This window comes from Saccopteryx bilineata, chromosome 7 (assembly GCF_036850765.1).
Source record: "Saccopteryx bilineata isolate mSacBil1 chromosome 7, mSacBil1_pri_phased_curated, whole genome shotgun sequence".
Classification (NCBI taxonomy): domain Eukaryota; kingdom Metazoa; phylum Chordata; class Mammalia; order Chiroptera; family Emballonuridae; genus Saccopteryx; species Saccopteryx bilineata.
In genome coordinates, this window is record NC_089496.1 from 104,280,566 (window position 1) to 104,350,027 (window position 69,462).

Sequence of the window (69,462 nt, forward strand, 5' to 3'; positions counted from 1 at the left end):
GATAGTGTAGAGAGATTTCAGAACCTGTGCCAAGTGAATAAGAGATAGTTTACGACAATGCGGAGTGAGTCCATACGGATATACGTAAAGACTGAGTACGTAAATAGGAAAGTACAGACAAATTTCCCGTGGAGAAGAATTCGGGATAATCTATGTACGGTAGATACTTTGCCTTCAAGGAGGTGGAACATAGCCTTCCACTCCTTAATTGTGGGCAGTGCATAGTGACATATCCAAAAAGGACGATATAGAAGGGGAAGAGTAACTTTATGGGAGAGAAACCGGACAAACACTTCATCAGCAAGGTGATCAAGGTTATCATCTTGATGGACCATCGATATGATGAAATAAGAATGACACTTGACCTCTGTGGTCTTTTCCCCCAAGATGCATAAACCAATCTAATCATAAGAAAAACATCAGACAATCCTAAATGAAGGACAGTCTACAAAATACCTGACTGGCATTTGCCAAAATTGCCAAGGTCATCAAAAGCAAGGAGAATCTAAGACTGTTATAGCCAAGAGGACCTAAGGCGACATGCGGACTGAATCTAATGTTATCCTAAATAGGGTCTTGGAACAAAAAAAGAGGCATTAGGTAAAAACTAAGGCAATCTGGCCTTTAGTTACTAATGTATCGATATTGGTTCATTAGTTGTGACAAAATGTACCTGATGGATGTGAGGTATTAACAACAGAGGAAATTGGGTGAAAGGTATACCGTAATGCTCAGTATTATCTTTATAACTTTTCTGTAAATCTAAAATTATTCTTTAAAAAAATTTGGTTTGGCACAAAAAAATAAATAAATAATAAATAATAAAATAAGATACAAAGTTTATTTTAAAAATAGGAGAGGAAAGGGATTTTAATACATCACTGTAGATAATGAATTTTATCCTCTTTAATGTTCTTTGAAAAATGTAGCTAAGGATCTGAATTTATTTTAATTACATTTTTCTTACTGAACTCATTCTTTTAATGTAATACAGCTCCAAAGCTAGGCTTCCTGAGGCCTGGGATCTGCTCAGGTTCTAATATTTCACCCTGAAACTGTGGAAAACACGGAAGGACTACTTCCTTTTGGGAATGTTCTGGAAGCATCAGATAGGCTGGAAGCCAGCGGTCACTAAGAATGTCAGGGAAGTTGACTGAAGCTCCTCCTAGAGGTGACTTCCCAGTCCCCAAGCAGACCTGGAAACCCTTAAAAGAGCTGCCACCCCAATGGCTTTCTTAGCTGATACATGCCTAATCTCTCATTAAATCCAATTACGGAAAAAAGACGAGAAGAAGAACCCAGTTGGCTCCCAGGGACCTGGAAATGAGGACATCTGTGGAAGATGTTTGGCCTTTTCCAAATCTGCTCGGTGCCAACCACTTCTTCGTCTTTTCCTGGGGAGTAAGGAGCAAGCAGGCTGGGCAAACAGGACAGAGCAGGCCTGAGACCGCATCCTTAGAGAAGTCAGCTGTTAAGTCGGCCCTTGGCTGGTGTCTGGGAACTTGAATTTCAGGAGTGCTCCCACCATTCCCAGAATTTATTAAGAGTGCCCAAACTTTTTGTACAAACAGTGGGGTTCATGCTGAACATCGTTTCCTTCTGAGAGCCTGGAATTTAGATACATGCTAGGCAGAAGCTGCATACGTGACTGGCCCCCAATAAAAAACCTGAGTCTTTAATGAGCACTGGGTCTTTAATAGGCTTCCCTGGTCAACAATATTTCTCATGTGTTGTCATAACTTGTTGCTGGAGGAATTAAATGCATCTTGAGAGACGCCACTGGAATAGGATTCCTGGAAGCGAGGACCTACTTTTCTCTGGACACCATGCCATGTGGCTTTTCCCTTTGCTGATTTGACTTTGTATCCTCTTGCAATGATAAATCATAGCCAGCATCGCAGGCAGCTATATGCTGAATTGTGTGAATCCCCTAACAAATCATCAAATCTGGGGGTGGTCTTGGGGACCTCCTACACAAGGTGATCTTTATAAAAATAGCATAAAGGTTTTTCTTGATTGAGACCTTCACTGGGAAAGGCACAGAGAACAATATGAGTAGCTCCATTTGATCACTGAGTAAACAAGCATGGGGAAGATAGGCACCATGAGTGAGTTTTTGCAGCTAAAATGGCAGAGCTGGGATTAGAACCTGGTTTGTCTGTTTCCACACCCTAGTTCCTTCTGTTGCTGTGAGTGCAACAGTCTTTTTTTTTTTTTTTAGATTTTTATTTATTCATTTTAGAGAGAGGAGAGAGACAGAGACAGAGAGAAAAGGGAAGGGAAGGAGGAGCAGAAAGCATCAATTCCCATATGTGCCTTGACCAGGGAGGCCCGGGGTTTCAAACCCACGACCTCAGTGTTCCAGGTCGATGCTTTTACCCACTGCGCCACCACAGGTCAGACAAGGACAACAGTCTTATTGCTAAAGATTGGGAATGTCTTCCTTCCCTCTACCCTCTATTTCTTCCCCTTAACTCTGGTGAGCCAGTCTGGCAGGTGTGACAGTATGAGTGGTGAAATGGGAGGGAGGGAGGTACCTCCTTCCTACCCATGGATAACCTCTCCACCCGTGGCCCTATGTTCCACTCCATTCAAGCCAGCCACAGCCTTCATCAGCCTTCCCTCCCTGCACCCAACACCATCTCCCTCAACTCCTTTGTTTTAGAAACTACTGATCATTGCTTTTATCCTCGTTTATTTCTGAGTGTCTCCTACGTGCCAGAAACAAAGGTGGCACCTATGGGCCTTGGCCACATAGGGCTGCCCCTAGCACATTCATTGAGTAAATACTTAGGGTCAGGGGTTGCAGGAGACACCCACAAACAACCACACCAGGAACAAGGAGAGGCAGTTCGCCCAGCACGCTTTCATCCTGCTCCACTGAGACTGGTCGCCTTTTCCTGGTTCCTTAAGTTGGATCTCTAGGTCTGAAATTCCAGAAGCAATTGGGCATGCTCTCCCTCCTCCTTCTGCTTTCCAGTCTGATTGTAAGGTGGTCACAGGGAGAACTCTACTATGGTTATATCTGTATCCATCACCCCACCCCTGAGCCCGTGTCACAGCCTGTTTGGCATCTGTTGGCACACTGACCAAGGAAAATCAAATTTACTGATTCCACAGTCTTGCTAACTTAATGGAAAATTATTCTTCCAGCCAAAATACCACAGAAAATTATACCACATATTTTGGACTAAATGTTTCTCTGTAAGATTCATCCAATGAACTTGGTAAAATGAGAAAGAGCAGAGATCTGAGGTCTATAGATTCAACATATTTTCTCATTTTTTCTTTCTGTTTACCATGTTTCATCAAATCTAGAAATACCATCAATGATTGAATACATTATTTTGTGTATGATTAAGAAAGAAAAGAACACTCCCAATTGTAATTGTAAGATGCATCCCAGTTTCAGAGGTTTTTAAAATTTGAACTATTGGGAGAATGAATACAGTATTTTTTAAAATGTGAAATAAAAGTAAAAAGAGGAGGACTCGGCGGCAGCCACTGAGCAGATCAGACATCTCTCTGGATCGCGCACCTCGCTCGGCTTCCTCTGCAAGCATGTCTGACAAACCCGATATGGCTGAGATTGAGAAATTCGATAAGTCGAAATTGAAGAAGACTGAAACGCAAGAGAAAAACCCGCTGCCTTCGAAAGAAACGATTGAACAGGAGAAGCAAGCCGGCGAATCGTAATGAGGCACGCCCTGCCAATATGCACTGTACATTCCACAAGCATTGCCTTCTTATTTTACTTCTTTTAGCTGTTTAACTTTGTAAGATGCAAAGAGGTTGGATCAGTTTAAATGACTGTGCTGCCCCTTTTCACATCAGAACTACTGACAATGAAGGCCGCACCTGCCTCTCCCATCCCATGGCCTGTCTGGCTGGCAGGGAAGGAAAAGAACTTGCATGTTGGTGAAGGAAGAAACTGGGTGGGACAGGGAAATCTAGAGTAAAAACCAACCTGATCCAAGGGGTCCTGCAGGCTGTTAAATGCGGTTTAATCAGAGTGCCATTTTTTTTTGTTAAAGTGATTTTAATTATTGGAATGCACAATTTTTTTAATATGCAAATAAAAAGTTTTAAAACCTGAAGAAAAAAAAAAAAAGTAAAAAGAGGAGAAAAAATTGCTGAAGTTTTACCTACCTAAAGAAAACCGCCCTGGCTGGTTGGCTCAGCGGTAGAGCGTCGGCCTGGCGTGCGGGGGACCCGGGTTCGATTCCCGGCCAGGGCACATAGGAGAAGCGCCCATTTGCTTCTCCACCCCTCCCCCCTCCTTCCTCTCTGTCTCTCTCTTCCCCTCCCGCAGCCAAGGCTCCATTGGAGCAAAGATGGCCCGGGCACTGGGGATGGCTCCTTGGCCTCTGCCCCAGGCGCTAGAGTGGCTCTGGTCGCGGCACAGCGACGCCCCGGAGGGGCAGAGCATCGCCCCTGGTGGGCGTGCCGGGTGGATCCCGGTCGGGCGCATGCGGGAGTCTGTCTGACTGTCTCTCCCCGTTTCCAGCTTCAGAAAAATACAAAAAAAAAAAAAAAAAAAAAAAGAAAACCATTTTATTAGCATCTGTTATTAGAATTTGAATATCTTCAGCATTTTCAATGACATTTTTTACAATTATGAACCTTATAGTACATTTCATATGCATTATGTATTAAATATTTGAAAATATTTATAAATATAGACATTTATATACATTTCTAAATATATTGGCATTTTTATTATACGATTCAGAGTGTTCAGGATACTATATTGATATTGATGTAAACAAAGCTGACCCCATCTTTGTGTGCCCCCTAATTTCTTCCTAGTTTCCATGCTGAAGACTCTAGTCTCAACCAGCACTAAGCCTTATAGTTAATGATTACTGTGTTCTGTAACCAAGATTCCTGTCAGTAAATGGCCAGAATGATATAGCAACTGAGATAACTATCAAACCTGGTACTGGCATCAATTGTAAGCAATTATCCATCATGAGACCACCAGGAAGTATGGTTCCTGGATCAAGCTACGTCTTTGTCTCTTTGCCTGTCAATCATTAGTAGTTCAGCTATACTACAAAACATTTACTGTAACAACTGTGGAGTAGCAGAGGACAATCCATGCAGACTACTGGGTGTCTTTTCCATTCGGACCCAATCTTCTCTGTAAATAAGTTACCCTACAATAAATTCTGTTATAGTCACTGAATTTGCCTTCTTTGTTTTTGGTCTTAAGACAACTTTGCAGTTCAGTGGTCACTGTGCCTCCACTCCACCTTCACACAAGTACACATCCCCAAACCTTTCTCATTGTTCCCTCACACCCTTCTTCTGAGTTAACCATTGCCGGCAGCTGGGTGTGCATGTCTCTAATCAAATATATATAAATACACATCAGCTTGGAGTTTTACACACATATGGGATCATAGTGAGTTAGTACAAATATGTCTTCCTCACTCTCAATGACTTCATAGCATTCTATAATAAGGAATATACCACCATTTTTTCAGTTTCTGCATTAATAGTTATTTAGGTAATTTTCACATCTTCACTATTACTGGCAGCACTGCATGAACGTCTTTGTACATATGTATTTGTGTGCATGTGTAAATGTTTCACCAAAAGCAGGTATTTGAGGTGCAAATTAATGCAGGCTGATGACTGTTGAGGGTGTTTTTTTTTTTTTTTGAGACAGACAGGAAGGGAGAGAGATGAGAAGCATTAACTCGTAGTTGCAGCGCTTTAGTTGTTCACTGATTGCTTCTCATACATGCCTTGACTGGGGGGCTCCAGCTGAGCCAGGGACCCTTGCTTAAGCCAGCAACTTTGGGTTTCATGCCAGTAACCTTTGGGCTTAAGCCAGCGACTATAGGGTCATGTCTATGCTCATACTGGCGACCCTAACTGGTGAGCCTGCACTCAATCAAGCCTGTGACCTCGAGGTTTTTTAATTATTTTTATTTATTTATTCATTTTAGAGAAGAGAGAGAGAGAGAGAGAGAGAGAAGGGGAGGAGCAGGAAGCATCAACTCCTATATGTGCCTTGACCAGGCAAGCCCAGGGTTTTGAACCGGTGACCTCAGTGTTCCAGGTCAACGCTTTATCCACTGCGCCACCACAGGTCAGGCGACCTCGAGGTTTTGAACCTAGGTCCTCACAGTCCCAGGTTGACGCGCTAGCCACAGTGCCACCACCTGGTCGGGTACCACATGCTTTTCTTAGGTCGGTATGTATGTATGTATGAAATATTTTATTTATTTATTTATTTATATTTTTCCAAAGTGAGAAGCAGGGCTGGGGGGTGGAGGGTGAGGGAGGTGAAAGGACAGACTCCCACATGCACCCCACCAGGATCCACCCGGCATGCCCACCAGGAGGCAATGCTGGGCCCATCTGGGGCCTTGCTCAACTGCAATCCGAGCCATTCTAGCGCCTGAGGCGGAGGCCATGGAGCCATCCTCAGTGCAGGGGCCAACTTTGCTCCAGTGGAGCCTTGGCTGTGGGAGGGGAAGAGAGAGACAGAGAGGAAGGAGAGGGGGAAGGGTGGAGAAGCAGATGGGTGCTTCTCCTGTGTGCCCTGGCGGGGAATCGAACCCTGGAGTTCCACATGCCAGGCCAATGCTCTACCACTGAGCAAACCAGCTGGGGCCTGAAATATTTTATTTTAAACACTTTTTAAAATATTAAACGACATGAGAGTGAGATTGTATTCCAGTAGACACCAAGGACCCTCCCTAATTGATGCTGTGTGAATTGGGGATGGAGGCGCAGTGGGTCCAGCAGGAGGGATTCTGGAGCCATCCAAACCCTCTGGCACCTTTTCGTCACTCAGAGCGCGGTTCGAATAGCCCTTCCTCACAGAAGCCTTCCTCGACACCCTTTTTAAAGCAGCGGACCCCTATCCACTCTGTAACACGCTGAACTATTATTTTTTTGCAATGGGTTTATGACTTTGGGCTGTTTTAGTATTATTTAACTCGGCACTGGACAATTGTCTCTCCTCACTGTGTGTCTTGTCAACACTATGTATTTCCAAAGCCATTTAAAATCCTCCACTATTTTTTGTTTGGGGGATGGATGGATGGATGGAGATCTTTCATCTACCTCAGGACGCCACGGATGAACACCTGGATTAGGGAAATTAAGGGAAACTGAGGAGTCCTAAAGGAGGGTTCTGAGGGTGACTGGCAAAGGGCTGAAAGTGATGGGAAGAGCTGGGAGGAAGTCTTAGTAAGAGGGGCGGGGCCGGGGCCTCCAGGAATGGGCGGGTCCTGGGGAAGGGGGCGGGACCTCAGCCTGCGGAGCGGGGACACAGGGTAGACGGGCCCTGGGGGCGGAGCCTGTGAGCGGGGTGTTGGGAGCGGCGCGTTGCGGCGGCGGAAGATGGCTGCGGCTGAGGCGGCGGATACTCAGCTGATGCTCGGAGTGGGGCTGATCGGTGAGGACGCAGGCGCCTTGCCCGGCAGGCCCGCACCTCCCGCGGCCCGCGGTGGGGAGGGCGCGACCGCTTCCTTGTTGGGGCTGGACGGGGGGGCTGCGCGGCTCAGCCCCCTCGGCGCGGAGGTTCCACCAGCGGCCCTGGGCCCTTCCGTCCGCAGCCTTGCATGGCGCCCGCCGTGGTCGGGCGGCGGGGCGGAGGGACCCCGCCGGCCCCCTAGATCCTGGCAGGAGAGCTCCTGCTGGACGCCCCGGGCCGTGGACGGTGGCCGCGCTCCCTTGGCTGCGAGGGGTCGCTGCCCAGGCGGGACTCCGGCTGGGCCGAGATCCGCTCTCGGGTGGCACAGCGGGGAGACTGCAGGGCCGGGGTCCCTCGGAGGGTGGGGAGCCTGGCAGGACTGCCCGCCGGGCGCCCGGCTGGCCTGGATCATGTGATCGAGCGGTTCCAGACACGATGGCCATCTGTACCCGCCCCGGCTGCTGCGCGTGGTGCATGGATTATCTCCGTTTAACTCTAGTTCGGCTCCAGGGGGGTGTGGGTAACGTTTGGTGCCCACTTTACGGAGGAGCCGCTGGAGACCCAGGGTGTCATTTGTGCACCAACACTCGCTAGAAAGTGCCAGCGCTAGGACTGGGACCTTGCAGTCTAGCCCCAGGGCCCCAACCTCACTCAGCCCGTGGAGGATTCCTGGATTGTGTGATAGAGCTTGTGCACATAGCCACTAGTGACTACTTAATCACATGGGATGGGATCTCTTTGGTTTTGAGGAATTAAAGAATGAGGAAGTACGTTGAAATCTTTGGGCAGCCCAGAGTAGGTGCCTGAGCCGTGTGCGGTTGCTTCACGGATGGGTGTTTCCAGGAACCATTCATTCCTTAGGGTTAAGCGACAGCGAGCACGGTTTGTTTCAGTGATCGTCTATCGGTTTCCTGCGTGCCATTGTTCTCTGAAAAAGTAGTATTCTATTGAGATTTTTTACAAGCCCCTTAACACTTCATTTCCCTAGGGCACAAGATCATTGCTTGAGTTGAGAAAAACTTCATTGTCATTTAAAATTTTTTTAAATCATTTTTTTTTTTTCAAATACAGTTGATGTTGGGCAGATAAAATGTATTATGTTCACTTTGTTAAAGATGACGCTGCCCAGGTGGAGGCCATTGCCCAGGTGATATTAATGTGTGTTGGGGGCGGGCTGTGGGCAGGCAGAATCCTTGTAGCCTGGGGCTTGGTTTTGGGATTGAGCTTTTCCCACCCCTTTTTTTTTTTTTTAAAGGTGACCAACTTTTATTCATTTATTTATTTATTTATTTATTTTTATTCTTTTTTTTTTTTAGAGAGGAGAGAGAAAGGGAGAGAGAGAGACAGAGAGGGAGAGAGAGAAGAGAGAGACAGAGAGAGAAGGTGGGGAGGAGCTAGAAGCATCAACTCCCATATGTGCCTTGACCAGGCAAGCCCAGGGTTTTGAACCGGTGACCTCAGCATTTCCAGGTCGACGCTTTATCCACTGCGCCACCACAGATCTGGCTTTCCCACCCCTTTTGATGTGGGGTGGTACAATCCCATCATGTCTGATGGGTGGCTTTGTGTTAAAGACTTCCCCTTTTGTATATTGGATTAAAGGTTTTGATTTCTACACTATAAAATGAGGGCAGAACAGGAGCTTGCTCTCTTGGTTCCTGAGATTAGCATGAGAGAGCAGAGAGCAGAGTAAGGCCACGTGGAGAAGGCCAGGAGAAGCAGCCAAGATGGCGGAGTGCTGAGTGAGAAGCCAGTTAGTGCAGAGTTTGTGCAGGGAGAAGGAAGGAGATGGGGAACAGAGGTGAATAAGTCTGATGAGCTAGGAAAGTCCTTTGATTCTAGGAAACTCGGATAAGTCAATAGCTTTGTGAGCACTGAATGTGAGTGGGTTTTGGAGCCCAGTGTGTACTTTTACTTGCCCGGGTGCAAGCTAGGATTAAAGAAGATGGCTTGCCCTGGCCAGTTGGCTCAGTGGTAGAGCGTTGGCCTGGTGTGCGGAAGTCCCGGGTTCAATTCCTGGCCAGGGCACACAGGAGAAGCACCCATCTGCTTCTCCACCCCTCCCCCTCTCCTTCCTCTCTGTCTCTCTCTTCCCCTCCCGCAGCCGAGGCTCCATTGGAGCAGAGATGGCCCGGGCGCTGGGGATGGCTCCTTGGCCTCTGCCCCAGGCGCTAGAGTGGCTCTGGTCGCAACAGAGCGACGCCCCTGAGGGGCAGAGCGTCGCCACCTGGTGGGCATGCGGGGTGGATCCCGGTCGGGCGCATGTGGGAGTCTGTCTGACTGTCTCTCCGTTTCCAGCCTCAGGGGGGAAAAAAAAAAAAAAAAAAGAAGATGGCTCCTCAGTTTTTGGCTCTGTTGTTTCTTTACCGACTGTCCGAATCCAATGTGAACCTGCATGGGCGGTGGCTGTGATAGAGTCTGTGGCTTCTGGCTTTACAGTTGATATACAGTATTATATTAGTTTTAGGTGTACACCCCAGTGATTAGTAATTATGTAACTTACTAAGTAATTATCCTGATAAATTTTACACACATCTGAACATTTCTAATGGGATTTTAAAACTGCTTAAAAGTATCTCAGTCATCTTAGTCCTGCCTGAACTAAGGCTGAATTAAACTCAGACTTCATTTTGGTAACAGTGAAGAAAAAGATGACAATTATTTGCAGTTCAGCAGGTTTTTTATTTTTCATGTTGACTTGAAAAATAGATTTGCTTCAAAATAATGAAAGGAGAAATGCTCCGGCCCCTTATGAAGCAAGTAGGGCCAGATGGTGATCATTGCTGAAGCTGAAGCTGCTTTTTTACACACTTGCTATTTTCCATAGCAGAGATCGGGAACCTTTTTGGCTGAGAGAGCCATGAACGCCACATATTTTAAAATGTAATTCCGTGAGAGCCATACAACGACCGGTGTACCTTATGCATTATCCAGTAAAAATTTGGTGTTGTCCCGGAGGACAGCTGTGATTGGTTCCTGCCATCCGCAACCATGAACATGAGCAGTAGGAAATGAATGGATTGTAATGCATGAGAATGTTTTACTTATTTATTTATTTTGTATTTTTTTCGGAAGTTGGAAACGGGGAGGCAGTCAGACTCCCGCATGCGCCCTATCAGGATCCACCCGGCATGCCCACCAGGGGGCGATGCTCTGCCGCAATCAGAGCCATTCTAGCGCCTGAGGCAGAGGCCATGGAGTCATCCTCAGCGCCCAGGCCAACTTTGCGCCAATGGAGCCTTGGCTGTGGAAAGGGAAGAGAGAGAGAGAAAGGAGAGGGGGAGGGGTGGAGAAGCAGATAGGCGCTTCTCCTGTGTGCCCTGGCCGGGAATTGAACCCAGGACTCCTGCACGCCAGACTGATGCTCTACCACTGAGCCAACCGGCCAGGGTCAAGAATGTTTTATATTTTTAACATTATTTTTTTATTAAAGATTAAAGATTTGTCTGCGAGCCAGATGCAGCCATCAAAAGAGCCACGTCTGGCTCGCGAGCCATATGTTCCCGACCCGTTCCATAGTATGTTTTTTTTTTAAGTCTAGAAAATCTAGATTCTTACTGCTCTATTTGCAGTAACGTGTCTGTCAAATTCAGGCTATTTTTGCTTGGAGTTTTTAGTACTAGATTGCTCTTGTTTTGTTATCGAGGTGTTTACTTTGATGGTGAAACTACATATGTGACTGGGTAACCTTTATGATGATGATTATTAAATTTTTAAATATAGAATTTGCACAATGAGTATGTAACATGATTATCTCAGGTGGCCTAAAAGTCAAGGTCAAGGAGAGCTAGGTAATTTGAGCAGTAGAAGTAGGTGGGATTTAGGGGTCTCACATGCTGCAGGTTGCTTTGTAAAATGAGATGCTAAAAGTGATTCCACTAAGTGCTTCTGAGTAACCAATCAATTCACTTCCTTGCTGCTGTTTGACATTCTCACAGTGACCATCTTTCCACCGTAGAAAAGGACACAAATGGAGAAGTTCTGTGGGTGTGGTGTTATCCTTCCACGACAGCTCCTTTAAGGAATCTGCTGTTGAGAAAATGCTGCCTTACAGATGAAAACAAACTCCTCCATCCCTTCGTCTTTGGTCAGTACCGAAGAACATGGTTTTATATCACAACAGTTGAAGTTCCAGATTCTTCAGTATTGAAAAAGGTATGATTGCAAAAAGGTCAAAAAACCAAAAATATCTGAAGTGATATAAGATTACTCCAGTAACTCATAGTTTTAGATTTTATCATTCACAGTATGCTTTTGAAAAACGTTATATATGATTTTCATTGGAGAGGTCTTTTTCAGTTTCACTTGCATTTGACCCAGAAATATTTGTTGGTATGTATAATATGAACGACCCTGCCTTTGGTGATGTGAAGCCTTCAGGTTATACTCTGATAGAGTTGAGATGTGGAAGTAGTTTCAAAGTAATGGCCTGGCCTGACCAGGCGGTGATGCAGTGGATAGAGCGTCGGACTGGAATGTGGAGGACCCAGGTTCGAGACCCCGAGGTTACCAGCTTGAGCGCAGGCTCATCTGGCTTGAGCAAAAAGCTCACCAGCTTGGACCCAAGGTCGCTGGCTTGAGCAAGGGGTCACTCGGTTTGCTGAAAGCTTGTGGTCAAGGCACATATGAGAAAGCAGTCAATGAACAACTAAGGTGTCGCAATGGCAATGAAAAACTGATGATTGATGCCTCTCATCTCTCCGTTCCTATCTGTCTGTCCCTATCTATCCCTCTCTCTGACTCTCTCTGTCCCTGTTAAAAAAAAAAAAATGGCCTGATTAGGAATGTGAAGAAGTATATTTTTCTTTTTTTTTCTTTTCTTTTTTTTTTCATTTTTCTGAAGCTGGAAACAGGGAGAGACAGTCAGACAGACTCCCGCAAGTGCCCGACCGGGATCCACCTGGCACGCCCACCATGGGGCGACGCTCTGCCCACCAGGGGGCGATGCTCTGCCCATCCTGGGCGTCGCCATGTTGCGACCAGAGCCACTCTAGCGCCTGGGGCAGAGGCCACAGAGCCATCCCCAGCGCCCAGGCCATCTTTGCTCCAATGGAGCCTTGGCTGCGGGAGGGGAAGAGAGAGACAGAGAGGAAGGCGCGGCGGAGGGGTGGAGAAGCAAATGGACTCTTCTCCTATGTGCCCTGGCCGGGAATCGAACCCGGGTCCTCTGCACGCTAGGCTGACGCTCTACCGCTGAGCCAACCAGCCAGGGCCAGAAGTATATTTTTCATTGTTAAAAACTGTTTTAGCCTGACCAGGCGGTAGCACAGCAGAGAGTGTCGGACTGGGATGCAGAGCGTCCAGGTTCGAAACCCCGGTCGCCAGCTTGAGTGAGGGCTCATCTGGTTTGAGCAAGGCTTACCAGCTTGGACCCAAGGTTGCTGGCTCGAGCAAGGGGTCATTCAGTCTGCTGTACCCTCCCAGTCAAGGCACATATGAGAAAGCAATCAATGAACAACTAAGGTGCCACAACGAAGAATTGATGCTTCTCATCTCTCTCCCTTCCTGTCTTTCTGTTCCTATCTGTCCCTCTCTCTGTCTCTGTCACACACACACACAAAACTGTTTTAGAGGATATAATTATCCTTGACATAGTTTAGAAAACTTTCTTTTTTTATTCATTTGAAAATGGTGGTAAGGCTGGCTATATTAAGAATAGAAAGGATAATTAAGGAAACTCATATATTCAGTAAGTTTTTTGTTGTGTCATTTGATATGGACAGGATCAGTGTGACATGTTGAAAACCACTGTGGTCAGGCCCATGGTGTCGCAGTGGATAAAGCGTCGACCTGGAATGCTGAGGTCGCTGGTTCAAAACCCTGGTTTGCCTGGTTGGGACACATAGGGTAGGGGAGTTGATGCTTCCTGCTCCTCCCCCCTCTTTTGCTTTCTCTCTCTCTCTCTCTCTCTCTCTCTCTTCTCTCTCTAAAAATGAATACATTTTTAAAAAATTAAAAAGAAAACAGAACCACTGTGGGTGTTTGGGCTTCCCAGTCCCAAACCACTTCAGTATTCGAAGAGGAGAACACTGGGGAGAAGTGGCTGAGCCCCCAGAATATTCCTGGTGGGGACTTTCACCTTCTCAGGGTAATTTTACAGCCAGTGAATGAAGCCTGTCCAAGATCTCCGTTTAAATGTAAGGAATTACATGTAAAACAACAGGAAGGCAACAGTGTAGAAACTGTTAGAGGGTTAAGACAAAACCAATTCATAATTAGAAAATGCAAATTTGCAAAAAGATAAGTTTTCCATGTGTCAGAATCTGTGGTTTATATTCATTAAGTTCTTGCTGTAAAGTCTTGATGTATCCTCAGATTTATTATGTTTTATACTACAGACTACCAAATTATAGCAACAACACTTTCAAATCTGGTTTTCAGATTTGAAAAGTAGCTAGATTTTGAGATTTTTCAGTTCACAATATGATTTTTTTTTTTTTTTGTACTTTTCTGAAGCTGGAAACGGGGAGAGACAGTCAGACAGACTCCCGCATGCGCCCGACCGGGATCCACCCGGCACGCCCACCAGGGGCGATGCTCTGCCCACCAGGGGGCGATGCTCTGCCCCTCCGGGGCATCGCTCTGCCGTGACCAGAGCCACTCTAGCGCCTGGGGCAGAGGCCAAGGAGCCATCCCCAGCGCCTGGGCCATCTTTGCTCCAATGGAGCCTTGGCTGCGGGAGGGGAAGAGAGAGACAGAGAGGAAGGAGGGGGTGGGGGTGGAGAAGCAAATGGGCGCTTCTCCTATGTGCCCTGGCCGGGAATCGAACCCGGGTCCCCCGCACACCAGGCCGACGCTCTACCGCTGAGCCAACCGGCCAGGGCCAGTTCACAATATGATTTTTAAAAATGTATTTCTTGAAGGCTTTGCTTTTATAAAGCTCTAAATTTTGTCTCATTAATGGAAACAAGAAGCAATTATCAGAAATTTATATTTATAATAATAGAGGCATATGAATGAAGCTTATGTCAGTGCCCTTTAGATTATATAGTAACCTACAGAGAATGGACTATTTCAGAAACTGTATAATTTTTACTGGAAGACTTTTACTGAGTTGTATTTTGGTTGTTTTCCGTCTTTCAATTTCATGAATAAAAAATAGTTGTTAAATTGATAGGTTTGCTACAGCATTCCTAGCTCTGCTTTGATGAGATTAAGGGATTTTAAATAAAAAAATTCACATTTTTGGTATTTGAAATCTTTGTTTTTGAAAAACTAAAAGTATTACTTTTTTATGTAGGAAATCCAATATATGTGTATATAACTATATGTGTGGATATACATATAAAAGTATAAGGAAGCAATTGAGGACTTGGTTACATTTTGATCTTTTTAATGCTGGTATATCTTGTAAAAGAGGTTTGTTAGAGTATAATAATAAAAATTAATTCTATTAAAGTATCTTTAAAAAGTGTACTTTTTTTGTTTCTTTTGGACAGGTGACTCATTTTTCTATTGTTCTGACCGCCAAAGATTTTAACCCAGAGAAATATGCCGCCTTCACTAGGATATTGTGTAGGTCTGTATGAAACTGTACTAAACGCTAATATACAAAAATGGAGATCTTAGTAGTTACAGAGCAGATTTCTCCTCTGAGGAAGCAGCTTTCAGCCTGTCTCCCCAACTTGATCTTTCCTGGCCCTTCAAAGACTGTGTTATAAAGAGGAACTTCCTCTTCTGCTCCTCTTATTTGGGAAGAGGGTAGAGGGGAGGAGAACATACAGTTTGTACAAGTATTGTAGTTCTTGGGTGTTTTGAGTCACTTGCCATTTGTGGTCTGCTACTTCTTCTCATTTCCAGTCTAGAACTTTCCTAAGCAGGATGGATAAGTGAAGTGTTTTATGGAGCGGTAGGCTGCTTCATATGTGTCAAGGTCTGTCAGTGGAAGTCATTTTGGGGAAAGTTAATGAGCATTTTGAATTATGAGAAAACCCAGGAAAGCATTTCTTAGCTAGAATTCAGTGGAGCTGAAAAACAGATTAATTGATTCATTGTGATTCAAGTAGACTCCTTCAGTTTTATCTTAGCTATTGAAAAAATTTATCTAAAAGACAGCAGTCTGTTTCTTGCCTTGGTGAGTATATCTAGTGAACTTTATGAAATCTTTCTTATGTGTTAGGAACATTGTTTTTTCTATAATGAAGGTTTGCAGGGTTTTACTTTAGTTTTGTTTTTTGTTTTTTAATATTCACTAGGTAGACTTAAAAGTCCAGGTGTTATATATTACTCTCAGCCCTCAGACTTATACCCAATAAGAAGTTCTTCAGGGGGGGGGGGGGAGGTTTGAATGACAGGAGTTTTGTTTTTCCCACTATTACCCTGATAAATGGTTTCCTTTTTGCCATTTTTATGTGCACACACATATGACATAATGTAAGAAGACCTTCTCATTACCTGAGGGTTTCAGTTAGGTTGTATTTTGACAAAATGAACTCTTACTGTTTTTGCAGCCAACTATGGTAAGAAAGACTTCTTGCGGTCAGAAGATCAATTGCAGGTATATGGCTTGCTGTGGAGTACAAACAGTTGTCTGCTAATATGGCGCTGACACAGAGACATGGTTATGCTAGGGGAGACTCTGTCCAGCAGCTTGAACTTAAAACATTGCAAACGTGTTTTGGACAAGCAGTGGAACTCCCGTTTCATCTGATAGAGTTCAGATTACCTCACTCAGCTGAACTTTCTAGGAAATGTTCTGGGGTCCAGAAGGCAAGGTTGGCTTAGACCCCACCTCCTGCCCAGGAGGCAGTCCAGAGGGTTTCTCAGCTCCTGTGGTACCACGGCATTGTTTCCGCTTGTGCGCACCTGCATGCACACACTTTCTCCCCATGAGCACGTGTCTCCATGCACATGCACACAGACACTTTTAAAGTAATTTTTTTTCCAGTTACAGCTGACGTACAGTGTCATATTAGTTTCAAGTGTACATTATAGTGATTAGAGAGACATTTATTTGATAATGGTGAGGTTACCATGGACATGCTCCCTTCCATTTCTGGTAAGAGAAGCAGGCAGGCGTTCCTTCCACAGGATGCTGCTCACGGTGGCGGTAGAGGCCCGCATGGGGGCGCCATTCCCTACGTGGGATCCAAGCAGGCTGCCATGACCCCCTTCCTCTTCTGGTCTCTCCAGCTAGAGAACCCGGTAGAGGGTTTCACGCATGCTCGGAGTAAGTTGTCCAGGCCAGACTGGGTGTCCACCTGAATGCCGTCCCCAGGTTGTGGTTTTCCTGTGGATGGTTTTAGGGGCTTTCTGCCCTCTGTCCAGTCTCTCATAGCCCAGGGTTGTCTTGTGGGAAGTCACATCCTAATACCTTGCTAACGTTTTTCTTCTCCATCACTGTATATTGTTTTATTTTATAATTGTAATAATGTGATTTTTTTATTTTTTTATTTTTTGGTAAGCATATAGTTTTAAAAAACAATACAGGAGGGTGTACAGTGAAAACCAAGTCCCTTCCTTCCCTTTTCCCCAGCCTGCAGTTCTACCTCCTGACCCACCACCTCAAGGCCGCTCCTGGGCCTGTTTTCTTTATATACAACTGGAGATATTTCCTCCATATATAAGCATGTGGATGAGTTCATGGGCTTGACTATATTTTATATATATGATAGCTTATCACAGTCACTGTTCTCTACCCTCCTCGGTTTGTGCATTGAAAAAAAATTTAAAAACACTAATGATTAACAAAATTTGGTAAGCAGTTAAAACTTTGTCATCTTAATGAAACTTAATGTACAATAAGTATCATTATCATTGCTCTATCTTAAACAGTGATTATGTTTTCTTCCCAATTTTCTAGCCCTTCAGCTGCATAAAGACCTAAATAGACCCAATCCTGCTTCCCAAGCAAAATTTAGATTCTGTTACTCATAGGAATAGATTTCCAGGGGAGGGATTGATTTCACAGACGAGCTATAAATGGGGCCAGTTTACTGTCAGCATTTTCGGAGAGTTGTAACATGATGAATGTATCTAGTGTGCATTTATCACCAGAAGCTTAAAGGAGTTGGTTTCTTAATGATCTAAATATAGTTAGATCTGGGAACTCTGACAATAAATAGAGGTTCTCCAACTAATTACTGCTTTCTCTGTGAACAATGCATGAACCGCCTTTCTTGTCAAAGGAAATTCCAGCAATAAAACAGAGTTGTTATGACTAAGAACACCAGCTGTGAATGGAAGACATAAAAAGAGAATAATGGGGCCTGGGAAAGCCCACAGTTCATTCTCCTGCCTGAAGGGACTAGAGCAGGCTTGCCCACATATAAAGAGGGAGCCAACTTTAAAGAATTGTTGAAGGCCTTTCAAGTGGTTTTGTTTGTTTTTTTCTTTTTTTCAAATTAAATTTTAGAATTAATCATGTCATGAAAGATTCAGGCTTTCAGAAGTGTATTAGCAAGTTGGCTTCGATTATTTAAAGTACCCATGCCTAGCCTAGGTGCATTTCTCCGTGGGGTTCATGCGAAGTAAAAGCCCGATTGCCTTTGGCCCTTTCTTACAGAATGTACGTGAAACACGGGAGCCCAGTTAAAATGATGGAGAGTTACATTGCAGTGCTCACCAAGGGGATATGCCAGAGTGAAGAAAATGGCTCTTTCCTTAGCAAGGACTTTGATGCCCGAAAGGCATACCTTGCAGGCTCCATCAAAGGTAAAAATAAATGAAGAAAGAGGTGGGAAGGAGCGAGGAAAGGAGAAAAGAAAGGAAGAATGAAAAGAAGAAACAGGCCCTGGCCGGTTGGCTCAGTGGTAGAGCGTCGGCCTGGCGTGCAGGAGTCCCAGGTTCGATTCCCGGCCAGGGCACACAGGAGAGGTGCCCATCTGCTTCTCCACCCCTCCCCCTCTCCTTCCTCTCTGTCTCTTTCTTCCCCTCCCGCAGCCAAGGCTCCATTGGAGCAAAGATGGCCCGGGTGCTGAGGATGGCTCCTTGGCCTCTGCCCCAGGTGCTAGAGTGGCTCTGGTCGCAACAGAGCGACGCCCCGAGGGGCATAGCATCGCCTCCTGGTGGGCGTGCCGGGTGGATCCCGGTCGGGCGCATGCAGGAGTCTGTCTGACTCTCTCCTGTTTCCAGCTTCAGAAAAATACAAAAAAAAAAAAGAAACAGAAACCCATCCCAGGCCCTGGCCGGTTGGCTCGGTGGTAGAGCGTCGGCCTGGGGTGCGGAAGTCCGGGGTTTGATTCCTGGCCAGGGCACACAGGAGAGGTGCTCATCTGCTTCTCCACCCCTCCCCCTCTCCTTCCTCTCTGTCTCTCTCTTCCCCTCCTGCAACGAGGCTCCATTGGAGCAAAAGATGGCCTGGGCGCTGGGGATGGCTCCTTGGCCTCTGCCCCAGGCGCTAGAGTGGCTCTGGTTGCAACAGAGCTACGCCCAGGAGGACAGAGCATCGGCCCTTGGTGGGCGTGCCGGGTGGATCCTGGTCGGGTGCATGCGGGAGTTGTCTGACTGCCTCCCGTTTCCAGCTTCAGGAAAAAAAAAAAAAAAAAAAAGCCATCCCAGATGATTTCATCCCGACAATAACAAAATCCCCAAGCCAAGGACAATCTCTCAGTAGACTATTTTTCTGTATTTCACATATATCGTCTACATAATACTTAATTCCTCCCCAGGAGAGCACTTCAAGTTCTCCATTTCCTTGTCTGAGTAGAATTCTGTCATGGGAAAGCAGACTTTTTAGTGTTCCTTTCTAAAAGAGTGGGACTTAACAGAGAAACGTTCTTTCATCAGTGGCCTACACTTCACCGCTCCAGGCCTCTGCTGACCTCTGTGGTTCTCTTTCCTTAGATCTCAGCAGTTCCCCCCTCCAGCTGGAGCACCCAGACCCCTGACCCAGGCTCCCATCCAGATCCCTGCCCTTTTCTCCTACCTGGAAAATCCAAAATGGCAGAGTCGGCCCAGGGCGAAGGCACAGACGTCGGGTTCCTTAAGAAAGGGAGGAGGGGAACTCCAGGGTCAGTGCTTTGCTCTCTCCTCCCACAGCGCCTGTCTTCACTGTTGATGCTGCTGTTCTGTATGGTGTCTAAGCATCCCTGCGGAGGTGTTAGGCGTGCTCACACTACTGTCTCAAAAAGACTTAAGTAAAGACATGTGGGTACGTGGGAGGGAGTGATCACTGAACATTTTTTAAAGCTTAAGGAGGCTCTAGCCAGTGACTCAGTGGATAGAGCGTTGGCCCAGCATGTGGATGTCCTGGGTTCAATTCCTGGTCAGGACACATAGGAGAAGCGACCATCTGCTTCTCTCCCCTTTTTTTCCCTCTTCGCTCCCTTCCCAGGCAATGAGGATAGCTCAGTTGGTCCGAGCTTTGGCCTCAGGTGCTAAAAATAACTCAGTACTCAGGAGGAGTCTGCTTTACTATCTCCCCTCCTCTCACTTTAAAAATTAAACAAGCCCTGGCCGGTTGGCTCAGCGGTAGAGCGTCGGCCTGGCGTGCGGGGGACCCGGGTTCGATTCCCAGCCAGGGCACATAGGAGAAGCGCCCATTTGCTTCTCCACCCCCGCCCCCTCCTTCCTCTCTGTCTCTCTCTTCCCCTCCCGCAGCCGAGGCTCCATTGGAGCAAAAATGGCCCGGGCGCTGGGGATGGCTCCCTGGCCTCTGCCCCAGGTGCTAGAGTGGCTCTGGTTGCGGCAGAGCGATGCCCCGGAGGGGCAGAGCATCGCCCCCTGGTGGGCAGAGCGTCGCCCCTGGTGGGCGTGCCGGGTGGATCCCGGTCGGGCGCATGCGGGAGTCTGTCTGACTGTCTCTCCCCGTTTCCAGCTTCAGAAAAATACAAAAAACAAACAAACAAAAACTTAGGGAGTTTTTATGACACAGAAAGGTGCTGGTTTCTTTCATACCATTTACTCTGCTTTCTTGTGAGTCTGGCTTTAATCTGCGCATCCAGCATGGAGCCCTTGGGAGGCTGGTGTAGGCAGCTCTGACACCCATTCCAAGAAGCAGATATATGAATAGATATGCCATCCACCAGATAAGATGCTTCCGTACTAACAGCATTTACCTAAATTTATTGTTCGTGTTGAAAATAATTTTGCATTTATATGATAGGAATTCTTTCCAATGAAGACATTCTTTCCTAATATATTTAATGCAGTAACCTAATTTCTTTTGTTTTAAGACATTGTATCACAGTTTGGATTGGAAACTGTTATCTTACACACAGCACTGATGCTAAAGAAGAGAATTGTCGTCTATCACCCCAAGATAGAAGCCGTCCAGGAGTTCACCAGGTATCCTAATCATTACAAAGCGTGACCTTGGTTGGCAGCCAGTTTGGGGCACTTGGGGTTACTGTGTGCTCTGTTCTGTTGCACATGTGGTAAAAATAGAATATGTTAGGCTGGGTGAAGTACCATTTTGGTCAAATGGTCCAGTTTAGATTTAGCAATTCAAGGTCACTGAATTTGAACAAATTCTTTAACTTTACAAACATGAGTATGTTAGAGCAGGGAATTTGCAAACTTTCTTGCCAGAGAAGAAACATTTTAGGCTCACAGGCCATATGGTCTCTGTCCCATCTACACAGTTGTCATGGGTAGCAGCATAAAAGCAGCTGGAGGCAGTTCCTATGTAAATGAATGAGCAGGGCTGTGTGCCAATAAAACTTTATGTGTAAAGACAGGCAGCAGCTCATGGGTCAGTTTCCTGGCGTCTGCTTAGTTAAGTTTTTCCATCTGTTCAGTTTTACCACAGACTTCTCTTATTTATTTATTTTTTTGACTCTTATTTTTATAATAAATATAGTAGGGTGTTTGTTTTTTTTCTTTGCCTAATCTAACTTGTTTTTAGATTCTTTTTTAAAACTAGGGAGGACTAGCACTTACGCTGTTTACTGTATGACAGACATTGTATAAGATACATTAAATTATTAAGTTTACTCATGATGAGAAACTTGCAAGTATTATTGCCCTGTATTATTGATGAGAAAACTGAGGCTCTGAGAGGCTGAGTGGTCAGATAATGGAAAGATGAAAGTCTTGGTAGTCAGAAAGACTTGGATTAAAATCCTGGGAAGGCAATCATTTGCTCTGTGACCACATAAAGGGTACTAATGTTTCTAAGCCTCAGTTTCTGTCTGTAAAATGAAGATAATACCTACCTGAGAAGCTTATTTTTAAGACTGAAAATAATTTGTGTAGAGTAATTATTGTTATGATCACAATTGCCGCAGATCTTGGGGGAAAGGGCCAGAATGTTTTCCCAGCACATCTCGCAGTAGCCATTTTACTGGGAGGTTTTTGTTTCGTTTTGTTGGGGGTTTTTTGTTTGTTTGTTTGTTAAATTTTTTTGTATTTTTCTGAGGTTGGAAACGGGGAAGCAGTCAAATAGACTCCCGCATGCGCCCGACCGGGATCCACCCGGCATGCCCACCAGGGGGCAATGCTCTGCCCATCTGAGGAGTTGCTCTGTTACAACCAGAGCCATTCTAGCGCCTGAGGCAGAGGCCATAGAGCCATCCTCGGTGCCTGGGCCATCTTTGCTCCAATGGAGCCTTCTGTGGGAGGGGAAGAGAGAGACAGAGAGGAAGGAAGGGGGAAGGGTGGAGAAGCAGATGGGCGCTTCTCCTGTGTGCCCTGGCCGGGAATCGAACCCGGGACTCCTGCACGTCAGGCCGATGCTCTACCACTGAGCCAACCAGCCAGGGCTCGTTTTGTTTTTTAAGGCATTGGTCCCCAACCTTTTTTGGGCCACGGACCGGTTCAATGTCAGAAAATATTTTCACGGACCGGCCTTTAGGGTGGGACGGATAAATATATCATGTGACTGAGACAAGCGTCAAGAGTGAGTCTTAGACGGATGTAACAGAGGGAATCTGGTCATTTTTAAAAAATAAAACATCGTTCAGATTTAAATATAAATAAATAAAATGGAAATAATGTAAGTTATTTATTCTTTCTTTGCAGACCGGTACCAAATGGCCCACTGACCGGTACCGGTCCGCGGCCCGTGGGTTGTGGACCACTGTTTTAAGGAACTTTATTTTGTATACATCAGACACAAAGTGGTTTGCAAGTGTGACTGGAATTAAATGTGAAATGAGAGACTTGGAAAACTCTTCTTGCTCCCAGAGCCCTGTTTGGATCATACCCTCGGACCCCTCTCCGTGGTAGTCTGCAGAGTAGGGGGTTTGGAGGAAAACGTTAGAAGCGTCTCTCTTTGCCACTGTGGAGATCTTCCGAAACTTCACTTGGAGCTTTTTATAGCTCACCTGACACCAAAAGCAGAGTTCAAACCATTGCATTACTTTCATTTGAAGCCTGGAGGGCTGGCCCATTGAGGACTGGTTCTCCCTGCTGCCCATGGCAGCCAGTGTCCTCCCGGCAGAGGGCAGAGGGCAGGCTGTGCCTTGCAGGGGCAGGCCAGCCACCAGTTGGGGTCTCCCTTTGATTCCCCAGGACTCTGCCTGCCCTGGTGTGGCATCGACAGGACTGGACCATACTTCACTCCTACGTGCACCTCGATGCCGATGAGCTGGAAGCCCTCCAGATGTGCCCAGGTAGACCACGGGGCCAGGGCAGTGATCTGCTGGGACTAGGGTCGTCGTGTGGTTCTTTGCTTTTGGGGTTTGGGGGGTTTTGTGTGATTTTGTGTGTGTAGGTGCATTCCTAAGGAGAATACTGATCAGTTATTATTTCTTTGGTAAATGGAACCAATATTTACCCCTTTTAAAACCTTTAAATAAGGAAAGAATTAGGTAAAATACATGTAGCACAACATTTATCATCTTAATCATTTCTAAGGGTGTAGTCAGTGACAGTAAGTACATTCACATTGTTATGTGGCTATCACCAAAATACAACCTGTTTTTGACTTGTAAAGTTCTCATCTTAAAAGTTGCCTCAGTGATTTGATTTAGTTTATAAATTTTTAAAATTTTTATTTTTGGTTTTTCTTTTTTTTCTTTTTATTTTTTTTTGTTTAGAGTGTCATTTGAACCTTGTCATATTTTTTCTCAAAGAAAAATTATTTTTAAATAGTTATTATACTTGTATAGTAAGTTTTAATAATAAGATTCTAGGAATAAGTAAATATGGTATTACCTATGTCTACAGTAATCCTAACTTTGTGGTGTCATAGTTTCTTATTTTTGCTCCTTTAGATTTAATGTTAAAACACCCTTTATCCGTTTATGGTCTTTTTTTTTTTTTTTCTGAAGCTGGAAACAGGGAGAGACAGTCAGACAGACTCCCGCATGCGCCCGACCGGGATCCACCCGGCACGCCCACCAGGGGCGACGCTCTGCCCACCAGGGGGCGATGCTCTGCCCATCCTGGGCGTCGTCATGTTGCGACCAGAGCCACTCTAGCGCCTGAGGCAGAGGCCACAGAGCCATCCCCAGCGCCCGGGCCATCTTTGCTCCAATGGAGCCTTGGCTGCGGGAGGGGAAGAGAGAGACAGAGGAAAGCGTGGTGGAGGGGTGGAGAAGCAAATGGGCACTTCTCCTGTGTGCCCTGGCCGGGAATCGAACCCGGGTCCTCCGCACGCTAGGCCGACGCTCTACCGCTGAGCCAACCGGCCAGGGCTCCGTTTATGGTCTTAACAGGCCACAAAGTTGAAGGTGATAGGGGCTTTTTTCTTTCTTTTTTTTTTTTTTTTTTTTTTTTTTTACAGAGGCAGAGATAGACAGGGACAGACAGACAGGAACGGAGAGAGATGAGAAGCATCAATCATCAGTTTCTCGTTGCACGTTGCGACTTCTTAGTTGTTCATTGATTGCTTTCTCACATGTGCCTTGACCGCGGGCCTTCAGCAGACCGAGTAACCCACTGCTGGAGCCAGCAACCTTGGGTCCAAGCTGGTGAGCTCTTCGCTCAAGCCAGATGAGCCCGCGCTCAAGCCGGCGACCTCGGGGTCTCGAACCTGGGTCCTTCCGCATCCCAGTCCGGTGCTCTATCCACTGCGCCACCACCTGGTCAGGCGATAGGGGCTTTTAAATTATGGAATGTTTATTATCTATAAAATAATATGTGATTTTCGATGCGTGTTATAAAAGCTAGCAGAGCGTTGATGACTCAGCAGAGATGGAAGGAGAAGGTCGTCAGTCCTTTGCAGCCTCGTGTCGCTCCCCCACGTGCTCTTGCTCTCCCTCGGCCACTTACTCTAACATCTCTCTAAACAACATACTGTTTGATTTCCCTCAACTAACTTTTTATAGGTGGACTCATGATGGACGGTCTGTGGCCTATGTTTTTTGTTGTTTTTTTGCTTAACATTTAATATTTTTGTGGGATTCACCCACGTTCAGGTGATGTGTGTAGTCCCATTCACTTTCACTGCTGCATAGGATTCCATTAAGTCATATGCCATCGTAGACTCAATTGGACTTTTTCTCTTTATTCACTTTAAAAGCAGAGCTGCTGTGAGCACTCTTACCAGTCTCTTGGGGCACTTAGGCAAAGGTTGCACTTCACCCTCCCACTAGTGGTGTGGGAGAGGTCCCATTATTTCATGTCCTTAATAACATTTGGTTATTGTCAAACTTTTTTTTATTATTACGGTATTAATGATTTTTTAGAGAGCGAGAGACATTGATTTGTGGTTTCACTTATTGATGCATTCATTGGTTGATTCTTTTTTTTTTTTTTTTCTGAAGCTAGAAATGGGGAGAGACAGTCAGACAGACTCCCGCATGCGCCCGACCGGGATCCACCCGGCACGCCCACCAGGGGCCGTCGCTCTGCCGCGACCAGAGCCACTCTAGCGCCTGGGGCAGAGGCCAAGGAGCCATGCCCAGCGCCCGGGCCATCTTTGCTCCAATGGAGCCTTGGCTGCGGGAGGGGAAGAGAGAGACAGAGAGGAAGGAGGGGGTGGGGGTGGAGAAGCAAATGGGCGCTTCTCCTATGTGCCCTGGCCGGGAATCGAACCCGGGTCCCCCTCACGCCAGGCTGACGCTCTACCGCTGAGCCAACCGGCCAGGGCCCATTGGTTGATTCTTGTATGTGCCCTGACCATGGATCAAACCCGTAACTTTGGTGTATTAGGATGATGCTCTAACCAACTCAACTCCTGGCCAGAGTTAATTTTACTTTTTACATTTTGTTAAAAACCCAAAGGTAGCCTGACCAGGTGGTGGCTCAGTGGATGGAGCATCGGACTGGGATGCAGAGGACCCAGGTTCAAGACCCCCGAGGTTGCCAGCTTGAGCGCGGGCTCATCTGGTTTGAGCAAAATTCCACCAGCTTGAGCCCAAGGTCGCTGGCTCCAGCAAGGGGTTACTCGGTCTGCTGTAGGCCCATGGTCAAGGTGCATATGAGAAAGCAATCAATGAACAACTAAGGTGTTGCAATGCGCAATGAAAAACTAATGATTGATGCTTCTCATCTCTCCGTTCCTGTCTGTCTGTCCCTGTCTATCCCTCTCTCTGACTCACTCTCTGTCTCTGTAAAACAAACAAACAAACAAAAAAACACCCCAAAGGTAGAAAGATAATTCTCCTATATTTTCTTATAAAAAAAATTTTTTTTCTTGTAAAAATTTTAAGTTTTTTTCTTCCTCATTTAAGTCTTCCTATACCAGGAATTACATTTTGGTAATGTGTGTTTAGGAGCTGATTTCATTTTTTTCCCATTTAAATAGCCACTTGGCCCAGGAACACTTTTTATTTTTATTTTATTTTATTTTATTTTATTTATTTATTTCATTTTTCCGAAGCTGGAAACGGGGAGGCAGTCAGACAGACTCCCGCATGCGCCCGACCAGGATCCACCCGGAATGCCCACCAGGGGGCGATGTTCTGTCGCTCTGTTGTATCCAGAGCCATTCTAGCGCCTGAGGCAGAGGCCACAGAGACATCCCTAGCGCCCGGGCCATCTTTGCTCCAGTGGAGCATTGGCTGCAGGAGGGGAAGAGAGAGACAGAGAGGAAGGAGAGGGGGAGGGGTGGAGAAGCAGATGGGCACTTCTCCTGTGTGCCCTGGCCGGGAATCGAACCCGGGACTCCTGCATGCCAGGCGACGCTCTACCGCTGAGCCAACAGGCCAGGGCCAGGAACACTTTTTAAATACATAGTGTTCTCCAGTAATCAGCAGTTACATTTCTCTCTGATACCACATTTTCTCAAATGTGATGGAGTCTTTTGGTGCTCTGTGGTGAGTTTTTGGTTTTGTTGCTGTTGTGTTTTTTAAATGTCCTCACCTGGTAAAGTAAAGCTTTAGCAATGATACATTGGCCCTTAACAGTTTTTTTTTTTTAATTTTATTGCTCTGAAATCCGGAAAGTCTGTGAATTGTTCTCTTAACGTCAACTCCAAAGGTCTGCTAATTCTGAAGTCTTCCCGATTCCTTTAGCACGTATGGTATCAGCTCTAAAATCGGTGAGACAGGGCGCTGTTTCCACTTGTCTTCCAAGAAACCGAGTGTTTGGCCATGATTTATTGGAGAGAAGGACCCTGAAGAGGGAACATGGCTCAAGAGCATCCTGGCTACCTTCTGCCTCGTCTGTCCTTTCTGCCCCCAAAGCAATGACGGAACAGGAAATGCTCTCCTTCGGGGTCCTTCCTTGCCCCTGAAGTCTGGCTTGGGAATGTGTGGAGTTGTGTGAGTTTCTCCAGGCAGTTGACAATCGTGTAGCCTTAGTCAATGCCTGAATAAGTAAAGCAGGGAGAAAAAGCAGCGGGTGATCATTGAGACTCAATTCTCTTTTCATGTGTTCGCAGTAGGATTGTTCACACTCCGGTAACGTTGGTCACCTTTGTAATGCAGGTTACATCGCTGGATTTGTAGACTTGGAGGTGAGCAATAGATCAGACCTCTATGACGTATTTGTGAACCTGGCAGACAGTGAGATTACCATTGCTCCGCTGGCGAAAGGTTAGTTCTCGGTTCTCCTCTGTTGCTGACACAAGATGTAAGTCAGGCAGTTGTGGCTTTTAGGCCGATTGTCTAAAACCAGTGTTGGAGGGCCTGACAACCGGCTGTGCTGAAGCTGCGGGATTTATTCTTAGGCTTGGCCATGTTAGTAATGCACTGTGGATGCTTATCCTGCACAGCGTATGTTAATAAGATAGTCTGTTCATCTGTTTCTCCACTTTCTACTTAAACAAGGTGTGTTAGTTATTTATTACTGCATGACAAATCACTTCTAAACTTAGTGATTCAAAACAACAAATATTTATTATCTCACTGTTTTGGTGGGTTAGGAATTCAGGACTGACTTAACCGGGAAGTTCTGACTCAAGGTCTCTCATGAGGTTTCAGGCAACACAGTGCCAGCATTGAAGGGATCTGGAGGCTCAGCTGGGGCTCGGGGCTCCACTTCCCACTCACTCACAGGGCTGTTGGCAGGAGCCCTCACTACATCGGCCTCGTCATAGGGCAGCGTGAGTGTCCTCGTGACCTGACAGCTGGTTCCCCAAGAGTGAATGATCTGAGAGACTGAGGAGACCACAGCGCCCTTTATGACCTGCTCTCAGGAGCCATTCACTGTCACTTCCTGCACATTATAGTTGTTAGAAGCAAGTTGTTAACCCAGTCCCCATTTCAGGGAGAGGAACTAGGCTCCATCTCTTGAAGTAAGCCGTATTAAAAAGAGTGCGTAGACTGACAAGCACACAAGGGTTGACTGTGACTCCTGTGCAGGAGATCTTTGAAGGCAATCTCAGTAAGCCCAGGAAATGTGAGCGGTCTTGGAGCTAAGGATCGAGAAAGGGTGTCCCATCTCTGGAAACTTGGCATTGTCCTGAATCACAGCTACCTAAAAGTGTGAAGACTGGGTTACCTGGGTACGCCCAGGGCACTTCTGAGCTACTGGTTACAGATGGGATTCCTGGGTTCTCATTGCTCTTTCTACTGGAAGTTGAAATGACTGAATGCTGCCTAATGATGGGTTTTTATTAGATAGATTCTTACAAAATCTATCATTGTCTGAGATTTTATCTAGTAACTCCAAATGAATAGTACCAAAACTAGTTTTCTTTTATTCGTTTTAAAATTACAAACATAATGCGTGTTCATGACAAAAAATTCAAATATAAAATCATCATTAGGAGATGATGAAGCAAAAGTGATAGCAAACTAGCTGTGCCTGGGCCCCGGAAATTGCTGAAAGGGTGGCCGTCTCCTTGCTGCCATCTGTCGCTCTAAATCTAAGACGGGTGCGTCCCAGTCAGCACCATTCACATCTGTCCCTTGGGGTGACAAACAGAAATTTCCGTTAATCTCCTTAATGCAGAAAGTGGCAGTGTATATAACGAATGCAACTTTGGTTGTTTCCTTCTCATTTCTAAGGCCTTTGACCCATTGAGTGTTCAGGAAGCATTTTCGCAACATTCCTGCCAGAAAAAGATGAACTTGAATTCTAAACTGTAAAGATCTGGACAGGGAAGTCAGGCTCTTGGCTTAAACTCACATTTATTTGTAATCAGAAGCAAAATAAAAATTCTTATCAGGTAGTTGTAAAGGAGAGGTTTGGTTTGGTGTTGGAGTGTTTTTTAAGTTTTCTGAAGCTGGAAATGGAGAGACAGTCAGACAGACTCCCGCATGCTCCCGACTGGGATCCACCCGGCACACCCACCAGGGGGCAACACTCTGCCCACCAGGGGGCGATGCTCTGTTGCGACCAGAGCCTCTAGCGCCTGGGGCAGAGGCCAAGGAGCCATCCCCAGCGCCCGGGCCATCTTTGCTCCAATGGAGCCTCGGCTGCGGGAGGGGAAGAGAGAAACAGAGAGGAAGGAGAGGGGGAGGGGTGGAGAAGCAGATGGGCGCTTCTTCTGTGTGCCCTGGCCGGGAATCGAACCCGGGACTTCTGCACGCCAGGCTGATGCTCTACCACTGAGCCAACCAGCCAGGGCCTTGGAGTGTTTTTATTTTGGACATGAAGTATGTAAATGACGATCATGCCTTCCTGACCTCCGAGCATAGTGGTCGTGAACCTATGGCTCGTGAGCCAGATGTGGCTCTTTTGATGGCTGCATCTGGCTCGCAGACAAATCTTTAATAAAAAAAAAATAATAACATTAAAAATATAAAACATTTTCATGTATTACAATACATTCATTTCATACCACTCGTGTTCATGGTTGAAGGAGGCTGGAGCCAATCACAGCTGTCCTCTGGGACAACACCAAATTTTTATTGGATAATGCATAATGTACACAGGTCGCTGTATGGCTCTCACAGAATTACATTTTAAAATATGTGGCGTTCATGGCTCTCTAGCCAAAAAGGTTCCCGACCCCTGGCCTAGCACGTCATATTTGTGATTAGCAGTAAGGTGGAAATGGGGAGGGTTGTCGGTTGCTTTTTGACAATCCCCTCTGTATCATCTTTCAGGTTTCAGATAAATGACATGATTATTTTTTATTATGTAAACTTCTAAATTTTATACAGTACATTCTTCTTAATCTCACTAGAGGCCATGGCAATGGGCAAACTGCACAGAGAAATTGGTCAGCTGATTGTTCAGTCTGCAGAAGATCCAGAGAAATCCGACAGCCAAGTTATACAGGTAACTCCCTAACTTGCTTTGCGTGGCCCTGTGTGCAGAGCTGCTTGTTATCAACTGTGCACATGACAGAGGAAGTGACAGCGAGAGGCCAGCAGGCAGGTGCCCCTGCGGGTTTGCAGGTGCACCCCCTGGAAGGGAGCAGGCAGGGGCTGTCATGGCTGATCAGTTGTCGGGCTCTGAGGACAAGGTATCTATGGGGTGGGCGGTTGGAGGGCGGATGCCGAAGCCCAGCATTATGGTGAGAAGCGTAACCTCTAAGTGGTCTGGAACGCTGTGCTGGACTGGCCCACGCGTCCTCTCCTCCTAGTAGAATTTTCCTGGAGGAACAAAACGGAAGGTTGCTGCTGAGCACGGGGAACTAGACAGCGTGCTTTCTAGCCCTGCTTTCGTCTCCAGGACCTTGGTAATACAGACCCCTGGCAAGCTTAGCGCTCTGATGTCACCCCCTGCAGGGTCAGCTCCTCTGTGTGCCTGAGCTGACAGTGTCCATGTGGGCCCTCCCCTCCCCTTGCCAGTGTGGGGTGGCAAATGGTTGTTTGTTTTTAAAGACTTTATTTATTCATTTTAGAGAGGAGAGAGAGAAAGAAAGAGAGAGAGAGAGAAGGGAGGAGCAGGAAGCATCAACTCCCATATGTGCCTTAACCAGCCAAGCCCAGGGTTTTGAACCGGCGACCTCAGCATTCCAGGTTGATGCTTTATCCACTGCGCCACCACAGGTCAGGCGGCAGATGGATTTTATTTACACTTCTCCGCGTGGTGGTAGAGCTTGCCCAGCCTCTGCCCCATCTGCTGCCAGTTTGCGTTGTGCCTGTTTCCCGAAATCTGCTCCTCACTTGCAGGGGGCACTTCCGGCCTTGCCTCATCCAGACCCATGTCATACTCTGGGGACCGGGGGCCTGGAAGGGGTGTCTCCCCCTGTGCTTCCTGGGGGGCACCTCTGATGTGAATGCCCTAGTCCCCTGTTTGCACTGAGCTCTTTTCCTCACTGACCCGTTTATTTACTTAAACGGTGTTTCCTGAGCACTGACCATGTGTTGGACTTTGCACAGGGCCGTGTGGTGTACAGTACAGTGGGGAGCAGAGTCCCTGCCCTTGTGGCCTGTGTTTTAGTGAAGTAGGTGAACAGAAAATACGACAAGATCGTTGTGAGCCTGGATAAATGAACGCTGTGACAGAAACGGGCTGAGGTAGAAGATATCAGACAAGGGATCAGACAGCTCTCTGAGACACTGACGTGTGAGGTAGATGATGCTGATGGCTGAGAGGGACCACAGGTGTTGACGGGGACCCATCTGCAGCACTGTCCTCTGTTCAGTGCTGCTGGCCTAGCCAGCTGTGGCCAGGAGTAGGTAGGCGGGTTTGTCCTGAGGACCTGAACACTGAGAGTCTCCTCTCCTACCAGGTGGGTCCTTGTTGCCCGTCCATCCCTCTGCCAACATTACAATAAAGACACTGACTCGCTACAGTGTTGGTGAAATATGTAAATTTGAGTTCTGAGTTACAGTGGTTTTCACAGACTAAAAATGATACAAGATGACTCAGTTTAAGGTATGATGAATGTGCCCAGCATGTTGTAGAAGTTCAAAAATATTTGAATGGATAGTGATGTCAACAAACCAAAAAAAGACATGACTCTGATGTGAGCTCTGTTTAGTCCTCAGCCCCCCAGAGGAACGTCAGTCAGTGAAGAGGAATAAAGCCCATGCGGCTGGGGCTGGGTTCCTTATCCCCGGCGGGAGAGAACTTAGGGAAGAGATCTGTTCTGGAATAATAGCAGGGCTCCTCAAAAAGTTAGCCAGAGAATTACCGTATATCCAGCGATTCCGCTTCGGGATGTTTATCAAGAAGAATTAAAAACGGACTCAGGCCTGACCTGTGGTGGCACAGTGGATAAAGCGTTGACCTGGAAATGCTGAGGTCGCCGGTTCAAAACCCTGGGCTTGCCTGGTCAAGGCACATATGGGTGTTGATGCTTCCAGCTCCTCCTCTCTGTCTCTCTCTCTGTCTCTCTCTCTCTCCTCTCTAAAATGAATAAATAAAAATTAAAATTTAAAAAAAAAACGGACTCAGATGTTTGTACACCCATGTTCACAGCACTATTAACAATAGCCAAAAAGTGAAAACAGCCCAAATGTGGATCAGTGGATGAATGGATGAACAAAATGTCGTGTATACATACAGTGAAATATTATTCAGCCTTAAAAAGGAATGAAGTTCTAAGAAGTGATGCAACATGGATGGTTCCACTTACACGAGGCCCCTAGAACAAACGCGTTCAGAGAGGCAGAGAGCAGCTGGTGGCTACCAGGCCCGGGGAGGGAAATGGGAGTGGTGTTCAGCGGGTGCAGGATTTCGGCTTGGGAGGAGGAAAAGGCCTGGAGACAGACAGACGTGATCATCACCCAGCACTGTACATGTACTTAATGCCACCAAATTGTATGCTTAAAAATGGCAAGAAGGAAAGAATCTGGGACATTGATTTTCCTTTTAAAAAATTTTTTTCAGGCCCTGGCCGGTTGGCTCAGCGGTAGAGCGTCGGCCTAGCGTGCGGAGGACCCAGGTTCGATTCCCGGCCAGGGCACATAGGAGAAGCGCCCATTTGCTTCTCCACCCCCTCCCTCCTCTCTGTCTCTCTCTTCCCCTCCCGCAGCCAAGGCTCCATTGGAGCAAAGATGGCCGGGGCGCTGGGGATGGCTCCTTGGCCTCTGCCCCAGGCGCTAGAGTGGCTCTGGTTGCGGCAAAGCGACGCCCCGGGCGGAGGGGCAGAGGGGCAGAGCATCGCCCCCTGGTGGGCAGAGCGTCGCCCCCTGGTGGGCGTGCCGAGTGGATCCCGGTCGGGCGCATGCGGGAGTCTGTCTGTCTCTCCCATTATCAGCTTCAGAAAAAAAAAAAATTAAATTTATTTTAGAGAGAAAGGCGGTGAGGGGGGGAGAAAAACGTTGATTTTATTCTCCTTTATACATTCATTGGTTGACTCTTGTGTGTCTGACCAGTGATTGAGCCCACAACCTTGGTGTATCAGGATGATGCTCTAAACCCTGCCACTGCTGGACCTCTGTTCTTGAGTTCTGGCTAAGAAATAATTTACAGCCAGACTCAAACTATAAGAGAAAGTTTATTTAGAAAATTACAGAAGCAAAAGAAGGGCCCTTGGAGCTTAGGAGAGAGAAAGGTGAAGGTGCCGTGCTAGGGGGGAGGCGGGGCCTGGGGCGGGAGAGAAAGGCGCCGGTGCGCTTCCCCAGAGGGCGGGTGCGCATTTTCATTCTAATAATTTATAATAAACTTTAAAAAACAGCCGGAAGAATTCTATTAAAATGCAACAACTACTCAAATGTTTTGATCATAACAGACTGCATGTTTTCCTGTTCTTCCTAAAGGATATTTCCCTTAAAACAAAAGAAATCTTCACCAACCTGGCACCGTTTTCAGAAGTTTCAGGTGACGGAGGAAAGCTGGTTCTCAATTTTGAGGCACTAAAGCAAAGACGATTGCCGCCAGCAACAGAAAACTTCCTTTACCAGCTAGCTGCAGCTGAACAGATGCTGAAAGTCTGACCTGTTGGAATGGCATCACCGGTGATGGATACTAAGCTCTTTGACCATGATTACCCATTAACTATGTACAGTACTGAAAATAACAAAGAAAATGTTATATTTTAATGATTTATTTGAAAGTATTGAGATTGGACCTGAAAAGCACTGAAACGTCTGAAAACACTTCTGGTTTTTCTCTTATCTGGTTAGTTTCATGCCTATCGATGTTGGACAAAGTGCTGTAATTCCATAATAAGTTATAAAATGGCCTGATGTCCTGGAGTAACTCTGTTGAGTTCTCGTGTCCATCAGCAAGTCCGAAAGCCTTCGTTTTTATAAGTTCCAGTTCGTCTCACTGTGTAGCCACAAACCAATGGTTTCTTTTCAGAAAGCTACCTGAAATTTTGCTTTGTATTCTTCTAGGAAGAACTTTAATTCCCTGTGAGGAACTCTACTTTCTGAGCCGAACTACTAAGTTTTCTGCAGAACCGTCTAGAACAGTGGTTTTCAACCGCTGGTTGGCTAGAGATTTCGTACCAGTCGGTGAAAGAGTTCACCACCCTGATGTTACATGAAGATTATAGACCCAGTGATCTTAGTTGAATTCGCTTACGCTCAGGGTGATTTCTGCCTTAGCAGTCCCCGAAATAAGTATATTTTCACCAGTCCCCAAGAATTAAAAGGTTGAAAACCATTGGTCTAGAGAAGATCATTCAAAAGACCCTGCAGTTGCACTTTCTTTTAAAAGAAAAAAAATTTTTTTTGCCCTTTGACCGTTTTGCCTATATTATGAGGGTTTTGCATAGATTTTGTACTTGAGACAACTTTAATAATCCGTATTTATACTGCCTCAGAGGTAAGCATTTGGCAAACGTAAGCCATCAGTACTCTTCAATTAACCCTGTTGCTAGCAATATTATTTTGAAAAAGATGCCAGTCCTTATATGGCAGAGGAAAATAAGCAGCTGTTTTGAATATAAATGCCTGCATAATTGAACTAGCAACTTGACATAACCGGTAAGGGAGTGAGAATTCACTGCCTACAAGGGCCAAAACCAGATCATCTCTTCAAATAATTCCAGTAAAAGTAACTTGGCCACTTATGAAGTTACTGTTCTTTCAGTTGTGTACTCTTCTCATAATTGGAAACCTAAAATTGCAAAATAAGCATGGAGATCTAAATTATAACTTGTTATTTAATTATATGCATTCATATTAAGTATGAAAGGTTAGTTTACACGCAGTACTGTTGTCCTTAGGGATCTTACCCAGAAAAATGTTTTCAAAAGAAGTCTTTATGGAATCTTTCATTTATTATTGGTGTTAGACATCTGTTCGGTAAAAATTTTAAATAGTCCTTTCCCTCCGCCCTTGGACCTGAAATAAGATTTTGTTTACTAAGGCAAACAATTTAAAATTAAATCTGCACTTTATGAAAATGAATACTAACATCTTTTTCTCCCTCATTTTTGTATTACTATATTAGCTAATGATCAAAGTTGTTAAAATTGCAAATGTATGATGCAGAAATAAAATGGAAATATTTTGATACTCAACAAAAGTTTTAGATAGAGGAAAAATTATGCCCTTTCTCTAATTCTTCCCACTCCAAAAAACACAAACCCTTTTTGTCAACTGCAGATGTGCTGAGGAATTATTATTATTATTATTTTTAATTGTATTTATTCATTTTAGAGAGGAGAGAGAAAGGGAGAGAGAGACAGAGAGGGAGAAACAGAGGAGAGAGAGACAGAGAAGAGAAGGTGGGGAGGAGCTGGAAGCATCAACTCCCATATGTGCCTTGACCAGGCAAGCCCAGGGTTTCGAACCGGCGACCTCAGCATTTCCAGGTCGACGCTTTATCCACTGCGCCACCACAGGTCAGGCCATGTGCTGAGGAATTATTAAAAGACCTGTTTGACGGTGAAGGGGTCCAGGCCCCTTTGCTCCACACCTGGCTCAGTCCCGTAGCTCCCTGCCGCCATCCTTCCACTCCCAGAGCTGACTGTAACTTCAGTGTCTTCTTGGAAAAGATGCCCTCCTATTTCCAGTTAGTGGGTGAGCCTTCACCTGGAGCTTAGCACATTTTGTTCTTCTGTTTAGTGCAAACCTGAGGCTATGCTGAGCCATCCAGTAGAACAGATTTGCTCATTTTGTCCCTTTTTACCAAATTTGGAGATGACCATCCTTTTGGCCCAGGGAAAACTGAAAGCCAGATATTCTTTGATGGTTTGGGGCCGAGTGTGCTGGAAACATTCTTCGAGGATGCGAATGTTTGGGTACCTATGCTGTGCAGTCACTGTTGTATCCTGGGGCTTCCTTGATGCATAGTGACATTTCCCGCTCTCAAGGGACAGTCTACAGGGGCACAGGATGTGCAAACAGGCCATTAGGCTATGGTGTGGCAAGTGCTATGGGAGTACAGGATGGGTACCTTATTTAGCACTGAATCCTAGAAGGCTTCCTGGAGGGAGTGATGTCCAAGTCAGACCTGAAGCCTAAGCAGGAGTTTTGGTCCAGAGCAGAGGAAACAGGTATGAAGGCCCAGAGCAGAGAGCACAGCCCTTTTGAGGCACTGGATGTTGCTCCAGAGTGAGGAAAGGGAGCAGCAAGAGATGCGAGGCAAAGACAGCAGCCTCCTTGTCTGCATGGCAAGGGATTTCAACTCAATCTGAAGCGGAGAAGCCACTGATGGCTTTTAAGCAGCTGTGGTTTAGAACTGCCGGCTGGAGCATGCCCAGAGGGAGCCAAACAGGAATAAGATGAGCAGTACCAGCAGGGGGTGCTGTTGGACCGAGCTGGCCAGTGTGAAGTGAGTTCTCAAGGTGACTTGGGCTCAGTCTATTAAATGGGAATGGGGTGGGGGGAGTAAGAGTGACGCCAGTGATCCTGGCTGACACAACTGGGCAGTCTCAAGTGGACATCCAGATGCTGAGTGCAGGGATGTGGGCCTCTTGTCAGGGGCCTGCGAGCCCAAAGCCTGGCTGAGCAGCCAGCTGGCAGGCAGCACAGCTTGGGTGGGGCATGTCTCAGCAGAGTGGAAGGCGGGGTGGAAAGTCAGGGTACATAATCTTTGAAAAAGTTTCTCTACAAACTATAGGGTGGGGGTTGAGGGGAGTTGCTTTTCTAATGAGGCAGGTGACTCAAGCAGTTAAAAGTACTGCTGGGAGGGCCCTGGCCAGTTGGCTCAGTGGTAGAGCATCAGCCTGGTATGTGGTGGTCCCGGGTTTGATTCTTGGACAGGGCACACAGGAGAAGCGCCCATCTGCTTCTCCACCCTTCCCCCTCTCCTTTCTCCCTCTCTCTTCCCCTCCCACAGTCAAGGCTCCATTGGAGCAAAGTTGGTCCTGGGCGCTGAGGATGGCTCCATGGCCTCTGCCTCAGGCACTAGAATGGCTCCAGCCACAGCGGGGCAACACCCCAGATGGGCAGAGCATCACCCTCTGGTGGGCATGCTGGGTGGATCCCGGTCGGGTGCATGCAGGAGTGTCTGCCTCCCCGTTTCTAGCTTCGGAAAGATACAAAAAAAAAAAAAAATTAAAGTACTACTGGGAAGAAGCAGACAGAAAAGGCTGGAGGCAGAGGGGCCCTGAAGAAATAAGGGACAAGTCCAGAGCATAGCGCCCAGATGACTTCGCACAGAGCGGGGAAGGCTGGGTGTGGGTGGAGGGCCATCTACAAGTTTGGTGCCAGGAAGTTCCATGGCTGGGCGAGAGCCTTGGTTTTCACCGTGAAGCAGGAGGCAGAGTCATTTGCCAGTGAGCAGAAGGGATCTGAGGGGCGGTGGTGTGGTGAAGATTTTAAGTAGTTGTCCAAAATGGGAGCGCGCTAAGGGAAAAAGGATTGCTTCAGGGGCTGGAGGCCCTCGACAGCTCACCCGAAGCTCATGTTTACCTTGAGATGGGCCATCAGTTGAATGCCTATGCCCTGGGCTTCGTGACCCTTCTTTATTTTTTCAAATACTCGACTTTAGACAAGTTTATTAGTTCATTTCCCAGTGCCCTTTCCCAGGCTGACCAGTGGAAAGCTAACTCTGACCCCACCCATCCCCTGAGCAGTCCCGTGGGGGTGGCAGGCAGGAGAGCCGCCCACTTCTCTTCCATCCCAGCCTGAACACCCCAGGCAGGACCAGCCTTGACAAGGTCTTGGCATGTGTGACTGGAGGCCTTCCTGTCTGCGCAGACGCCTCTGGGTTTCCAGACCTCTGGCACAGTTCTCGAGACTGAAACCTTGAGAGGAAGGTTTTCCAGCAGGATCCAAACAAATTCACCTAGAACTCACCCCTACACCCCTCTGTTATAGAAGAGTTCTGTTTCTTCTGTTGCAGACTGAATTTCCGTTTCAAGTTTACTAGACTCGATCTGAAAAACAAAGTTCAAGTCTAAATATAAATATTCAGAACTTGACTTGCCTTAGAAGCCAAATTAAAAAAAATTTTTTTTTTCCAGAAAGCACTTATTTCATAGTCAAACTTTTATTCCAGTGATGTCTAAGAGCAAGAAACGTAACCCAGCAACTTAAAAACATTCTCCTGGAAATTTTCAAATATAAGCAAATACAGAAAAATGAGCCCTCATACTTAACTCATCAGTCAGCTTTAACTACAGTGTGTCCGTAAAGTCATGGTGCACTTTTGACCGGTCACAGGAAAGCAACAAAAGATGATAGAAATGTGAAATCTGCACCAAATAAAAGGAAAACCCTCCCAGTTTCATACCTATTCAATGCAGTTCGGTGTGGGCTCACACACAGATTTTTTAGGGCTCCTTAGGTAGCTATCCCATAGTAGAGCCTCTACAGACTCGTCACTGACTGATGGCCTACCAGAACGGGGTTTCTCCACCAAACTGCCAGTTTCCTTCAACTGCTTATCCCACCGACTAATGTTATTCCTATGTGGTGGTGCTTCGTTATAAACGCGCAGATATTCACGTTGCACTTTGGTCATGGATTCGAATTTAGCGAGCCACAGAACACACTGAACTTTCCTCTGTACCGTCCACATCTCGACTGGCATGGCCGTGGGCTGCTCCACTGTATACACGGTGTTACATCATCATCTGTGCATGCGCACATGCTGTCACATCATCCTACAGAAACTGGGAGGGTTTTCCTTTTATTTGGTGCAGATTTCACATTTCTATGGTCTTTTGTTGCTTTCCTGTGACCGGTCAAATGTGCACCATGACTTTACGTACACACTGTATTTACCATCTGCCAATCCCATGAGATGTAAAGCCTTCTGTAAACGACCTAACCAGCTGATAAGTCTTCTGCTTTCCTCTGAGTCCCATGTAATCAGAAGTAATTATTTGCAACGGGTTCCCTTTTATTGCAAACTTATTGTAACAAACTGTTCTAAAAGGGGACTGTGAGGATTGGAAATATTTTTTCTTCTATTTTAATGAGAAGCGACTCCTCAATCCCCCATTTCTAACCACCCTCATGGTGAGGGTAGCCACAATCTTAAATAATATAAAACTTCTTTGTTAGGTGCTGGCAAAGTTGCCTGAATTAACGATTCTACAAATCCTTAGAGCGTTTGGGTTTTGAACAAAAGCATTCCATAAAAATACAGGGTGGAGCAAAAGTAGGTATACAGTTGTTCATATGGAAAATAATACAATAAATAATAAATAATAATACAAAAATAAACTTTTGTGTACTCACCACTGTAAACCTATTTTTACTCCACCCTGTAAATGCTTTGAGGACATGACTCATTTTTAACATCAGTGACAGAAATAAAAATTTTATATATTCAGCCAAGAAGTGCTAGAAATTGCTAACATTTACTAGCATTAATAATGTCTTTGGTACCTCCCTTTGCAGAGAGACTATGATAGTCATCTCTCTCTAACAGATACAGAGATTGAGTCTCAAAGAGTTTGAGCAAGTTGATATGACAAGGTCATGGTGGAGCTGACCCATCATAATATATATCCTAGTCCAATGGTCCCTAACCCCCGGGCCGCAGACTGGTACCGGTCCGTGGGCCATTTGGTACTGGTCCACAGAGAAAGAATAAATAACTTACATTATTTCTGTTTTATTTATATTTAAGTCTGAACGATGTTTTATTTTTAAAAAATGACCAGATTCCCTCTGTTACATCCATCTAAGACTCACTCTTGACGCTTGTCTCGGTCACGTGATACATTTATCCTTCCCATCTTAAAGGCTGGTCCGTGAAAATATTTTCTGACATTAAACCGGTCTGTGGCCCAAAAAAGGTTAGGAACTACTGTCCTAGTCTATAGAACTGCACAGTCCAACACAGTAGCCATTAGTTGCATATGAGTACTTAAAATCACATTAAATTTAAAATTCAGTTCCTCCATTGCCCCAGCTTTCAAGTACTCAACAGCCACACGTGGCTTGTGGCAACCATATTGGACAGGGTATTTCCATTATCTCACAAAGTTCCACTGGATGGGGCTATACTAGAGAACAGAATATTTGAAATATCTCAAAGTTTTTTAAAACATCCCATAAAAATGCTTCTGATATAGCGGTCAAGAAAAATAGACTCCGCCCCGATCCCTGTCTTCTCTGCCCTGGGAGCAGCTCTCCTGTCATAGCCCCTCATCCCCCAATAACAAACGCCTGCGCCCACCTTGTCTCCACCCCCTCCTTAGTCAGGGGCAGCTCTCGGCTGCTGAGCTGGTCACTGTCCACAGTGGCGCTGAAACAACCAGAGACACTGACTGACACACGAGAGCCTCAGCAGCATGGCCCCCACGTCCCCTGGCCTCACTGATGTCTAGCCACAGCTTCCAAACCAGCACCATTTCCAGGGACACTGACCCAGCAGCCAGGTTCGCTGGGGCTGGGGCTGCCGCAGTAAGGGTGGCGGCTCTGGGGCTCTGGGGCTGGAACCGGGGCTGTGTGTGGGAGTCTCCGCTCTGGTGATGCCAGGAACCCTTCTCTGAAGCAACAGCTCTTCCCCTACGCCTTTCTGGGCTTTGCCCTCTCACACGCATGGGGCCCTTTTGCCTGATGGTGGCCTTCCTCTTCCTCTTCCCCGTGTGAGAGAGCTGTCTCCACCTCCCACACTTCCTTCCCCCAGACTGTCTGCCCTGTGTGTTCCTTTTCCCATACCTCCCTGGGCAGCCTGGGGAAAGTGGTTGGCTCAGGGTTTGACAGAAGGAAGACAAATAAATACTGTATTAATAGAGAAAGAGAAGAGAAGAGAAGAGAAGAGAAGAGAAGAGAAGAGAAGAGAAGAGAAGAGAAGGGAGGGAGGGAGGGAGGAAGGAGGGAAGAAAAAAAAGAAAAAAATAGAATACAAAATTCTACAAGAGATCTGCGGGATGGGATTATGTATAAATAACATTTTTTTTTCATACTTTTGTAAACTTAGAATTTTTTTAGAAGAAGAGTTCATTTTACTCTCATAATGAGGGGAAGATAAAGTGATTTATTTTTTGAGAGAAAGTCAAATGGGGGCACTTACCCGTTGAATTTGCGGGAACATACTAAACGAAACTGGCACCATCAGTCCCATTACCAAGATAGTACAAGACAGCTTTAAGGTCCACAAGGAGTGCGGGTATCGCGTGAATAGCTGGGTCCTGTAAGAGACGAGGGAACAGGGCTCTTTCTAGAGGCTGGCCTTCTGCCCAATCCCAAGGCCCACAGGGAAGTAGGGACCATCTCTCCCCAAACCATCCAGAGACTGACTGGAGGGCCCCAGCATTCCCCCAGCCCAGCTCTGAGTAGCTAGCGTGCCTGAGAAGGCTCGTGACCGAGCAGAAGTCTCCGCACCCTGCCGGCTTCCTGCGAAGGCACAGTTGGTGCTGCCCAGGACGCTGCTACGTCCTGAGAAAATGCTCCTTCCGTGGGCCTAGCAGGGGCTTCCTAGCTCACCACATGGAAGAGTGGATTGGTTTAGTAACAGGCAGGGGACCCCACCTGGGCCAACAGAATCCTCCCCTGGGAGTCTGTGAACTGAGTGGAGGACAATTCCCTGCCTCTGTGGGGTTTGCTACATTTTATCTCTCATCCAGAGACTATGAGCATATAGCTGGGGGTATCGGCAGTCACATGCCCTCAGCAGCACCAAGAAGCCAACGTGTGGGCAGGAGAGGAGAGGACTGTCCCCGCACTAGTGCTTCCGTTCAGCTGCCGTAGGCTCCGCTCACTGCCTGTACCCAGTATCTGAACCAGCACAGCTCCCTTCCGGCCGGCTGGACGACTGCAAGCTGGCTTCTCACGCTGGCAGATCCCCAGGCCCTCCTCCCAACATGCCGTTTCTTGCTTCCTTTCTTGCTTCTCGAAAGGGATGAGGTCTGCTGAACCTGGGGCCATTTAAGCTAATTTAATACATGCTGGGAATGGAGTGGGGAGGGGTGGAGAGAGGCTTGGGCAATATTCATAGCACATCAGAGCTGGGAAAACCTGCAAATCATCAGAAGCCATCGTTCTAGAAGTGAGGAAATGTGCCTCAGCAGGTACGGGGACACACCCAAGCTCGCAGAGCTAACCGAGGTCAGGGCAGGGCGAGAGCCCAGGTGTGTTGGCATGTGCACATCTGGATTTCCACGCCTGCCCCAAGTCAATCCTTCAGTCTGAACTGTGATGGAGAGTGTTTAGTAGGGAGACCATGGGAGCAACTTCTTCCCAGCCCTCCCACCAGGTTCAGATCTGACACATTTTCATACAGATCTTTGTCAAAATATTTATTCCTCCCTGGGGAGCTGAGATGGCGTCTCACCTTTTAAAATAGAAGGAGAAGATTTCAGGAATCAAAGCTGAGGTCCCAAACAGCACGATTCTGGATGTTGCTGTATCTCGAATGGCCTAGCGGAGAGGAAAAGAAAGCAGCTTAGGACGTAGAGGGAGACAACTGCCAGCGAGCCTGTAATTCATGACAGAGACAAGCCAACAGCAGCTCTCGTCCTCGCTTAAACAGGAGCGCAGGAGGAAGGCGGTGGGGGCAGCACCCGACATGCACAGGTAGCCAGGACGGCTGGGGGCGGTGCCAGGAGGAACCAGAGACGGGATATACACCCACCCACCGCCCACCCCACCCCCAGTCTCCACAAGGGTCTCCATCAGTCCACTAACCATTCCAAATAAAATACGAAGTATAAGCAAAGACCACTTACAGAAAAACCCTGGCTTAGAACCAAAAGGCAGTCCCCTGGGTAGAAATGCTGGGTTTTGCCACTGAGGATCCATCTGTGTTTTCCTTTCAGTCACGGACTGTGCCACCAGCTTCCCTATCCTGACCAGCTGCCCTGTGACTCCCGGCCCTTCTAGGGGCGGAATGCTCCAAAAGCCCAGCCCAGAGTGCGCCAGCCACGGGGTCCCGCCGGCACGAGTCCACCTGCGTGCACCCATCTTTTGCTTGTGTAATTGAAGGTGTGCTGTAAAATTTCACTCTGTACAAACGTGTACATAGAGTTTGTGACACATTGTCACCTGTTATATCCATTACTCTGTGTAGTGAACATTTAAATGTATAATATACTGTGTGGGTTAGTTATATGCACACAATCAAGTTTGCTCAAGGACAATGTAAGAAACTTTCAAGGCATATTATGACTTACAGATGACACGATGTTAATTACAGAAGCCAACGCTGGGTACAACACAAGTCCACATACAGCACTGCTCTGTGCAAGATAAACAGGCACAGAGGACCCCGCTCCCTTCCCTCAATGCCCTTCCTCCCACTTCCACTTCCCAGGACACAGCTACAGCCTGGGCGCGCACCTGCTCTCTACTTAGTGCACCAACGCGTCTCCTCTGATCCCTCCGCAGGGAATGCCTTTTCCCCTGGACGACAGAGGGAGCCAAGGAGGGTGGCTCTTCAAGTTTCAGGAGCATTAAAGAAAATAAAATCGCTCCACTTCAGGGAGAGAAGAGTGACTGTGAGCATGGTGTGTCTCAACGTCAGTGGGGCGAGGCCGGCCGGCCTGCCTGCACGTGTCTCCCGTGCAAGGAGCAGGCACTTCAGACCAGACGGCCCTCATTCAGAGGCACTGGGAGACCAGTGACAGTGGCTTACCAGGCCAGTCAAGGGAAAACAACATGGACTGGGCTCCTGAAATCTGATCAAAGGTGCCCTATTACAATCAGATATTGCTGGTTACGCAGTTTCTGAAATTTTAGCCAAAGAAAATAAACCTTTCGGTGACAGGGAAATGATAAAAGAACGCTCATGCTTACGCACAGCTGCAGACAGTCTGTCCTTAGGAGAAAGATAAACTTTTTTAAAAAAAAAGTAGTCCATCAAAACTTTCTTTGACCCTCAGTTGGCATTCATGCAAAAAATGGAAGTTGTTCCCGGTGCTCTGGACTAGATACCTAGATAGCTGGCAGGGCCCGGGGCTTCATCCCTACGGGAGGCTCAGAGCTCCTAGAGAAGAGGGAGTCGACCTGTGAGGGTTTAGGTGTCCAGAGCCTAGCAAGGTGCTGGCAGTCCAGGGGACTGAGAAACAACTTGCAGATTAAATGTTTGCTCTCTTTTCATTTGTATGAATAGTTCACGATGCCACCGACACCCTGCAGCTAAATCAGCGGTTCTCAACCTGTGAGTCGCGACCCCGACGGGGGTCGAACGATCAAAACACAGGGGTCTCCTAAAGCGATGTATTTCCGATGGCTTTAGGCGACCCCTGTGTTTTGGTCGTTCGACCCCCGCTGGGGTCACGACCCACAGGTTGAGAACTGCTGAGCTAAATTGAGTTGAAGCGAAATGCCAACATAGCTGAGCTAAATTGAGTTGAAGCGAAATGCCCCACACACTCAGAGCTGCACCTGAATGTTCAGAGCAGCATTCCTTCTGACAGCACCACATTGGACACAACCCATATGTCCATTGCCTGGAGGATGGAAAAGCAAACGTGGTCCATCCATACCACGAACAACGGCTCAGCCATAAAAGGCAGCAGACTATCGATATGGGTTAAAAGAGGGATGAGTCTCAAAAGTCAAAGAAGCTGGACACAGAAAACTATTCTATAATTCATTTCTAGAAAAGACCATGGTATGAAGACCTAGAGCAGATCATTGTCTCCTTGGGGCTGAGGGTAGGAGGGGAGAGTGACTATCACAAGGGAAGTTTTTAGGGTGATGAAAATGTTCTAGCCCAGGCCGGGTAACTCAGCTAGTTAAAGTATCATCACGATATGCCAGAGTTGCAGGCTCATCGCCAGTGAGGGCATGTACAAGAATCATCCAATGAATGCGTAAATAATAAGTACAACAAATCAATTTTTCTCAAATCAATAAATTAATTTTTTTTTCTTTAGTGAGAAGTAGGGAGGCATAGAGACAGACTTCCACATGCACCCCGACCAGGATCCACATGGCAAGCCCCTTACCAGGCGATGCTCTGCCCATCTGGGGCCTTTGCTCCATCGCTTGGCAACCGAGTTATTTTAGCACCTGAGGCAAGGCCATGGAGCCATCCCCAGTGCCTAGGGCCAACTTGCTCCAACTGAGCAATTGGCTGCAGTTGGAGAAGAGAGAAAGCGAGAGAGTGAGAGAGAGAAGTAAGGGGGGGGGGGTGAAGAAGCAGATGGGTGCTTCTCCTGTGTGCCCGGACCAGGAATTGAACCCAGGACTTCCACACACAGGGCTGACGCTCTACTGTTGAGCCAACTGAGCGGGGCCAATCAATTAAAATTTAAAGATTGTTTTCCATTGATTTGAGAGAAAGAGAAGTAAGAGAGACAGAGAAGTTTCAACTCTTTGTTCCACTTAGTTGTTCCATTTAGCTGTGCACTCACTGATTGCTTCTTGTATGTGCCCTGACCAGGGATCAAACCTATGACATCTGGTGCGCCAAGTCGACACTTTATTCACTGAGCCCCCACCGGCCAGGGCCAAAAAAATAATTTAAAAAAATAAATAAAATGTTTTAAAATCGAACTGTGGTGATGCCTGCATAACTGCTTAAATTTGCTAAAAACTCCCCAAACTATGTACTTTTACAAAGAATTTTATACTATGTAAATTACCCCTCAATAAAACTGTTAACAATGTCTCCTTCAGGTCGTTGCTGAGGCACAGAACCTTCACTTCAAAATCGAGGGAGTTTATTCCTGGCGGCCGCTTCCCCCCTCAATACCAGCAATTATGACGCCCCGGCTGTAACTTGCTTAGAAGAATGCCCATTGTTCTGAGACATCTTGTTTGATGGAGTGGTGGAAACACTTGAGCACTATCTGCTGGTTCACATTTCAGCTTCGTGAGTCACTGCTGGGATTCAGAGTAACATGTTTCATGAGCCGAATAATGATGCATTTCCCGCAGAAACGAGCAGCCTCTTTTTCTGAGCCCCTGGTCCCCCGACACGCTGGGCCGAGGGCCGGCTAGCTGGCCCTTCTCTGGCTCTGTATCAGGGGATTCCGGGCTGCTCTCCAGACTATCTGCAAACCATTGCCTCACGTCACAATTCTTCAGCTAAAGTCACGCCACAGAGGCCCCAAAGAGATCTCATTTATTAAAAAATATTTTTTAAAAAGTCCTTACCCACAATATAACTACAATACCCTACCGTAAGTTCTTAGAGCTGGATGCATACCAAAGTCACTGTGGTGAACTGAGCACAAGAATGAATTATTTGATAATAAAAATTATTAAAAACTGAGGCCTTGCCCTGGCTGGTTGGCTCAGTGGTAGAGCGTCGGCCTGGTGTGCGGGGGAACCGGGATCGATTCCCGGCCAGGGCGCATAGGAGAAGCGCTCATTTGCTTCTCCACCCCCACCCCCTCCTTCCTCTCTGTCTCTCTCTTCCCCTCCCGCAGCCAAGGCTCCATTAGAGCAAAGATGGCCCGGGCGCTGGGGATGGCTACTTGGCCTTTGCCCCAGGCGCTAGAGTGGCTCTGGTCACAGCAGAGCGACGCCCGGGAGGGGCAGAGCATCGCCCCCTGGTGGGCGTGCTGGGTGGATCCCGGTCGGGCGCATGCGGGAGTCTGTCTGACTGTCTCTCCCCGTTTCCAGCTTCAGAAAAAGAAAAAAGAAAAAAACAAAACAAAAACTGAGGCCTTTTAGAAGAGTTTTGGGTCAGAGCATTGGATTTTCTTGGCCACCCTCGACAGCAAATCAGGCCCTAAAGACGAAGGAAACCTGCCGTGAGAGGGAGAGGGCGTCCGTTGACGTCCGCGAGGCCAGGGCGGGCTGGGCGGGCGGACACTGTCAGTGAGGCCTGGTGTTTGGCAAACTCCATCTGTAACAGTCAGTCTCCCTTCTTTTTCTAATATATATATATATTTTTTTTTCATTTTTCTGAAGCTGGAAACAGGGAGAGACAGTCAGACAGACTCCCGCATGCGCCCGACCTGGGATCCACCCGGCACGCCCACCAGGGGCGACGCTCTGCCCATCCTGGGCATCGCCATGTTGCGACCAGAGCCACTCTAGCGCCTGAGGCAGAGGCCACAGAGCCATCCCCAGCGCCCGGGCCATCTTTGCTCCAATGGAGCCTTGGCTGCGGGAGGGGAAGAGAGAGACAGAGAGGAAAGCCCGGCGGAGGGGTGGAGAAGCAAATGGGCGCTTCTCCTGTGTGCCCTGGCCGGGAATCGAACCCCGTCCTCCACACGCTAGGCCGACGCTCTACCGCTGAGCCAACCGGCCAGGGCTCTAATGTTTTTCTTTTAACTCATTTACTAATTTTAGAAGGAAAGGAAGGGAGAGAGCAACAGAAACATCGATCCATTCCTGTATGTGCCCCAACCGGGGACCAAACCGGCAACCTCTGCGCTTCAGGACAGTGCTCCAATGCCACCATCTGGCCAGGACAGTGGCCTTTAAGTAAAGGAACTCACCCCGCGTAGTGTGGACGGGCCTCCCCCTATCAGTTAAAGGCTTTACAAGCAAAACCTGAGGTTTCCCAAAGAAAAAATTCTGCTTCAAGATGGTAGTACCAGCTTCTGAGATGCCAGCCTGCAGGCCTGCCCTACACATTCCCAGTGGTCCAAGTGCATGAGCTATAATTTAAACTAGGTCTCTTTATATGTGTGTATGTAGTTACACAGACAGATACCTATAGATAGATAGATAGATAGACAGAAAGATAGATAATCAGTTCTGTTTCTCAAGAACCCAACTAAAACACAAGTCTTTAAACATCAGGGAGGAAAACATAAAATCTCACAGCATAATGAAGACAGGAGAAGGAAAGTCTAACGGGAAATGTGAACTTGTTACCAGCTCTCAAAGAAAACACTGAATTCTTCACGCGAAAGGCAAGTGGCTACGATACCATCATGTCCCTACCTTTGTCCCGGCTTTTCTGGAATAGCCGATGACATTGCCTTCCCTGTCCATGACCTCAATCCCTCGCATGGGCTCGAAACTTCGGGATGCAGCAACGTTCAATCCACTGATGTGGGCTGTGAATGAAAGGATGAGATGAGTTTCAGTCCAGGGAGGGGACATCTTTTCTGCTGCTGAGCCTCTTTGATGGCTGTGTTTCCCCAACCAGGTTCTCTCCTGGGCAGTGGAGCTGAGTCAAAACAGCTGGCCTGTTCATCTTGGATCTGGACTACAACCCAGCCCTAGGCTCCAGCACCCTGGATGGTCCGGCCTGGCCCCCTGACAGGAGAAACCCCGGGGGCCTGGAAATACGCCTGTCTTCCTTGCTTAGGCTGCTTTGATCACATTTCTGTAACAACACCCCAGATTTTACCACTGACATTCTGCCAACTCTTCAAAGTGCTATGACTCCCAGACCCAAATTTGGAGCGTGAACTAGTGAACTTGCAGGCTGGTAAACTTAAAAAAGCTGGTTAGGCCCTGGCCGGTTGGCTCAGCGGTAGAGCGTCGGCCTGGTGTGCAGGGGAACCGGGTTCGATTCCCGGCCAGGGCGCATAGGAGAAGCGCCCATTTGCTTCTCCACTCCGCCCACCCCCCCTCCTTCCTCTCTGTCTCTCTCTTCCCCTCCCGCAGCCGGGGCTCCATTGGAGAAAGGATGGCCCGGGCGCTGGGGATGGCTACTTGGCCTCTGCCCTAGGCGCTAGGGTGGCTCTGGTCGCGGAGGAGTGACGCCCCGGAGGGGCAGAGCATCGCCCCCTAGTGGGCAGAGCCTCGCCCCTGGTGGGCGTGCCGGGTGTATCCCGGTCGGGCGCATGCAGGAGTCTGTCTGACTGTCTCTCCCCGTTTCCAGCTTCAGAAAAAAAAAAAAAAAAAAAAAAAGCTGGTTAATTTCTCTGTCACTCCCTTGGAGTCAGATCACTGCCTCTTTCCTGTGACCCTAGTATAGTTACTTAACCTCCCTCTGCCTCAGTCTCCGCATCTGTAAATAGGAATAATGGAATAATGTTACCTACCCAAATTTTATTTTATTTTTAGTGACTGATTTTTGAGCAGAGAAAGAAAAACAGAGAGACAGAGAGACAGAGAGAGAGAGAGAGAGAGAAGGGAGGAAGGTGGAGCAGGAAGCATCAATTGTAGTAGTTGCTTGTTATATGTGCCTTGACCGGGCAACCTGGGGATTTGAACCGGCAATCCTCAGCATCCCAGGTCGATGCTTTATCCACTGCGCCACCACAGGTCAGGCTATGTACATGTAAAACTGTTGTCAGGATTAAGTGAAATAACACACGTAGAGGTCTTGTACAGAGAGTCTTTAGAACATAATATGCTTTTTCGGGTTTGTGTTCATCCTCTGACAACTAAAGAGGCTTCTATGGAGGCAGTGTCACCTCTCAAATCAAAGACCTCATTTGGGTCTGGGGGCACCCGCCAGCTGCAAATGGTGGCTGTCACCAGCCACAGTGTGTGGCCAAAGGACCTGGGTGTCCCTGAGGATAGGGGCAGGGCTCAAAAACAATAAAGATCGCATGCTTCCTGCTTACCAAAAACAACGATAGGAAAGGTTTCTCTTAGCAGAACATTTTTCACTGGATACCTCATCAGGAGTAAGCGAGGGAATAGCTAGAGAATGAAAGGGAAAAAAATCATTATTGCATCGGACCAAAAAATCAACTGAACATACTCGATAGCGAGAACTGGCATCGACCGAGTTCCTATTCCAGGTCAGACCCCGGCCGGTGCTCTCCCTGTATTTTTAAATTCGTGCAGCGCTGAACTGTTTACACTCCTGCTCATAAGAGGAACACATGGAGGCTTGAAGAGGTCACATAGCTTGTCCAGAGTCACTGAGCTGTTCAGGAATTAAGCCAGGATACAAACCCAGGCTTATCTGACTCTATAGTCTACATTTTTTTATTTTTCTTTTTTTTTGTATTTTTCTGAAGTTGGAAACGGGGAGGCAGTCAGACAGACTCCCGCATGCGCCTGACCAGGATCCACCCGGCATGCCCACCAGGGGGCGATGCTCCGCCCATCTGAGGCTCCACTCTGTTGCAACCAGAGCCATTCTAGCACCTGAGGCAGAGGCCACAGAGCCATCCTCAGCGCCCTGGCCAACCTTGCTCCAATGGAGCCTTGGCTGTGGGAGGGGAAGAGAGAGAGAGAAAGGAAGGAGAGGGGGAGGGGTGGAGAAGCAGATGGGCGCTTCTCCTGTGTGTCCTGGCCAGGAATCGAACCCGGACTCCTGCACGCCAGGCCGACGCTCATAGTCTACATTTTTAACCATTACAATATCCTGGCATCCAAAGCAATATACAATGTGTATACCATATTTATGGAGCATAAATTAATTTTTGAAAAAGACAGCAGTACTGCGCATATGCCTAGAAACTCAGGAGACACACTTGATTCCATAGGGGAGATAGGATTACAGGTGACTTCTATTTTCTTCTTTATGACTTAGTCATACTTCATAGATGGTTTAAAATGGGACATAGATTTGTAATCAGAATAAAGATTTTTCTCTTTAATTCTGAGGAACAAAAATGATTTGACAAAATTTTTAAATACCTACTCCAAAAAAGGTTGTAGAAGCAATTACTCCTGCACCTAGTAATAAACTCTCGTATGGACCACGATTCTAGGGAGAAACAACAGTATATATTTAGTAAAGATACAATACAAAATTGCAACCGTCTGGCCCTCGTAATACTCACGTAACTAGCGTTTCCATTGATGGTGTTGAATACTGTACTGTAGGCAGAGAAAGACAGCTGTAGAAAGAGGCAAACAGGTCACATTTCGGTTTGAGGAACAGAATTTAGTAATCACAAAATCAAAATAATTGCTACCTGAGGTAAAATCATGGACTTCAGGCTTTTCACGGACAACAGCGACAAAAATACCTTTAAAAAAAAAAAAAGCAGAGTTACTGCGTTTGGGGGGAAGCAAGTGTTTGTACCAGTAAAGAACTTCCCAGGGGAGATGCATAACTGAGCCCCCCGGGAACTGGGACAAGGAGAGAAGGGTGTATGCAGGGACGACCAGTCAGAGGACAAACAATGCTGCACGGGCATCCCCTGTGCACTGAGGACACTCGGGGTCTCACGGTGGTCTCTGTCTTCGAGACCCGCCAACCATCAGGGCAGCTGAGAAGGATGCACTTCCGGGGGACGCAGGGCAGGCGCGGAAGAAGTGGCGGAAGAGAGCTGTCCATTTGTGAGAGCCCCCAGTGAGAGCCAAGGCGGGCTGTTGGGGCCATTTCAGGCCCCAGGTGAGGGGCTGTGCCAGGACATCTTAACTCACAGAGCTCCTCCCAGAGTGCTTTATGCACAACAGGCGGTCAAGGAAAGACACCCTGTAACACTATGGACTTGCAAGAGGCCCGGGTGCCGGCCTGTGTAGTGAGGCGTGGCATGGCGTGGCGTGGCGTGGCGGGGCGTGGCGTGGGAATATACGAACAGCAGACAAGGATCAGAGGTAGGGGATACTACCGTCTATCCGGCAGTCACGGGACAGGGGTTGAAGGCTGAAGCTTGGGCGATGGGTGGACATCCTCCTACCGCCCCCCCCCCCCGCTTTGCGGAACCCCCCCCCCCCCCCCCCCCCCCGCTTCCAGGACAGCAAGGAGCCACCGACTCACCATGGGTGCTGTGAAAGGCATGAGAGCTGGCAAAGAGAAGGCGGTCAGTGGTGGCAGAGGGGGTACCACCCTAAAACTTCCCCTCTAGCCCCCTGAAGGCACGGATGGCAAAGGATAATTTTTCCTCATTCTTTTTATTTCCTTATAAAAATAACTCTCAGAATATGGCAAACCTTTAAATCAGCACAGTACAGGAAGATCTAAGGAGGCTCCCACCCACCAGCCTTCCCAGTCCTCTCGCTGAAGGCACCTGCTCACCTTGCTATGTGAATGTCACTCTGCCACGTGAATTTACTACACAGGGACACTGGTTTGTAATACAAAATGTGAATTTGCTCTCCTCCCCTGTTCTTCGCACAAAGATCCTAAAACCCTTAGACTTTCCCAAGTGGGAAGAATGCCATCAAGCTAAAAGAGGTGTCACTCGTACCACGCCCCTTCCAACCACACGGAGCTTCAGGTAATGAGGTGACTTTTGGAAAGCCCCTAGGACTGGGAGCTGGTTGCTAGGGTAACCAACCAGTTAATGAGGGGGCTGGGCCTTTCAGCCCCACTCCTCCACCCTCCACCTCCAGGGAGGGGAAGTTGAGCCAATAATCATCAATGACCAATGATCTCACCAGCCGGGCAACTAATAAAGGCTCCATTTAAAAATACAAACAGCCTGACCAGGCTGCAGCAGACCCAGGTTCGAGACCCAGAGCTCGCCAGCTTGAGCGCGGGCTCATCTGGTTTGAGCAAAGCTCACCAGCTTGGACCTAAGGTCGCTGGATCCAGGAAGGGGTTACTCCGTCTGCTGTAGCCCCACGGTCAACACACATATGAGAAAGCAATCAATGAACAACTAAGGTGTCACAAGGAAAAACTGATCATTGATGCTTCTCATCTCTCTCCGTTTCTGTCTAACTCTCTGTCTCTGTAAAAAAAAAAAAAAAAAAAGAGAATTGGCTCACCTGCAGGTCGGAAAGGAACGGGGATCAGTTTGCTGTTGTCAGGATGCACTGTGGACTTCAAAATAAGCACACGGGTTAGTCTGATCCTGCTTTTGTTATTTTAGGAGGCTATAAATTAGGAAGGGGCTGAAACTTACGAGACTTCTCTTCCAAGCTTCTCCTATCTAAAAGGATAAAAAACATGCAAGAGTGATTTTTAAAATTTATTTATTAATTTTGTATCTTTTAGGGAGAGAGAAAGAGAAACATCAATTTGCTGTTTGACTTAATTATGCATTCATTGATTGATTCTTGTATGTGCCCTGATCAGGGATCGAACCCGCAACCTTGGTATATCAGGATGATGCTCTAACCAGCTCTGAGCTATCCAGCCAGGGCCAAGCAATAGCTTTTAAAGGTGGCTAGGCCACAAACAAATTACTCCGGTCTCATTGCTGATGCTGCCTTTGCTCCACCTTTCAGAGAGCAAAGGGCAGAACTGTTAAATACTACACGGACTAAATGAATCAAATGAATGAGTGAACTAACAACACCATAGAGATGATCCACGTAAAGAAAATGACCAAGGCCCTGGCAGGTTGGCTCAGCGGTAGAGCGTCGGCCTGGCGTGTGGGGGACCCGGGTTCGATTCCCGGCCAGGGCGCATAGGAGAAGCGCCCATTTGCTTCTCCACCCCCCCTCCTTCCTCTCTGTCTCTCTCTTCCCCTCCTGCAGCCAAGGCTCCATTGGAGCAAAGATGGCCCGGGCGCTGGGGATGGCTCCTTGGCCTCTGCCCCAGGCGCTAGAGTGGCTCTGGTCGTGGCAGAGCGACGCCCCGGAGGGGCAGAGCATCGCCCCCTGGTGGGCAGAGCGTCACCCCTGGTGGGCGTGCAGGGTGGATCCCGGTCGGGCGCATGCGGGGGTCTGTCTGACTGTCTCTCCCCATTTCCAGCTTCAAAAAAATACAAAAAAAAAAAAAAAAAAAAAAAAGAAAGAAAATGACCAAAACATTAAAAAGCCTGAAGTGTCAGATCTTGGAGAGGAGTTAAGGCGAACACCTAACCTATCCGTCACCAGGCTGTGTGGAGACGACACACACACCATTAGTCAAGTCACTTGCAACAGAGCCAGCTTGTGAGCTCACAGGCCCCAAGTTCTTAGAAAAACCAAGTTAAATCTGTGAGCTTTCCACTGGCTGACTCATGGGACTGATATTTTGGGCTCTGGAAAGCCCCATGCACTACCTAGAAGATGGATAACAAATACTTGGTTTGATTCTTTGGGCAGGAATAGAAGCCCACCCCAGAACACTGCCTCTAATAGGAAATAGATTCAGATTCCGGAGGCCTGCCTGAACTCTGGGATTTGCCACGGGGCACCAGGAATCAGCTCTAGGGAGTCCTCGCTAATATCCACTGCATAGGAGAAACACTATGATTTTTCTCCTCATTACTAGTTTCTACTATTGGTGCCTAATACTAATTTGGTTTATGACAAGGAATTCTAGCTACAGTGAAAAAACTAACCCAATTTCGGAAAGCAGATCTCTTGTTTCCAATGTCCCACCAGGTTTCAGACCATCTGAAGGCAGAATCACCCAAAGGCAACCCCACTCAGTCTTGAACCAGGCACACCCAGGTGAGTGATACATACCCTTTTGTCCTCCAAGTCATGAATGGATGTATCTTCATTTGTTAACAATAGTTGTCTCGATTTCTCTATTTTTTCCTACAATCAGATATAAAGATATCAAACCATGAGCTCCACATTGCTCAGATTCATCCACAGATTCAAAAATCACATGCTTATCATACCTACTTTCAGTGGGACATGTAGCCAAGGCTCCCTACCCCCTGAGAGTTTTTCCATCAGGATAGTCCCACGTGTCTTTCCCATTCAGACCTCCCAGCGAGCTCCAGCAACTGACCCCACTGGGTGCTACCACCTCCCTGTCCCCCTCTGATGGCAACTGTCTCAGTGAACGATACCACCATCCGCCCAGCTGCGCAAGTCCGAAACTGGACCTCCCCCTCTTTCACTCGCCCCCTTATCTAATCAGTTCAGTCTTACTTCCTCTTAGTTACTTAATTTGAGGGGAAAAAATTAAATACAGATAATACAAAGAACGATTATATACTCATAATCCCCTCACCCAGAATTAACAACTGTAAACACTTGGTCATATTGGCTTCTAATTTGTTTTTCCAAAAAGAACCATCACGCCAGGCTTATTCCCCACCTGTTCTATCAGAGGTAACGACTATTATGACTTCAAGTATAAACTTCCAGTCCAGTTTTTAAAAACTTATAGACACATGAATACATGTGTTCGTTAACGAATATGTATTATAGTATTGGCTTTTGTTATAATTTGCATAAATACTGTATTTGTGCATCTTGCTTTTCCACAAAACATCACAGATACTGTTTTCCCATTTAACATATGTATTGCATATTTCTACTTAATGTATGTTGATAACTAGATCATCACTTTTAACAGCTAATCAATATTCTACTATATGACTATATACCACATTATATCTCTACTGATGGGCATTCAGGTTGTTTCCTGTTTTTCTCTATGATAAACAACACTGAATGGAACATCTTCAGCACAAGGATGAGAGTGTCCTTTCGGGTCTGGCACTAAAGGATCATTGCTGGTGATAAGACATCTCCTCTATATCCCTTGGCCACACCTGGTTCAAACCCTCATCTTTCACTTGGAAGCCTACAGTCTGGTCCCCTCTGGTTACTTGCCACACAGTGACCAAAGGAACCCTCTGAAACACAAATCTGGCTCTGTGGGCAAAGTGCAAAGTCCTCTCACTCTCATCTGAATGACACACAAGGCCCTTCCAGAATTGCCTGGTTCCCCTGAATGAGAACCCATGGTGACCTGGTGACCTGCTCTCCTTCCTTGGGCTTTTTTTTTTTTCTGAAGCTGGAAACGGGGAGAGACAGCCAGACAGACTCCCACATGCGCCTGATCGGGATCCACCCGGCACGCCCACCAGGGGCGATGCTCTGCCCCTCCTGGGCGTCGCTCTGCCGCGACCAGAGCCACTCTAGCACCTGGGGCAGAGGCCAAGGAGCCATCCCCAGCGCCCGGGCCATCTTTGCTCCAATGGAGCCTTGGCTGCGGGAGGGGAAGAGAGAGACAGAGAGGAAGGAGGGGGTGGGGGTGGAGAAGCAAATGGACGCTTCTCCTATGTGCCCTGGCTGGGAATCGAACCCGGGTCCCCCACACGCCAGGCCGATGCTCTACCGCTGAGCCAACCGGCCAGGGCCTCCCTTGGCTTTCTTTACAGTCCCCTCTCCCACTCAGCCTTCCTTCAATAAATACCCTCCCCCAACTCCCTGAGACACTCCGCCCATAGATCCCTAGGTCAAGGTCTGTGACTAGGGTTGCCAGTCTGTCCAGCATTCCCAGGGAGGTTTGTCTGGTCCCCTCTGAACCTCCATCCAGCACCTGGCCTAGGTCTTGGTATGACCTGTTAATTGGATGCCCGCTTTTATTTTTATCCCCCTTCCAATCTAACAAGCTTATGTGAAGGAATAAAAACATGATGACATATGTGGATTCCGTGATTTCACTTTCTTTCAAAAGGGACACACCATCTTCCCATTTTAGAATAAAATGTGATAGTCATTCTCTCTGAAAACAAGAAAAATACTTACAATTGAAACGACCAAATTTGTAGGATCCAATAATTCTGTCCACTGAAGAACTCTCTGAATAAAAGACTTAAGGGGGGGGGGGAAGCACCCGAGAGATTAACGGCAGCAGAACAACAAAGATATATGGTCGTAGTAATAGTTAACATTATTTTTCAGAACCGAATGGCGCTGACTATGCCTGCCGCATCTCCTAGAACCCTACAGGTGAGGAAACAGGCTTAGAAGCTGGGGAACCCAGCCAGGAAAAGACTGAGCCGCCTGTGTTCTGAACCACTCCAATATCAAATTGCTCTTGAGGAACTAAACGGCTGACATGTACAGAAAGGAAGAACTGTTTGCTCCAAAAAGCCCCCAGTGATTCCGGCTTTGAGCTTCTTGTACCTTCTCTACTTCCTAAAAAAAACCAGGCTGGGCCCTACTTTAGTAAGGGCTGAAAGAGAACCCCCTAGAATTGTGCTATCCAATTAGCCACACATAGCTATGCAGCCCTTGACATGTGGCCAGGCCAAATCTAGGTGTACTCCACGTGTAAAATATATACTGGATTTCCAAGATTTAATAAAAAAAATTTTTTTACGTACTTAAATATCTCACTCACAATTTTTCTATAGATTACATGTTAAAATGTTAATAATTTATATCTGTTGGGATAAGTACAATATATTATTAAAATTAATGTCGGATGTTTTACTTTTGTAATGTGGCTACTAGAAAATTTGAAATCATCTACGTGGCTCCCATCATATCGCTATTGGACAGCGCCGCCCCAGACACGATCTGGAGGCGGAGCCTGATTACTTGGCCCCGCGGCGGCTCAGTCTCACAGCGTGAGTGGCCCAGCTCCTACCGAGGACCTGCTCCTCAGCAAGAGGCAACCCGATGCTCGGCGATAGCTTAAGCAGCAGAGGGAGGGCACCTGCGGGGAGATACTGCCTCCTCATTTAGGGCAATCCGCAGGGTGACTTTGTGGCGACCCTCCTTAGCCAGACCTGGGTCGGCGGTGACATACGGGTAACAGCCGTGGCCGTCCGCATCCAGCAAGCTAGGGTTTCCCCTTCGTCCCCTCCCGGGTCCAAAGGGGGTTGGCGGGTGGTGCGACTACGTGGCCTGCCCAAGGTCACCCGGGCCAGCCGGCGTTTCCACGCGTCGCGCCCCGCCCCCAGCCGCGTGGGTCCCGGGCCGTACTTGGCGTTCGGTGATCCAAAAGCGAACATTGGGCTCCATGCGGACGGCCGCGCTGCTGCACCCGAGAAGACGCGCGCCCCCGAGCTCCCTCTGGCTTCTCTTCCTGGGACCTACGTGATGGCTGGAGACGCCGCTGCCGCCGGGCCGGCCCGGCGCGGAGGAGGAGCCGGGGCGGCGTGCCCCGCCCCGGGCGCGCGCATCCCCTGTTCCCACCCGCGGGCCCGCGCGCCCGCCACGGGGCTCCGCGTGCCCGCTGATATTGCTATCGCTTATCCTCTGCCCCGTGTCACGATCTGCGAGCTCCCGGGACCCCGAGCACCCAGTGTTCCAACCTAGTGCCCGGCGCGGCTGCTCTTCGTAGTCACTGCCTTCTAGCGCCCCTGGATCCCACGCCTCTTCCTCTTAGTCCCTAAAGCACTCACTGTCCCTATGAGCTAACCCTTCACACAGATAAAGTCACCTCGACCCTGCTCCATCGCTTAGGGTAACCAGGTCGCTTCCAGGGCCGGAGGGGTCACCTATCAGACCCCCCATATCACAGCACCAACCTTTTTGGACATTATACTTGAAACCCCCTTCTGTTGTCCCTTAAAGTCCAATGTACAGATATTGGAGAGAACCAAAACCAGCCATCGTATTTCCCCATGTATAAGACGCACTCTTTCCCGAAAAACTTGGGGTCTAAAAGCTGGGTGCGTCTTATACAGTGGTTGTAAATTTTTTTTACTTGCACTTCCCGCTTTTTCGCGCTTGTTTTTGCGCTTATTGTTGAAGACAGTGATTCGTCATCATACACAGATGAGGACAAGCTAATGGATGGGAGTTCTGACAGTGATGAGGAGTTATATGAATTTCATGATAAATAAAACTTGAGTTCAATAACTTTATGTAATACACTTCTTTTCAAATTTTGGGCTCCCAAATTAAGGTGCTTCTTATACATGGGAGTGTCTTATACACGGGGAAATATGATACCTAACTTTTGTAGTGTTCAGGTGGGTCGGGTCCTCAGGAGTCCTGGGGTGGGAACCCAGCACTACCCACGACTTAGATGTGTGACCCTAGTCAAGTCAATATCTCCAGGTCTATTTACTCATCTGTAAAACATGGACAATTATTGTACCTATCTCGGTTCTGGTTAAGGACCAATGACAGAAAAGATGAAAAAGCCCTAATACAGCACAGGGTCAATTGGAAGTGCTCAGTTTGGGCCATTAACACCCAGTCAGCCTATTCCGTCCGGTACCAGAACCTGCTCATGGTTTTCTTCAGGCCCATGTGACTTTGCCACTCCTTTTGCTTAGCTTACCTGATTCACTTTTCAATAACCTTCAAAAGTTCATCTCTTCTTCCAGGAAGCTTTCCCTGATGCCCATAGATGGGTAAAGTGCCCCTCCTTACCTCAGTGTACCCCTTATGACACATTTATTGTACCATAGTATTTAGCATACCTGTATTATGCTGTTGGCTCCACCCTCAAGTATCACAAATCCAGCCCTTGCAGTCTGTTTGGTTGTTTTTTTTTGTGTTTTTTTTTTTTTTTTACAGGGACAGAGTCAGAGAGAGGGATGAATAGATATAGGGACAGACAGGAATGAAGAGAGATGAGAAGCATCAATCATCAGTTTTTCGTTGTGATACCTTAGTTGTTCATTTGATTGCTTTCTCATACGTGCCTTGACCGTGGGCCTTCAGCAGACAGAGTAACCCCTTGCTCAAGCCAGCGACCTTGGGTCCAAGCTGGTGAGCTTTTTGCTCAAGCCAGATGAGCCCGCGCTCAAGCCCGCGACCTCAGGGTCTTGAACCTGGGTCCTCTGCATCCCAGTCTAATGCTCTATCCACTGTGCCACCACCTGATCAGGCCAGCCCTTAGTCTTAACAGAAGAGCTTGTGATCCTTAGAACAAGTTGATGTAACTCTTCTCAAAACCTTCCTGACATTTCCCATATCAGAATAGAACCAGGAGTCCCATGTGTGCCCTTACGGCACTCTGGGCTCATTACCAGTCTCCTCCTTCCCTGCTCAATGAAGCCACATGGCCCTTCAAGTCTTCATCCCCACAAAAAAGATGCTCTTGCCTCAGGGCTTTTGCCTAGAACAGTCTTGTCCCAGCTCCCTCACTTTATACAGTATTTCAGTGGATTCTCATCAGAACCCTGTGATAGGTACAGTCACTGCCTCCCTTTTACACATGAGAAAACACCCTGGAGAGACTGTCTCTCTGACAGCCCTATCCGGAACACCTGTAGCTCTCTGCTCTTGCCCTTCACTCCACTTTGCCTCCAAACATTCTGTGTACTTTCATTATGCTTAGTTTCACCCTCTCTAGAATGGAAGTGCATGAAGGAAAAGGTTCATTCCTGTGCCTCCAAAACAGCACTGGCATACGGCAGGCAACCAGGGGCTTGCTGGAATAAGTGCTTCCATTTTTCTCTTGCCCCCTAAACGGAGTTCCTTGGGTGTGGAGCCACCATATTATTCATCTTTGTGGGCCCTGAGTTAAATGCTCAATAAATGTTTGTTGATACAGTCAGAAGGAAAAATAGAGCTCCAAAACATAATTTAAAAAATGCAAATATTTTAGGTGCATTTGAGATCTTGCTCCCTGGCCTGTCTTCAGCTTGGCTCAAATAAACTTATAAATATTTAAAAAAAAATACAAATGCAAATATTTTAAAATGTTTATTTATTATATATTTTACATTGATGCTTCAGAAAATATAATTACAATGATTTCAAAATGCAATCCCTAAATTCAATAAATATCCTCTATATTTACCTTCAATCAATAGTTAGAAATGTATGAAGACACTAAGTCGGTTAACAAACAAGTAAAAGAACTACATAAACCACAACTCTCAGGGACGAGGAACATGCATGATCAGTTAAGTCACTTTGCCACCGTGTTTTTTAAAAAACATGATTCACATTTGTTTCAATCACCTCTATCACCACTCCAAGAGTTTAATTAGACTGCTGATGCTAACAACTTAAAACTATGATCTTTGTTACCTGAAAATCCGTTTACTACCAAGAAATTCAGGAAGAATATTTCAGGACCCTTGATCAGAGGCTTTCGACACCTGTACTACACTGATGTACATAAAGGTTCAAGTAAGACTAAGAAGAGTGTTTCCCATTGAAGACATGATCAAAGAAATAGGCAAACTAGGCAGTCTAGGCAGTCTATGAACGAGATAGACATCGTTACCAATAAAGAATTCATGTAGCTAACCATGTTTAAAAGCCTTAGCAAAAAAGAAAAAAAAAAGCCTTAGCCAATGTTACAAAAACAAAACATTTAGAGTAACATTTATGAATGCAAGCATAATTGATTTTTTGCCCTCTATACATAATCATCTTTGAAATGCTAAGAGTGAGTTCCAACTGTGGTTCTTCTGAGAAGCTGTAGGTGCACAGGGAATGATCTACTGATTTACCTTCTCAAAGTATTCTTTGGAAGCAGTCGGATGTGGCTTGATCTGAAAACACAAACATTTAATTAGGTAACTGACTTTAAGATAGTCTTTTCAAAAGTGAGTTGAAAGTTCTTAATTTTTACCCTAAAGTTCTTTACTTTTTAAAGGTTGGCCTGTTTCCTGTAAAATATGTGGATGAAAGTTACACTAACAGCCTGCCAAAGCCCTGGCCCCACCTCTCAGCAGCCTGGCTCCACGGGTGGGCTCCTTTTGTGACTATTCCAGGCCAGCAGCCCTTGAGGCAGTGAGGACCTGGGACCCTCGGTTGGGGCCCCTTGGCTTTTGGAAAAGACACCTACCGTGGGAGAATCCGGGGTCCAGTTTGCTGGGCAGACTTCTCCATGGACTTCCACATACTGGAACGCCTTCACCAGGCGGAGGGTCTCTTCCACGCTTCGGCCCACTGGGAGGTCATTGACACTCAAATGCTTGATGACTCCATTGGGGTCAATTATGAAGAGACCTCTGCATCAGATTTTGTCCTCATTAGTACCTCAACAGTACCAGAAAGAATCTAACTTCTACCTTCTGTCTTTAATTCTCTTTAATAAGCATTTAAGTGTTATCATATGCTTAAAAACGAAGTTTTCATTGTTAGGCAGGACTAGATCAGGCCACCATGGAAAACAAGCGGTATTTGTAAATGTGTCTGGAATGTCACATAGTATTTAAATTCACAGAGAGCAGAGACTTTGTTCTTTATTAGTGCTTTGGCAAGCACTCTTTGGGCGCCTGTATAAACTCTTGGCTAGAAACAGCACGCAAATGGGAAGGGATAGAGACATATTGTATCTACATTCAGTAAATACCTGTGAAACGAGTGAATTCTTGGGTAAATGGGGGAAAATCCCATGGGAAAATCTTTGCAAGAAGAATTAAGTCAATGAAGAGCATAAGTCTAAAGGAAGAACCCATGTGAAGCCTACATAATTTTATGAACTAATGTCACCCAATAAATTCGATAAAAATTTTTGAACAGCCTGACCAGGCAGTGGCACAGTGGATAGAGTGTCGGACTGGGATGTGGAAGGACCCAGGTTCGAGAGCTCGGGTTGCCAGCTTGAGCGCAGGTTCATCTGGCTTGAGCAAAAAGCTCACTAGCATGAACCCAAGGTCACTAGCTCGAGCGGGGGGTTACTCAGTCTGCTGAAGGCCCGCGGTCATGGCACATATGAGAAAGCAATCAATGAACAACTACGGTGTCGCAATGAAAAACTGATGATTGATGCTTCTCATCTCTCTCCGTTCCTGTCTGTCTGTCCCTATCTATCCCTCTATCTGACTCTTTCTCTGTCCCCGTAAAAAAAAATTTTTTTTTTGAACAAATAAATAAAGGAAGCACCAAGCCTGTCATTCTTTGTCACTGGGCAGCTATGGAATGAGATGACCTGCCCCGTGGTCTGTGTTCCTCTTCAATGTTGGTGTCACTATGACACACGCAGGTATGTTTAAAGCACAGGTTTGCTTTTTCTTTGCATGTGTGGTTTTTTGTGTGTATGTGTGTTTTTAAGGTATAGGTTTTAACAGTCTGACTTAAAAAGGTGTGGCATTCCAAAGTGTTAATCACCCTGGGAAAAGGTAAGTTAGAGAAAACACACAGGGAGACAGGTGCTCTCCCTCCCCAGCCTGAGCCTGGCCCTCGGTGTCTAGGCTTTGAGGCTTGGCAGGCCCTACTGGCTGCTCCTAGAGAGGTGAGCCATGAGGGAGTCCATGGGGTAGGTGCAGACACCAAGCCAGGATGGCGCAGGGCCCACGGACTCCAGAAAGAAAGCCTTATCTTACAAGCCAGACTCGGCCCTTCTCCCTTGTCAATTCTAACAGTAAACCAGTAGGGAGGTAACTGCAAAATTAGCAAGACCCAACGGAGAACGATCCTGGGAGGAAAAAGCCAGTCCTCTTTTTCTCTTCTCCTTGCCAGCTCTGTCAAAGCTAGGCTTTAGTTTCTTCAAGACAGTGATCTCCTTGGAATGTAAATGGCCCAAGCTGCAGGACGGCTCCCAGAGCAAAGTTCCAGGTGGAACCCAAGAGGAAAGCAGGCCAGAGGTCAGCTCCCACACAGAGCAGGTGTCCCAGCAAAACTGAGCCACATCATAGCAGGGTCCTCGCCCACTTCCCGGAGGTAGGGTTCTGCCCACTTCCTCCTTCACTCTGTGGCCATCAAGATGCTAGTTCTAAGGTAAGTTCTCATCCCTCTCAGAAAGGCTGCATTTGAATGGGGGTCTGTTAAAGACTAAAAGAAAGCTTTCGCACTCAAAAGAATAAAGGTCTAACTACAGAATGAATGTGGACAGAAACGACACTGAGACAGGACCTGTGCTGAGAACTTCAGCTGCCTCATCTGGCTTAGTCTTCACAACCCATCTGAGAAATACATTCTCATTTTAGTTATGAAAAAAACTGGGACTCACAGTTAATTAACTTGCCCAAAGTCACAGAGCTATGAAGGAGCTGACTTCAAAACACCACCACAAAACAGTCTGCCTTTGATTCCAGGGCTTATGAGTTCTCACCCATTCCAGGCTGCTGACCCCTACCCTGCCAGTCCCCCCCGTCTCCAACCATGCCAGGAGTGTGGCCCTCGTGAAAGCAGCTCCTAGACAGCCAAGGAAGAGCGGAGCAGTAATGGCCATCAAGACATGCTCTCTGCCCTGGCCGGTTAGCTCAGTGGGTTAGAGCGTTGTCCAGAAAAACAAGGTGGCGGGTCCCAGTCAGGGCACCCACAGGAAGCAACCAATGGGTGCGCAACTAAGTGGAACAGTAATTGGATGCTTCTCTCCCCTCCCTCTGTCTCTCTAAAATCAATCAATAAATAATTTTTTTTTTTTTTTTTTTTTTTTTACAGAGAGAGAGAGTCAGAGAGAGGGGTAGACAGACAGGAACGAAGAGATGAGAAACATCAATCATTAGTTTTCCGAAGAGATGAGAAGCATCAATCATTAGTTTTCCGTTGAGTGTTGCAACACCTTAGTTGTTCATTGATTGCTTTCTCATACGTGCCTTGACTGTGGGCCTTCAGCAGACCGAGTGACCCCTTGCTCGAGCCAGCGAACTTGGGTCCAAGCTGGTGAGCTTTTTGCTCAAGCCAGATGAGCCTGTGCTCAAGCTGGCGACCTCGGGGTCTCGAATCTGGGTCCTCTGCATCCCAGTCTGACGCTCTATCCACTGTGCCACTGCCTGGTCAGGCCAATGAATAATTTTTAAAAATATACATGAAATCCTTCTTCAGAAAAAGACACAGGGGTGTTTGCGGGGCAAACTGTCTAGGTTGTTTCTGAAGGCTGCCAACCCCCACAGGAGGCGTTCATTAGTGCTTATTAAAAAGCTAAAATTAAAAAAAAAAAAAAGCTAAAATTAAGGACTTTTGGTTTTTAAAATGTTTTACTGAGGCTCTATAAATTCCCTAAGAAGTTGGGATGATGCTAAACAGGAAAAGCAATTTTAGGTTTATAAGGAACAGGCTCTTACCTTAGCGCAAGCCCAGGACCTTCCAACAGTACCCCGTAGTCTCGCGAAATCTGTTTGGTCAAATCTGACAGCAGCGCGATGTTCATGTGGCCCAATCCACCACTCTGATAAAAATGCAAACACGACTGGTTGTTAGCTGTGCGCTCTCACAACGTTCTTGGCCAGGTAACAATGTCTGAGACAACAATGATGGCGACAGGTAGCAGCGGAGGAGCCCCAACAGGCTGAGCCCTGATCCCAGGTCTAGGAACTCACTTCCCTTTCCAACTATCCTGGGGTGGATACTGTTAGCACTGCTCCTACAGATGAGGAAATGAGGCATACAAAGGTTAAGTAACTTGCTCCAGGTCACAGCTAGAAGGGGACACAGCCAGGATTTAAACCCAGTCAATACTACAGATCCTTCTCTTTCTAATTCTTAAGGTATTTAGTTGATGATTAATTTCTGAAGTATAAAAATGAAAGAGTATTAAAAAAAAAGTGGTTAATTTGATACTGATAGTCCAGCACCTTAGGAATTTTGATTCTCTCAAGCAAGTTTTTTAGGTAAAAATACTGATTATGCAGACCGCTGATCGAGAACCTACCGACCATCCCAAAGCTCTGCAGGGCACATGGGATCTACGGGGCACTGGCAAGAGGGAAGGCGACAGACCCAGCTGTTCCCCTGCTTCCCGTTACTGTTTGTACTGTGGCAAATACAACTGTAGGCAGAGGCGGATTAAGATCGGTAGAGGCCCCGGGCACAGAAGAAATTATTTGGCCCCTTAAAAAAAAAGAGAAACAGGGAAAATAAAAATATATGTTAACCATATTTTTAAATAAATAAAAAATATTATGTATTCTTCACGTTAAAATTGCACATATAAAACCAAACTTGGTGACATTAGAAAAAAATGTAAAGTTGGGGTTTCGCAGGGCCCCTCAGAAGTTGGGGCCCAGGGCGCACGCCCGGTGCACCTGCCGTTAAATCCACCTCTGCTTGTAGCAGGGAGTAAACATGCACACACGCCAAGGCAGACACAGACACAGCGGAACAGAATTTGCCATTAGGTGAGGACCCACAAATCGCCCATTTCAGACTGGACACGCTCTAATAACTTGCAGGCTAGTCTCTGAGGGGGTCTTTTGTGTTTAAGATCATCAGAGCGCAGGGAGGGCGCACGACGCTCGTACCTTCCTCGGTGTGTTGATCCAGGCGAGATGGGTGAAGTGTGAATCCACCGAAACAGCCACAACTTCACAGTTCACGTCGTGGAACTCGTTGGCTTTGTCACTAAAGGCAATAATTTCTGTAGGACACACAAAGGTGCTAGAGAAAAAGGGCAGAAATCCTCATCAGAGAATTTATAAAGAAGGCTTCAAAAACTGAATAAGTAAGTAATCTAACTATCAATAGTTTCATTTTCTTAAAGGTAAAAAAGGAACAAAATGGCTATAATCCTTACCGGGCCCACCTCTCTATTTAAGAACCACACTAAAAAATTGAGGGGTGGGCCCTGGCCGGTTGGCTCAGTGGTAGAGCGTCGGCCTGGCGTGCGGGGGACCTGGGTTCGATTCCCGGCCAGGGCACATAGGAGAAGCGCCCATTTGCTTCTCCACCCCCGCCCCCCCTCCTTCCTCTCTATCTCTCTCTTCCCCTCCCGCAGCCAAGGCTCCATTGGAGCAAAGATGGCCTCTGCCCCAGGCGCTAGGGTGGCTCTGGTCGCGGCGGAGCGACGCCCCAGAGGGGCAGAGCATTGCCCCCTGGTGGGCAGAACGTAGCCCCTGGTGGGCGTGCCAGGTGGATCCCGGTCGGGTGCATGCGGGAGTCTGTCTCTCCCCGAAAAAAAAAATTTTTTTTAAATAAAAAATTGAGGGGTGGGGGGAGGGGAGGGAGTCTAAGAATAAAGAACAATTGTATTTAAATAAAGCAGCTTTATGAGAAAACTCATTATCTTTATTTTTCCCATTTTCTCCCAGACCGGTAGAAACTTCCTGCAGAAACCACAGTCCAGGGTATACAAAACAGCCTCACTAAACCCTACCACATTACAAAGAACGCCACTCCATTCTCTACATTTGTCACTTGTAAACAAACTAGCTACAGATGCAAGCTGTACCAACAAGGGCACCAGTGACAAAGGCTCAGAAAGAACCCTCCCCTTGACAAGCAGCCTAATTAGAGACAGGTAATGTCAGCGTGCAAGGAGGGGTTTTGCTTGCTCTCCGAATGTTAAAGCATCCCAGAAATGATACTTACAAATCCAAAGGATAAAAAAAGAGCACCAAATATTTCCCCTTAAAGTCATCAAGGCTTAGTTCTTTGAACTCCCCGTTGACAACGGCTGTCCCCTTAAAATACGGTGCATGCTGGGTGACTGCAGGCGTGTGGCACGAAGAACCTGGAAAAACCCACAGGCACGTAGAGTTCATCATTTGCTAAGCCAAGTACCTATCTGATTTTATTTAAACCTCAGAATAATTCATTAGTTCGACAAGGTGATGGTGCAGTAGACAGAGCGTCAACCTGGGATGCAGAGGGCCCAGATTCAAAGCCCCAAGGTCACCAGCTTGAATGCGGGGTCGCTGTCTTGAACAAGGGATCATAGACATGATCCCATGGTAACTGGCTTGAGCCCAAAGGTCGCTGGCTTGAGCAAGGGATCATTGGCTTGGCTGGAGTCTCTTCCCCCCATTAAGGCACATATGAGAAGCAGTTACTGAACAACTAAGTTGCCGAACTACAAACTGATGCCTCTCATCTCTCTCCTTTCCTGACTGTCCTTGTCTGCCCCTCCCTCCCTCTCTTGCTAAAATAATTAACAATTCATTACTAGTACAAATTAATTAAGATTCAATTCAATTGTACTTCCTATGCAAATTTATTTTTCGTCCCATGGTTGTAGATTATATAGAAGTTCAACTGAGAGTGCTATGAACACTAAAAAGATGGCTGAAGACGGTAGTGATGGAATTCAGATGAAATTGAGGAAGACATGAGACTGGATACAAATCCTAAATATGGTTCAGATGTTGCCAAGTCCAGATGGGACAGGGCAAATGGCACGGAGGAAGGAAGACAGCAAGTGTGGGAACAGCCGTGGCCCAGGGTGATGGGAACAGAGCAGGTGTGCGTGGAAGGAAGAGTGGGACACAAAGCAAGAACGGCTGAAAGCCATGCTGTGATGGGCCTCAAATATCAGGGTGACGAGCCTGTTCTTTAAACACAGAGAGATAAGAGTCACCAGAGTTTTTCACGTAGGAGAGGGAAGATGAGTTGGCTGTTCTTAAGATTAGTCTGGCAGGGGGGGGGGCTTGGGGGGGAAGAAGGGGAACATGGGGAGTGGAGACCAGTGCGAGGTGATTTCAGTTATCTGAGTGAGAAGTATGGAGGGGGTGTGGCAGAGCGACCGGAAAGAAAGGCAAGAATTCAAGAGATGTCTGACCAGGCGGTGGCGCAGTGAATAGAGCGTTGTACTGGGATACAAAAGACCCAGGTATGAGACCCCGAGGTCACCAGCTTGAGCGTGGGCTCATCTGGTTTGAGCAAGGCTCACCAGCTTAAACCTAAGGTCGCTGGCTCGAGCAAGGGGTTACTCAGTCTGCTGAAGGTCTGCAGTTAAGGCACATATGAGAAAGCAATCAATGAACAATGAAGGTGTTGCAACGAAAAACCGATGATTGATGTTTCTCATCTCTCTCCGTTCCTGTCTGTCCCTGTCTATCCCTCTCTGACTCTATCTCTATCTCTGTAAAAAAAAAAGAAAAAAAAAAAAGAATTCAAGAGACGTGTCAGAACCAGAGAGGACTTGCTTCTATCTGGGTACAAGGGACAGACAGAGGAGATCAAGAGACAAGAAATCACGTGTCAAAATGCCTGAGCCTCAGAAACAATAGGAGCTGTTGGGAGTGGGAGTTTGGGACAGGTAACAAGAAAAGTTTTAGAGCTGTGCCATCAAATCACTACTAGACAATTTTTAATGCTCCAGGGAGGTAAAATTGTAAAACTTTCTAGAGCATTTCACCTATAAACAAAGGCTCTGCTAAAGTATATCCTCCAGGCCTGACCTGTGGTGGTGCTGTGGATAAAGCATCGACCTGGAATGCTGAGGTCGCCGGTTCAAAACCCTGGGCTTGCCGGGTCAAGGCACATATGGGAGTTGATGCTTCCTGCTCCTCCCCCTGTTCTCTCTCTATCTATCCCTCTCTCTCCCTCCCCCCCCCTCTAATAAAAATGAATAAATAAAATCTAAAAAATAAAAAATTAAAATAAAATCAAGTATATCCTCCAAAGCAAGGCAAGCTTTTTAAAAAGCTGAGACAGTTTGACCAGGTGGTGGCCCAGTGGATAGAGCGTCGGACTGGGATGCAGAGGACCCGGGTTTGAGACCCCAAGGTCGCCAGCTTGAGTGCGGGCTCATCTGGTTTGAGGAAAAGCCCACCAGCTTGAACCCAAGGTCGCTGGCTCCAGCAAGGGGTTACTCGGTCTGCTGAAGGCCCACAGTCAAGGCACATATGAGAAAGCAATCAATGAACAACTAAGGTGTTGCAACGCGCAATGAAAAACTAATGATTGATGCTTCTCATCTCTCTCCGTTCCTGTCTGTCTGTCCCTGTCTATCCCTCTCTCTGACTCACTCTCTGTCTCTGTAAAAAATAAATAAATAAAAAAAATTAAAAAAAAAAAAAGCGGAGACAAATCTAAAGGAGGGATTTTCAAATGCCAGTCATTATCTGAAGCCTATCTTAGCAAAGCCCACACTCTAGAAAAGGGAGTATAAATCTCAAGAAAGAGCTATGCTTCACTCAGATCATGGACGAGTCCATGGTCTACTGGAGCCAACTGGAGCCAGCACACAGGTTTAAATCCAAAAGCCTCAGTTCCCAACAGGCTGCCTGCCACTCCCACTTACCTCACTCACATCCCTCATGCCACATCTGTGCCACCCCCCGCCACCCATGTTCCTCAACACAGAATTAAAAATTCTGGTAACCAATAAAGAAATGGGACATAAGGGCAGTTTGCCTCACTGATCTCAGCCCTGGCTGCACATTAGAATCACTCGGTGAGATTTAAAAAATGCTTATTCCCTGGTCTCAATCCAGAGATTGACTTAATTTGTTTAGGGTGGGAGCAGGGCAGTGATAGGTGTTTCAGAGCTCCCCGGGTGAGTCTAATGGATAGCCAGGGTTCAGAGCCCCCGTCCAGAGACGATGACTCATGTTGCCATTACCTGGATCAAAACAAGGCATGACACTTACTGGTGCTAAAGGCAAATTTCGCTTGACTGGAAGCAGACCACAATATATTCGTCAAGCCCGCTCTTCGGGAAACAGCAGGTCTAAGGGCTGTGGAGGCCGAGACGCCCCAAGGTATGGCACTCACGTGTCGGGCAACCTAGGAAAAGAAACACTTTAT

At 47.0% G+C, this 69,462-nt stretch overlaps 4 protein-coding genes, 1 non-coding gene and 1 pseudogene across 6 annotated transcripts in view; 3 read left to right on the forward strand and 3 right to left on the reverse strand.

Moving 5' to 3' along the window:
• Positions 1 to 3,504: 3,504 nt before the first annotated feature.
• Positions 3,505 to 4,022, forward strand: LOC136310337 (thymosin beta-4). The gene has a single exon (XM_066238797.1). It carries the CDS (start codon positions 3,562 to 3,564, stop codon positions 3,694 to 3,696), a length of 135 nt encoding a protein of 44 aa, XP_066094894.1. The 5' UTR covers positions 3,505 to 3,561; the 3' UTR covers positions 3,697 to 4,022.
• Positions 4,023 to 7,321: 3,299 nt separating this feature from the next.
• On the forward strand, positions 7,322 to 34,969 carry DENND10 (DENN domain containing 10). Of its 2 annotated transcripts, XM_066239711.1 has the most exons (9): positions 7,322 to 7,417; positions 11,394 to 11,590; positions 14,875 to 14,954; positions 17,940 to 18,088; positions 20,551 to 20,662; positions 22,829 to 22,929; positions 27,133 to 27,240; positions 29,781 to 29,875; positions 33,253 to 34,969. In XM_066239711.1, exons 1-9 carry the CDS (start codon positions 7,363 to 7,365, stop codon positions 33,427 to 33,429), a joined length of 1,074 nt encoding a protein of 357 aa, XP_066095808.1. In that variant the 5' UTR covers positions 7,322 to 7,362; the 3' UTR covers positions 33,430 to 34,969. The 2 variants fall into 2 exon arrangements, with proteins under 2 accessions (XP_066095808.1, XP_066095809.1); XM_066239712.1 differs by lacking the exon at positions 14,875 to 14,954 and having other exon boundaries at positions 7,333 to 7,417; positions 11,374 to 11,590.
• Positions 22,003 to 22,078, reverse strand: TRNAV-GAC (transfer RNA valine (anticodon GAC)). The gene has a single exon. It is a non-coding gene; the product is annotated as a tRNA-Val (tRNA).
• Positions 34,970 to 37,371: 2,402 nt separating the features above from the next.
• On the reverse strand, positions 37,372 to 57,269 carry SFXN4 (sideroflexin 4). The gene is made up of 14 exons (XM_066238716.1): positions 57,118 to 57,269; positions 55,933 to 55,998; positions 53,905 to 53,979; positions 52,410 to 52,436; positions 52,273 to 52,327; positions 51,320 to 51,345; positions 50,529 to 50,582; positions 50,394 to 50,450; positions 50,252 to 50,317; positions 49,221 to 49,299; positions 47,641 to 47,756; positions 42,125 to 42,210; positions 40,865 to 40,982; positions 37,372 to 37,769 (listed from the first exon to the last, which is right to left on the reverse strand). Exons 1-14 carry the CDS (start codon positions 57,154 to 57,156, stop codon positions 37,692 to 37,694), a joined length of 942 nt encoding a protein of 313 aa, XP_066094813.1. The 5' UTR covers positions 57,157 to 57,269; the 3' UTR covers positions 37,372 to 37,691.
• LOC136310679 (ATP synthase F(0) complex subunit C2, mitochondrial pseudogene) lies at positions 37,894 to 40,440 on the forward strand (annotated as a pseudogene).
• A 2,517-nt stretch (positions 57,270 to 59,786) lies between the features above and the next one.
• Positions 59,787 to 69,462, reverse strand: part of PRDX3 (peroxiredoxin 3) — an 11,075-nt gene continuing 1,399 nt past the window's right edge. The window contains exons 2-7 of the mRNA XM_066239865.1: positions 69,306 to 69,441; positions 66,304 to 66,445; positions 65,238 to 65,373; positions 64,062 to 64,165; positions 60,896 to 61,061; positions 59,787 to 60,599 (exon numbers count right to left, since the gene is read on the reverse strand). Of these exons, the coding sequence (XP_066095962.1) occupies positions 60,546 to 60,599; positions 60,896 to 61,061; positions 64,062 to 64,165; positions 65,238 to 65,373; positions 66,304 to 66,445; positions 69,306 to 69,441 (738 nt within the window). The 3' untranslated portion in view covers positions 59,787 to 60,545. The remainder of the gene's footprint in view (positions 60,600 to 60,895; positions 61,062 to 64,061; positions 64,166 to 65,237; positions 65,374 to 66,303; positions 66,446 to 69,305; positions 69,442 to 69,462) is intronic.

Excerpts from the sequence above, each read along its gene's own strand:
- SFXN4 (XM_066238716.1), bottom strand. The coding sequence starts at position 57,156 with ATGGAGCCCAATGTTCGCTTTTGGATCACCGAACGCCAA. Across the intron at positions 52,328-52,409 it reads AAGCTTGGAAGAGAAGTCTC|TCCACAGTGCATCCTGACAA; the intron begins GTAAGTTTCAGC and ends CTTATTTTGAAG. Across the intron at positions 49,300-50,251 it reads CTTCTACAACCTTTTTTGGA|CTATTCCCTCGCTTACTCCT; the intron begins GTAGGTATTTAA and ends TTCATTCTCTAG.
- DENND10 (XM_066239711.1), top strand. The coding sequence starts at position 7,363 with ATGGCTGCGGCTGAGGCGGCGGATACTCAGCTGATGCTCGGAGTGGGG. Across the intron at positions 11,591-14,874 it reads ATTCTTCAGTATTGAAAAAG|GTGACTCATTTTTCTATTGT; the intron begins GTATGATTGCAA and ends TCTTTTGGACAG. Across the intron at positions 27,241-29,780 it reads CATTGCTCCGCTGGCGAAAG|AGGCCATGGCAATGGGCAAA; the intron begins GTTAGTTCTCGG and ends TAATCTCACTAG.
- LOC136310337 (XM_066238797.1), top strand. The coding sequence starts at position 3,562 with ATGTCTGACAAACCCGATATGGCTGAGATTGAGAAATTCGATAAGTCG.